The following is a 72,089-nucleotide window of genomic DNA, read 5'->3' as shown; positions in this document are numbered from 1 at the left end:
TCAAATTCTCTCTTATTCCTTATTTCAAATTCTCTCTTATTCTTATTTAACAGCATTTTCTTGTACAATGGCATTGATTACCTTCTAATTTAAAAAAAAATAACAAATTATAATTTTAGAAGCAAATTTAAACCCCCAATTTTTTGTAAATTGCAAGTAAAGTAAACTGTTGGAAAGTATTTTGATTAAACAAAGCTTGATAAATCTTTGACATAAGCACCTTGTTTAGTTATTAAATTTGAAACATCTAAGACAGCAAAACATCCACATGTGAAATGCTTAAGTGAAAGTAAAGGCACAGTAAGATATCTCGTGAAAGTATTTGTAGATATGGACAAGTATTTATATAACTTGCACCAGTAGCAAGCATAGACAGCAATTGATGCATTTGGTTCTTTTTATCAATTTCTTTGCTATTTTACCAGCAATTTATTGTTGCAATTTCTTCTGTTTCAGGTAAAAGAGTTAACTCTGATATCTCATTTGAGTTTAAATCTAATGTTATTAGTAATTCATCATTATTTGGGTTATCATAATTGTTCTTTAAATCTTCTTCCCAAAAATTTACATTCTCCTTAATTAAAGTCTGACATGCTAAAATAATTTCTGAACTTAATGATATCCTGATGTTGAACTTTTAGTAAACTTAATAGAAATCTCACACCAGTCATCTGTCGATATTGAGAAAATCTATGCTCTATAGGGTCACTTTGAAGTCGTGAAGTAAGCACATACAAATACCCTTCTTCAATAAACTCATCTAGAAGCATTGCTTGAGAACGCAGAGTTGTGATAAAAGCAGATGATGTTTGTTTTGATAAAGTAAAAAACTGACTTTCTGCCAAAGTCCAATCCAATCAGCTAATTGCCTAAAAAATTTGGTTTTACCATCATCAAAAATAATTGAACTACCAAGTTTATTAGGACTAAATTGTTGTTTTAAATTTGAAACAGTCCACCATTTTTGAAAAATGCTTGAAAAACCAGAAATGTCATTTTGTTCTAGAAAATAACTTTTAAAAATTGCAATGTTGTTTCATCGAAAATCGACAGTGCAAGAGAAACATTTGCTTTTTATTACAAGGGTAAAGGCTTTGATACGTAACTTTTGGAGCTTTTTTAATTTTACCTTGAATTTGTTCATTTTTAGAATGTAGAAGATAAAAATCTCTTCTAGTAATATAACCAGCTGGACAATTATAGACATCATCTTTTATATTATATGTAAATGATGGTAAGACAAATTTTTGACAGTGTAATAAATTATTTCTGATATTTTTAACAATGTGAGCACTATCATAAAATAAGTATATTTTAATATTTAAACCATCAGTATGATAAATAAACTTGACTGATTACTAAATTTGGAACGAAGCAAACTAAACGCATTTACATTTGCTTGATGATTGTCAGTAACAACTCCTTGAATATAGATAGAGAAAGAAAGCTAATAGAATCTAATATATGCTCCGAAAGCCATTTACCACTTATGGTATCTTCAGGTACTGCTTTTATATCATAAGGAATAGATTTCTTTAAACTAACAATCACAGACGCAACAAATCTTTTGCACAGAGTTTCTGAGGCTAAAATTAACTTAGAATTAGTATTATATCTTCATGTATTAAACCTTTCTCATGAAGCGTTTTAACAGTCTTTATTTCATCAACTCCACCTTGTTTTATTTTATTTAATAAAGAAATTGAAGGTAATGGTAACGGTTCAAAAAAAATTTCATATGCTTGTTAAGATGTATATCCTTATAATAGAGCATGTCTGATCATATCTGCAGAATATTGTGGTTGAGCCTTTGCTTTATAGTATATTCTACTATTTATTTCTTTAAAAAGTATATTTCTATTAGAAGAAGCTATGTTTTTTATATACAATGCAAAATTTTTAGCAAACTCAAACTAGCTAAATCGCCATTACGACCTTTAGTTAACCATGGAGAAAATGGAACATTATTTCCTTTATATTGCAAAGATACCCATAAACAATGACCAGTTATTATTGATTTAAGAACCGACGGAAACTGTGTTAAAGAATCAAATTTTAAATTGTAATAAATAACACAACTGAGATATTTTTTGAATGGAAAACCTTCTAGTGAATGTTTACTGTTTAACTTGTTTGATTTAGTTATTTTATTATTTTCAGAAAAAAACTAAGTTCATCTTTTTGATAAATACGAGTTTTAGGTGGACTTCTTAAAGCAATAGGTGATAGTAGCGTGGAAGGCCGTTTTAAGCATTTGCTTGAGAAAATTTCAGAAAAAGGGTTTAAATTCCAATTTAACCTGCATTTTATATCTCGAATAATGCACTTTTCATTAAAATGCTTTTTAAATAAGACAGAATTTAGTGAATGCACCCAATCACTAAAGTTTACAAAACAAACCCAATAATTTAGCAACTGTTGATTTTTCAACGGTAAAAAATTAAATTAAAAAAAATTAAATTAAATGTATTCTGAAATAGATTTTACATTTCATGGAATATTTACATATAGTACAAGTACTAATTTTAAGTAAACACCATAATAAGAAACTAAAACACCAAACTAAAAAACAAAAAACACAAAAAAAACACACACACAAAAAAAAAAAAAAAAAAAAAACTAAAACAGTACAATACTTAAACGAAAAAACTTTTGGAATAATAATTAAGTAAGAAGTTTGATAATTTAGGACATAATTTAAATTTCTTTTATACATCTATCTAGAATAAAGACTTTTATATACCTAATTAAAATATAGCAAAAAAAGAGAAGTAGATTATAATAATATACAGTAACAACAAATAATGTAGTAATATAAGTATCGGTAATAACAATAGGCAATAATAATAAAAACTCCAGTTATTGGTAATAATAATCAAAATAATAATAATACAAATGATAAAGATAACAATTCTATTAATAATAATAATAATAATAATAATAATAATAATAATAATAATAATAGTAATGATAACAATAATATTAATAGTAATAATAACAACAATAGCAACAATAATAATAATAACAATATTAAAAAATAGCAATATTTATAATAGTTGGAAATAGAATAATGATATTAATATGAGAAAAAGTTAAGAAAGAGCAAGTATTAGTAGTAATAAATCAGCATTGAAATGAAGAAAGAAGAAGAAAAGAATTTTAGAAAAGATCAATTATTAGTAGTTATAGACCAGCATTGAAGTGAATAAGGTTAAGATGGATAGTAGATAGTTAGCAGTAGAGTAGCATAGAAATTAGGAAGAATACTTGTTTAATAAAAAATTAAATACACTGTTTTTGAATTTGGAAAATGTAGGGAGAGATTTTAACTGTGAGGGGAGACTATTCCATGTGCATATGCTCTGATATTTAATCGATTCATGTCCATAACAAACAGTTCTATGTTTTGGTATAGATAATTTGAAGCTTTTAGCTGATCGAAGTTGGTAACGAGTATTTTTTTTATAAGTAAAAAAATTAGTAAATGGAGGAGGTAAGGTTTTATGTTGCTGTTTCCAAACAAATAAACAGTTGGAGTATTGAATAAGGTCTTTTAACTTAAGTATCTTTGATATGTAGTAGAGAATATTTGGGTCAGAGTTAAAATGCTGATAATAGATTATTTTTAGGGCTTTATTTTGGAGGTGAGATAATCTTTTAAGTGTTAGAGATTGGGTTTGTCCCCATATTTGACAAGCGTATCTAAGATGAGACTCAAAAACCACATGATATATGTTTAGAAGCGTTTCAAGATTAAGATAATGTCGAACTTTGGCCAACATACCGTTGGACCTGCTTAGTTTCAGTGCTAAGTCTTGAAGATGGGATGCAAAACTTAAATTAGAATCAATTTTGATACCAAGATACTTGATAAAATTCACAGTATCTATTCTTTGACCACTTAATCTGAAATTCAGGTGCTTTGTAATTTTTGTTTGACTTGATTTAAAGATAATAATTTCAGTTTTTTTGGAATTAAGTGATAATTTATTAGATAGAAGCCACTGGAGTAGATTTGCTAAGTCATGATTTATATTTTTGTTTATCTTTTTAAGTGATTTGTTTATTAAAAGCAGATTGGTGTCATCAGCAAAGTGGTAAGCAGTGGAAAACTTCAGAGAGGTATTAAGATCATTAATAAAGAGAAGAAAAAGTAATGGTCCTAATACAGAGCCTTGTGGGACACCATTTGTTGATTTTATTAATTCAGATTCTATCCCATTAATAGAAACAAATTGTGTTCTATTTTGAAGATAAGAAGAAAACCATTGAAGTGTTGTGCCTCTAATACCATAGTACTCCAACTTTCTGATAAGAATGGAATGATCAACTGTATCAAAGGCTTTCTGGAGATCAACAAAAACACCACATGCAAACAATTTATTGTCCAAAGCTGTTCTAATTTTTTCAGTTATATCAATTAGTGCATGAGTTGTTGAATGATTGTTTCTAAACCCATACTGATTTTTATAAAGACACTTGAATTTCTCCAGAAAGTTGTAGAGTCTATTGTGCATAGCTTTCTCAAATAGTTTGCTTATATTTGAGAGAAGAGAGATTGGGCGATAATTAGAGTAATCCAGTTGAGAACCTTTTTTATGTATTGGTGTCACTTTAGCTATCTTAAGGAGATCTGGGAAAATTCCATTTCTAAATGAGTTATTCATAATTATGGATAGTGGCTTTGAGATTATGTTTGGAATAAGCTTAAGAATAAATGTGGGAAGGCTGTTTGGGCCCAGACTTTTTTTGTTTTGAAGTTTCATAATGAGACTCGATACCTCAATTTCAGTCACTGGCTTAAAGAAAAAAGAACTTTCATTAGGATTTTTTAGAAAGTCTCTAAAATCATATTTAGGGATAATTTTTTTGTTTATTAGATTCTCTTGGATAGTAGCAAAGTAATTGTTAAAAATATTAGCTATTGTGGTTGGATCAGAGATGACTTTATCATTTATTTTGAGGTTGAAAGAGTTATTGCATATAGTAGGTCTGATGTTGATAATTGCTTTTATTCCTTTCCAAGTTCTCTTAATGCTGTTTAGGTTGTTGTTGAAAAAGGAAATATAATACATTTTTTTGGATTGTTTAAGTAAGTTGCTTATTTTATTTCTATATAACCTAAATTTATCAAAGAGTAGATTTCTTGTATTAGTATTGTTTGATTTAACAAATTTTTTATAAATGACATTTTTGGTTGAGATGGATTTAAGAATACCAGCGGTTATCCATGGTTTAGATTTAAGTTTAATTTGTTTTTTTGTTAAAACTTTGTATGGAGCATGCCTGTCTAGAACTTTTTCAAATGTATTTAAAAAACTTATCATTGTTTTATTTATATCGACGTCTTTTATTTGCACCTTCCAGTTTATACTAGATATATCTTGTATAAAGGTGTCAGTATCAAAGTTTTTAAAGCATCTTCTAGAGATTTTTATATTCTTTTTTTTTGGTGTAATACCAGGAATACAGAGAAACTGGGCCATGTGGTCTGAAATAGAAACTGTTAGATTGCCAGAGATTGTTTCAGGAGAATAAGAGTTTATAAAAATATTATCAATGAGAGTTTTGGTTTTTGAGGTTATACGTGTTGGAAGTATAATGGATGGAAGAAGCGAGCAAGAGCATAATGTTTGGAGATAATTAGAAACAATAGGAGATTCTCTATAATTAATTAAGTCCATGTTGAAATCACCCATTAATATAATGTTTTTTTTTTCATAACTTAATTTCTCAAGTAAAGGTGTTAAATGGTTTGCAATGAATTGTTTTGGATTTAAAGTTGGATGACGATATATGCAGCCAATTAAAGTATTGGTTTTATGAGGGTTGATAGTTTCAACAAAAACTGATTCAAGAAATTTCGAGGCATAGATTGTAAGATCATCACGAACTACATAGTTAAGATTAGAGCTTAGATAAAGAAGAGCCCCACCTTTTTTTGACTCAGTAGGGCAATGTTCAGTGTTAAATCCATTTATGGTAATATCAGTTATATTTGAGTCTTTTATATATAAATTTGATTCAGTAATTCCTATCACCATAGGGGAAGTGTTAAGAGTGCCAATTAGGCTACGGAGATCATCGATATGTTGTGGCAAGGAAGCAATATTGAGATGAAGATATATATTAGTATCAGGATTTAAAGAATTATTGAATTCAGTAACATCAAGATATTTACAATTAATAGTTGGATTATATACATTATTCATATCTCTATATAGACTTTTTAGGTGAGCAGGAGATTCAAGAGATTTTAATAGCTTTAATGGAAGATTCTTGCATGAAAGTGTAAGTTTAAGTTCTTGATTGGAAAGGGTACTAAATGGTATATTTTCGGAAATACAGTCAGAGCAATACCATTCTAAAGAATCATTGGAGATAATGTTATATGTATGCTTATTGATTAGATTGCACTTTGTGTGAATCCAAGAAAAGCAGCAGTCACATTGGATGACTCTATGGTTTTTAGATACATTTTTTTTGCAAAGTTTGCAGGATTGTTTTAAAATCATATTTCATAAATTAATATTTTTGAATTACATATAAGTCTATTAGAAGTTTCTAAGCATAAAGAGATAATGCATCCAAAATGATAGAGCAACAAATGAAAATGATAAAGCAAATTTGAAATGATAATGTATAGGATTTAATGGATTAGGTTTGTAGTTGTAAATCAATTTTTATGTGTAAGATATTATTAATGTATATAGTATGTATATATACTATCTTTTTATAATAATATTTTAAACAAAGTTAAAAAGAGAAACTTTATATTATAGTCATAACTGAAAATAAAAGTTTAGATAACTAAATATTTTGTTTTTAAGTATATAGGGGTAATTAAGCAATATAACAGTAAATATAAATTAATAATATGAAATATAATTTTATGATATTGGTAAATACACTAATACTATTTAGTAATAATGAGCATTTGTATATTTTAAGTATAAGACTATATAAGAGTAGAGCTATATAAGTACACAAACTTATAATATAGATGGAATATAAATTTGTTAGAATAAAGCAACTATATAAATTAATATAGAATTTACACTAATAAATTAATATAGAATATAGCAAGCACAATATATACACTATTCACATGTACATATATATACATATACACACACATATAAATACATATATATATACATATATAATATGTAACATATACATATATATATGTAACATATACATATATATAACATATACATATATGTAACATATACATATATGTAACATATACATATGTATATGTATATACATATGTATATACATATGTAACATATACATATATATACATACATATATATACATGTATATACATATAATGTATATACATGTATATACATGTATATACATGTATATACATGTATATACATGTATATACATACATGTATATACATACATGTATATATACATGTATATACATGTATATACATACATGTATATACATGTATATACATATGTATATATACATATATATACATATATATACATGTATATACATACATATGTATATACATATGTAACATATACATATATGTAACATATACATATATATAACATATAACATATACATATATATATATATATACATATATAATATATATATATACATATATAATACATATAAATACATATAAATACATATATATACATATACACACACACATATAAATACACATATATATACATATATATATATACATATATATACATATATATACACATATATATACACATATATATACATATATATACACATATATATACATATACACATATATATACACATATATATACACATATATACAAAATATATATATACACATATATATACACATATATATATATATACACATATATATACACATATATATACACATATATATATACACATATATTAGGTATGTTACATGAAATTTTTAAATTCATCAAATTCTGGGTTGTTATATATCATTAAAAAGAGCTTCATTTCAATACTCCAAAAGTGAAAAAAATTTCAAAATCGAACCACCCTACAAAAAGTTATGACGTTTTAAGTACCGATTTTTTGATATTAGAATTTGTTGAAGAAACTGTGGTCAAAATAAAGTTTTTATAAACTAAAACTATTATAACTTAATCAATTCTTATCCAAAAGTTTATATCTTGGTATCAAAAGATAGATACAAGAGTTATCTACAAATTTATAAAGGTTTCTAGATTACAGGCCCATCCGGGGGCAAGAGGGGGCACAAAACCACCATTCATACCGGCAATAAAGACTACCTATATTATATATAAAAGTGTTTTGTAATTAGCTATCAGACCACAGTCAAATATAGAAGTTTCATCATTGTCTTTGGGTGGATGTAAGGGTGATGGTTTCAAACACCCTATTATCAAAAATGACTCTTTTTTTTATTATAAATTTATCTTTATAATTAAAAAGAAATCTAGTATCAAATCAAAAATTATATTTTACTGCTTTACAACATCACTAGCAGCGCACCCTTTGTTTCAAGTGGTATAGATGGGAAAGGGGGCATGTCATCACCCCCCCCCTCCTCTTTTACAACCTAAAAAAAAATTTTTTTAATGAGATTCGAAAAAATATTTAAATGTAATTAAAATAATAAACTTTAATATAAAAACATCTTTTACCAAAATTCAAAATACATCACATAATGCTTAGTTTTAGTTATAGATGGTTCCCCCTCTGACCTGAAAAAAAATTTAAAAAAAAAAAAATGTTTTATAATATTATTTTAATTAGTTTACATCTTGGCTTTTAGTTAATGATTAAGATATTAAATTTCTTTAATGAAACTATTTATTATTCGTTGTTAACAATAGACACAACATGAAAAAAATATTGCAAGTTCCACTACTCGCTTTATATTTTTGCAAGTTCCACTACTCGCTGTACATATTTTTTTGCAAGTTCCACTACTCGCAGTAATTTTTTTTTGCAAGTTCCACAACTCGCTGTAAATTTTTTTTGCAATTTCCACTACTCGCTGTACATATTTTTTGCAAGTTCCACAACTCGCTGTAAATTTTTTTTGCAAGTTCCACTACTCGCTGTACATATTTTTTGCAAGTTCCACAACTCGCTATACATTTTTTTGCAAGTTCCACTACTCTCTGTACATTTTTTTTGCAAGTTCCACTACTTGCTGCACATTATATTGTATATATATATATATATATATATATATATATATATATATATATATATATATATATATATATATATATATATATATATATATATATATATATATATATATATATATATATATATATATATAGTCAAAAATAGTAAAATCATGTAGTATGATAATAAAATGCAGGTCAAATTATCAAAAAATAATTGGCAACATTCACATCGTGTCTATTGTTAACAATGATTAATATATAGTTTCATTAATGGAATTTAATATCTTAATCATTAACTAAAAGCCAAGATGTAAACTAATTAAAATAATATTATAAAACATTTTTTGGTTTTACAACTTTTTTTCACGTCAAAGGGGGAACCATCTATAACTAAACTAAGCATTATGTGATGTATTTTGAGTTTTGGTAAAAGATGTTTTTATATTAAAGTTTATTATTTTAATTACATTTAAATATTCACATTAGGAAAACATCAGCTCACAGGATTCACTGTTAGCAACTAGCTGGAACTTTTTCATATAATAATCAACAGCTTCAGAATTATTATCTTTTCTAGTCCAGTAAGAAATAGTAATAGCCTTTCTGTGTTTTTTTTAAGTTTTTCTACTCTGCTATTGTGCAAGACTGTCATTACTGTATCGGAATCATATCATTCATAATTATTATTGATATAGTATGTATTAAGTATATATTATATTATAGTATATATTTAATATATACTATAATATAGTATATGTTATAGTATATATTAAATATATAATATACTATAAATATAATATACTATAAATTGTATATTAAATTTAATATACTATAAATATATTATATATGTCTATATATTTTTAGACAAATATTAGTATATTACTAATATATGATATACTCTAAATACATAAAAAAGCAGTATATTATATTATTATATGATATAAAGCTTTTTAAAAATGTAATATGATTGGACTGAGAAAAAAACATGTATTATTGAATTTATAATATAAAACCAATTTTAATCTTATTAACTGCATATTAAAAAAAAGTTAAACAAAAATTGGTTAAAGAACTATTTAAAATTGCAAATTAACTGTTTTAATTGAAAAATTATTAATTAAAAGCAAATTATAAAAGAAATAAAAATAAATAATGAGAAATTTTTTTTTTTTAACTGCAATCATGAAGAAATGAATCAAATAAACTTTTCAAGTTTAAATAAATGAAACCAAAGTCATAACTGAATAATATATAAGCATTGTAACTTTTTTTAATCATTTTAACAGTGCCTTCTGTCATATTTCTGTAGTAATATTAACTTTTATTAAGTTAAAAAAACTTTGTGCTAATAATAAAGTTAATTATACTTCTTTATTAATTTTAAGAGCTTTATCTACAGTTGAACTGTAATTAAAAATATTAGAGTATTATAATTAAACTGTCTCAATACTTAGCATAAAAACTTATAAAAATTGAAACTAGCTAAATCATTTATTTGAATCATGCTTAATATGATTCAAATAATTTACCATTCATTGAATGGTAATTTATTTGAATCATATTAAGTATGATTCAAATAAATGATTTGGAATTTAGAATGATTCAACAAAAAGTAGTGGTAATATCATTTATTAAAATGATTTTACCACTACTTTGATTGCCATAAGAGGATTACTGAGGAGAACGTTTGATTAACACAAAAAATTTTATTTTTTTGTTTTTATTCATTTTTCTTTTTAGTTAAATCTGAACTAATTATTATGATTTTAAAAGCAGATTGAAGTTCCTCTTCATCCGCCCCTCCCCCTCCCCATGTCTCAAAATAAAAGCGGAAAATAAAAATTTAAGTACCAAAAGTGCTGCACAAAATAGAGTATGTGCTGCATGAAATAAATCAATGAAATTTGGCAGGTGCAAAGAAACTGTGTAAACTTAACATCGAGAATAATATTGCAAAAAAAACAAGCATTTCTTCAACATTTACTGAATGCACAAAGTATAACTAAGTTTTTGTCATTTAAAAATCTACTTTAAAAAGTTTTTATTGTAATCAAAAGGTACAAATTTATAAAGTTTAATTACTCTAGTTTTTAAAAAATATCTATACTAATATATAACTCTAAATAAAAATTCTCAAAATACGTTTCTCCCTCGATAGCGAAAAGCAAACTTCAAAAAACGTGGCACAGAATTTTAGCCCAAATATCGGTTCCGTAAAACGCGTAATTCTACGTACCTACATATATATACACATATATATACATATACACACACATATAAAGGTAAATGAAAAGAAGCAATTTTTATATCTTCCAAAGAACTGTTGTATCCAGTTTTACAGCCATATGCAACACACTTGTTAACCATTATATTCAGCTTTGTCAATATTAATAAAATGTCTAAAATAGCATTTATATATATATATATATATATATATATATATATATATATATATATATATATATATATATATATATATATATATATATATATATATATATATATATATATATATATTAATATTATATGTATTTAAAGTCTTTTTAATATTGTACTGTCATTGCACTCTCATTTTGTTGTTGCGTAAATAGGCCTCTTAGAATCGGCCTCTAAACATACACGGCCGTATAATAAAGTAGGCCATGATATACTCCAAATGAATCCAAACTTAAATTTTTTGTTTTTACGTTACCAGCAATAGTTTGACATTATTATGAAAAATAATAAACAGAAGTTCAATAATGAACCCATTTTCATTTTAAATCATCAACTCACTTGAACTAGAACCTTGAACTAGAACTTGAAAAGTTGCAAGTAAATTAGGTGTTTCTTATTGTAGCGGTTGTTTATATTATTTATATTAGATTTTATGTTTCTTTAAAGATTTTTTTCTAAACTATTCACAATCAACTCAGACAAGTTGAAATAGTTTCTTTGGACCAACGTTTTCAACGTTTTATTAGAAAATTTAGCGCGACATCTTCTACACTGTAAAAGATGTCACGCTAAAGTTTCTAATAAAAATGTCAAAAACACCGATTTAACACGCGACATTTTAATTAAAATGGTCACGCGACTTTCAGATATTAGGTTTAGCGTGATATTTATAATTAAAGAAGTCACGCGACATTTTTTAAATTAAGCTTGGCATGACATTTGAACTTTTTCATTTGTATCAGGATATCTCCAACATTATTGTGTCACATGTCACCAAACCCAATTTTTCATGGCACAATTAAAGAATTAAATGTAGCTTTTCCTTGTAAGTGTAAATTTAGACTAGGGCATGGCTTTGTAAAGCATTCATAACCAATGAGTCCATCGTAAATGAAAATAAAATTCTTTATTAAAAATTGCTAAATGTACTTCTGCTTAAACAATTTTTTACTTTTCCTGTTTCGGCCAAAATTTCGGTTTAAACCGCAACCGAAATGAACCGAAGCTTTTATAAGATTTTTTTTATGTTTAGATAACTTTTTTTAAATTTAGAATGGGATCATGACAATTTTCTAATTGTAATCGTTTGTTAGTAAATCACTTTTTAATTATAACAATTGTAGAAATTTTAATTGAATCCAAACTACATAACAGTTTCAAGTTACTATTTTCAAATCATTCTTTAAATGAATAAACATTTAAGTGAAGCAACCAAAATCAAAAATTTCATCAAAAGTTTCTCAGAGCTAAATTTTACAATGGAAAATAATCGAATGAAAAGCTATTTGTGGAATCATTTTACCGTAATAACCAGTGATTCCAAATACGCAACTTGCAATATCTGCAATTTGAAAATACTTTGTGGATCGCATAATCCAAAACTTCAATCACTTAGCGGACTTTTATCGCATTTAAGAAGTCAACACCCACAGCTTATTCTAAAAAATTACCTTACTGAAAAAGCAATACTCACAACTACCGGCAGTCTTGAAAATATACTAACTTCAGATCAATATGAGTCTATTACAATTAAAAAAGGAACAATACCCTTATTTGACATTAGATCAAAACGGCAGAAGACTGAAATGTTGTAATTTACAATGCCTGGCTGGTTTGACAAAATCTCGAAAATTGATTTAAACTCCGAAGAAGGTCTGAAGCTTCATAGTTCTATATTAGAAAACAACATTAAAAGCAAAGTTTGGTTTGGCAAAAGTAGCAAAGAGATTCCTTACACCTCCAACAACATCTACCGAAGATGAAAGGTTGTTTTCAACTGCTCGAGACAATGAAAGAAACAGACTTTTGCCAGAAAACATGGAAAAAATTTTATTCTGCAGAGAAAATATTTCAACTATTAACTTTAATTATTGAAATGTCTTGACGTATTATAGTTTTTATCAAAATATGTTACATGGTGATTGCTTAGATATATGTAAAGTAGTTTTTTTTGCTTTAACTCGGTGATTAATAAAAGGTTCGAGGATTTTTAACATTCTTTTTCAAATTTAGGCCGAAATTTCGGATTTGGTTTCGGCCGAATTTTCGGTTTCGGTTTCGGCTACGGCTTCACTGAACCGAAGTTTCGGTACTTTCGGTTTCGGCTCAAATTTCGGTTTCGGTCGATCACGAAATAAAAACATCTATGTAACTTATAAAATAAATGCATACATAAAATATATAACTATTACATATATCATAATTTAAACAGTATACATACTTTAAAAGTAAAACTCACAATAAAACATAACAAATAAATATATAGCATAACAACTAAATTTTTTTTTTTTAATAAAAAAATTCCAAGAATACTTTTTGCTGAAAAAATAATTTTTTTATATATTGTAATAATTTTTTTTATCTATATTTTTTAAAAATAAATAAACCTTTTTTCAAATAGTTAAGGCTTTTTACGAATAATTTATTGGAATAATTAAGGATCCTTTTTTATGTATAAACGGAGCTGAGAAAACCCTTTTGATCAAAGGTTTTTGCAAACTTTATTTGCCGTTTACCAGATAATCAGGTCAAATGAATCCTGAAACAACTGGGATTTTTTGGCATTATTTACGGTAAACAAAACAAAACCATTTTAAAAACGCTTGATTAAAATGACTGTTCTCTCGATTGACTTTATTTTAAAAAATGAATCCGGAAATACGTATCAAAGCGGTTTTTTGAGATTACCGGAAGAGAGCTAATTTCCTCATAACGCTGAAGCTGTAGATTTTTTTCTCTTTTTTATGTTTATATATATATATATATATATATATATATATATATATATATATATATATATATATATATATATATATATATATATATATATATATATATATATATAAATTCCCTACCTTTTCTAAGCTTTTTGAACAAGTAATCTATAAAAGATTGTACATTTATTTAACCAAAAAAAAATTCTACATTCTACCAAACACGGAATTCTAGATCGAAATAATAGTATAAGTGATTGTTTTGAAAAAAAAAATTTGTTCAAGGAATCTTTATAAACCTGTCAGGGTTTGAAACTGTAAATCAAAATTATATATAGTTTGTTGAACAGTATGAAGGTGTCATTCTAAATTTAAACCTACATGGAATAGATTAAAACACTTAGAAGAGTATACTTAACATAGAGAGCGACTCGTCGCTAATTTTAATAAAATAAGAGTTTTAGCGATTTCTTTTACTTGCTGCTCTGGAGCAGGATGAAAAAATATTCGATTTTTGTTGAATTATGTACCAACTACACATTAAACTAAAACATAACTCAAACTAAAAGTTATGTAGATAATAGTCGGTATTCTTTGCTAACAAGAACGTTATCGTAAATAAAAATGAATTGAACCGTGACACATTAAAACATATTTTGATTTTAGTTATAACCAAGACGCGAAGGTGTGTTTCCTCCATTCAATAATTATTTGCACCATAAGTCGGCAAATTGGGACCTTTTTGTGCCTTCAGTCGGCAAATTAAAGCCTTTTTTAGATACAGTCGGCAAAAAAGACTACTTATCACTAAAAGGTAAAAAAAATCAGAGAACTTGAGGACTTTTTATTCTATTTTAATTGGCGAAACTTGTAAGGCACGACTCCACCCCCCCCCTCACTTAATACATACTCGCGCCAGCCTTGATTATAACAATTAGAAGCAAAAGGTTTCTCAAAATTTTTTTGTTTATTTTAACATCTCCTAAAGTATTCATGGTATCGGCATTTGTTACAATGTCGATTAAATAATGATAAAAAAATATTTAGTCACTCGACGTCTTTTCACGTCTCACTGTAATGATGTCGAGGCAACGTCAATGTTATGAAAAACCTCGGTTTCACGACGTTGAAAAGACATCGGAATGACGTTTTTTTTTTTTTTATTACATTATAAATAAGCATTTCGTTACAATATTTAAAATACAAATATATAATAATAAAAACATATATATATATATATATATATATATATATATATATATATATATATATATATATATATATATATATATATATAATCGTTATTAAATAATAAAAGAACGCGGGAACTCGTAGAAGACCATGCGGTCTTGTCGCCGAGTACCGCTAAGAAATGATGTGTTAAAATTTATAAGATATTTACAAGATAAAAAATAAGTTAACGAAGTAAGAAACTTAAAATATTCCGTTACAAAAACAAGATACATTGTTATATATTGCAGTTGTTAATGATGCATATATAATTTTTATAAATCAATAGTTAAATAGGGGGTAAAAAGGAAGATCACTAAAAAAAAAAAAATATCAAAAGTATATTGTTACATCTTGGATTATAAAAAAGAGTTCTATAAGCTTTCGTTTAAAAGAAAAGTAGTTACTTTGATGAATAAAATCCTTAGTAAAATTTTTTTAAATTATTTTATTCCATAAGAATGGTCCGCGATAATCAATACAAAATTTAAAAAGATTTGTTTGAAAAATGTGCTGCTTAATAAAATTATCATTCCGCAAAATGAATTTATTTTTATCTTTCGATGAATACGAGTTATGGAAAGAAATAGGGGATGAATTGGTTTTACATTTAAACATAAAACAAAGAATATTAAAAATGTTAAGCTCATATATATTAAAAACTTTTATTTCAAATAATAGAGGCTTGGCATGAGTATAACGATCTTTAAAATATATGAGACGTGCTACATGCTTCTGCTGACAATAAAGAGGTTTAAGTTTAATTTTCTTTGTACTACCCCAAGCAATGTTAGCATAGTTTATGTGACAATGAATAAATGAGTGATATAATTGTACTAAAGTACGTTTATTTAAAACATTTCTTGCTTTGAACAATATTCCTATACTTTTTGAAATTTTACTTGATAAGTTTTTAATGTGACTTTTCCATGTAAGATTTTCATCTATACAAACACCTAGAAAGTTGATTACTGTTACTTGTTTAATTTGTATATTGTAAATAACAAGATGAGGCATGTTAATTGGCAGTTTATGTTTTTTGATAAGAGAATGGAAAAGAACCCATTTAGTTTTATCAATGTTAAGAGATAAGTTGTTAGTCTTAAACCAGTCAGATATTTTGATTAACTCGATGTTCAAGCAACTAAATAAAGTAGGAATGTTTTTGTTTGACATAAATAAATTGGTGTCATCAGCAAACATAATTGTTATTAAATCCGAGGCTTTGTATAAATTATTAATATAAATAAGGAAAAGAAGAAGTCCTAATATGGATCCCTGAGGAACTCCACATGTAATGTTTAACAAATTTGATGATAATGTTTCATCGTCGTAAACAAATTGTTTGCGATTAGTTAAATAACTTTTTAACAATTTTAAAACATTGCCTGTTATACCACAACATTTTAATTTTTTAGCAAGAATTTTATGATTAATGGTATCAAACGCTTTCGCTAAATCAATAAATACTCCCAATGTGAATTTAGAATTATTAAATGAGTCTGATATATTTCTTGTAAGCTGAATAATTGCATGCTCTGTTGAATTATTTTTTTTAAATCCATATTGCATGTTATATAATAACTTGTTTGATAAAAGGTGATTGTATATTCTGTTGTACAAAATTCTTTCTAAAATTTTAGAAAAAACAGAGAGGATAGAAATTGGGCGATAGTGTTTAACATTAGTTTTTTCTTCTTCTTTAAATATAGGAATAATTTTTGCTATTTTTAAATCATCAGGAAAAACTCCCTGATTAATAGAGCATTTAAAAATTTGGAAAAGTATGTCTTTTAAAACGTCAAAACAGTTTATAATAACATTCCTATTGACATCATCTGGACCAATTGCTTTATTTGACTTTAACAATTTATAAGCACTTTCAAACTCTTCAAAAGACAAATCAAAAAAATTTAGATACGAATTTAGATACGAGTCATACGTTGCCTTAAATGATTTTTTAGGGTTTGGAATTATTTCGGCTAGGTTTTGACCTACAGGTACAAAATATTTATTAAATTCGGAAGCAATTGTTTTTTGATCAAGAATAAAATTATCATCTACTTCAATAACTCAGGGCAAAGATTGCGATGTTTTTTTAGTGACCCGTAATTTCGTTTATTAGTTGCCAAGTGCGTTTAGAGTTTAATTTGTATTTTTCAAGTAAATTAGTGTAGTATATTAATTTTGAATTTTTCCTAAGGCGTTAGTCTTACGTAATTTTTATAATTGGTCTTACTCTCAGTTGTTTTTAATTTTAAATATTTAATATAAAGTTTTTGTTTAATTTTAGATGATTTTAGAATACCTTTAGTAATCCATGGCGATTTAATTTTTATACGTTTGTAATTAATTTCTACTTTGGGAAAATTGATGTCATAAATTTCATAAAAATTTTAAAAAAAGATTCGTATATTAAATTAATGTCTTCAGAAAAATTAATAATGTCCCAATTAATTAAAGAAAGTTGAAATTTAAAAGATTCTAGGTTTTTATTATGAAAAAGTCGTTTTTTAAATGATTTTTTTTCATTATATAAAATTTTCGCATAAATATCTATTGAAAAGAAAATAGGGAAATGATCAGATATGTCACTTTTAATAATGCCTTTTTTAAGCGAATTATTAAAAATATCATTGCTTATAATGTTATCAATTAAGGAAGTTGTTATTTAAGTAATTCTTGTTGGTTTATTTATTAGAGGAACTGCTCCATTTTCAAATAGGCCATTATAAAACCCATTAATCTCTTTTTTGACGTGATGCTCGAAGCAATTTAAATTCAGATCACCTAATAATAAAGTAATTTCTTTTCGTGGTTGCTTTTATTCACAATATTGTCATGTAAAAATGAACTAAATGTTTTAATTTCGTCAGTAGGTGGGCGATAACAACAGCTAATTACAATGTTTTTAGTTTTATTGCTCAATATTTCAATCGTTAAAACCTCTATATTGACGTCAGAAATACTCATGCCATGCCTAACAAAATACCGTATGTTTTCTTTTACATAAATAATTAAACCACCGCCGCGTTTATTTGTTTTCCGCCCTAATGAAATTAAATTATAGCCCGGTATTTTAAAATTATTATCTAAATTTGAGTCATCAGAACTACACCAGGTTTCAGTTAGGCAAATTACACTAAAAATAGTTAGATTTTCCTCAAAACTATTGCAAAGATTTTCAAAAAATTTTTTTAAACTTCTTACATTTATATGAATTGCATTAAATTTATCACGCTCAAGAAATTCTTTTATTTCAAAAGTATAAAAATAGCTGCTGTTGCTTTGTGAAGCATCTGTTTCACTAAAATAACTTTGATCCGGATCGGACTCTTTGTTAAGTATAAAATCATTAAATTTAAAAATATCAAAATTTTTAGAGCGACTTGAATCCATTTTTGTATTTAAAAAAAAAAAAAATTAAAAAAAAAAAAATAATAAAGATAAAATCAATAACTCTAAAATAAAAGAATTTCTTAAAAGTCGCGCGTTACAAGTTTATTATATACAACTTTAGCATATTTACCTTTGGCTCTCAAATCTTTTGCTTCTTTAAATAACTGTTTTCGCAATTCTAAAGTTCTTTCGCTGTAGTCTTCGTTTACGTAAAATCGATCGTTTCTCAATTTTAACTGAACATAGTTATCCAACGCAGTTTTTTTGTCTTTGTAGTTTAAAAATTTAACTATTATGGTTCTGTTGTACTTTTTTCCATCATACATTTTCCATTTTTCCAACATAGTACAAACTAGCTCTGGATTGCTTTCATTAAAATTAAAAATTAATTTGAACCATGAGTTGTTATTGCTATTGTTCAAATAATTCTTTATTGGGTTAAAAGTTATTAAAAATATTAGTTAAAAGTCATTTCGATTCATAAATCGTTTTTTTATGTGTTCTTTATTATCACCACGACCTGCGGGGTCACAACAGAAAGAATTAACAGCTACTGGATTTTTTTATTTGGTGCTTTTTGTAACTTCACATCATTTACTTTGAAAACAATACAACTGGGCTGTGAAAAAGGTACGCGCGATTTAACTGTACCACAACCGTTATATTTAAACAAACTAGTACTAACTAGATCTGGATCCACTTTCTCAAACTCTTATTTTAGGTTCAACGCTCTTCGTTTAAGGATTTTATGTTAATATGCAGTTTATGCAATTTTCAAAGATTCCTAAAAAAGTCAACAAGAAACAACGGACCGAACAACAAAAACAACCGGAACCAAAAAACTCTTCCTCTATTTTCTTGAGACAATATACGAATAAATGACATAACGATGGTTAATAAAAAATTTGTTGTTATCGGTGACGCCTGTTGTTTGTTGTTATCGGTAACGTCTTTTGTCTGTTGTATTGGTATCGTATTCCTTCTTTGTGTCTTATAGGAATGGCGAAAAATTATTAAACAGCGATAAAAATTTTCGTGTTCACGCATTTTTTTTACTTAAAATAATATACATTACTATTTTTTTTAAAATAGTTTATAAAAAATACGTTTTTATGTAGGATTTATTTTCCCCGAAAAAAACTTCAAATTGTTTATAGCACCAGCCCCCTGGTTGAAAATTTGGCTGTTTAAAAACTTTTTTTTTAACAGTCAGAATGTTTTGCCTAAGATTAGAATATTTACATAGGATAAGAATATTTTACATAGAATCAGAATAATTTGCATAGGGTTATTTTTTTTTTATAATTGTGTTGTTTATCAAGAATCTTACAATTGCTAGAAAAATTTCTTTTGGTGCTTTTGGAATAAGATTTTAATGACAAAAGCAGAGCCAACGACACTGGAGAGTGACGTTACAAACCTTCTATAAGCACAGAATAGCCACTTTAATGGCGCAATCTGATTCGCTGTTTTTAAAGAGAGGCAAGTCTGCAAAAACTTTCAAATAAAATAACGCGGACGTCTAAGTTTCGTTCATTGTTTACCTTTAAATCATTATTTTCTGTGTATTCACCGTTCCTAGGTCGACGTCATGAATTAATAAAGAATTTTTTTGATTCAAATTCTGCTTAATGTTATTTTCCGTGAAAATTCGCGGAAATTAAAAAGCAATTTTGGCTAGTTTCCGTGAAAATTCACGGAACTTAATATGAGGAATTTTCGCTATTTTCCGTGAAAATTCACGGAAATTAAGAAGCAATTTTGGCTATTTTCCGTGAAAATTCACGCTATTAATATGGAGGAGTTTTCGTTATTTTCCGTGAAAATTTACGGAAGTTAAGAAGTGATTTTGGCTACTTTCAACCTATCTTATACATAACGAATTTTTGATATTTTCCTTGGAAAGTAACAAAATTTATTATAATAAATATTGGCAGTTTGCAACAAATTTCATATGATTTTGGCTATATTTTTTGAAAACTTATCGATTTTTAATAGCATTTTGGCTGTGTTATTTTGGCTGTGTTATTTTACACAACAAAAAAATGCCAAATGTCGAATATAGATTAAAGATAAATATTAACGATGTCACGAATATTCGGTAATTTAATAGAAAAGGCAATCGTTTAATCGTCTTTCCCATTAAAGTTAAGCCATGCTTTAAGTTCAGATTGTCGTGAAAATAACAATTTTAATAAGTTTAAAGTTTTCTATACCAATTCAATCTAAAGCATTTTCTGAAATTACCTCAGAAGTGCAAGATATACCTGAGCTGGTTATTTTTGAACTTTTCTGAATGGTTTGAAGAGTATAAAAATTTTAGGCATAACTATAGTTAAAATATTTGGTGGATCAGTCAACAAATAATGTATACTGTGACACAACCTATTTATAAATGCCCATAGAGTAGTTGACTTATGCACAACAACAAAGCAGGTCAGAGCCCTCAATATAATTAAGTGTTGCCCAATATTCGGCCGAATATTCGTGGCATCTCTAATAAATATCTCTTGTCGCAATGTAAACCATATTGCACACGCGTTTTAATTTATTTAGGACACTTTTTTAGTCATCTCTAAGGATAGATGGTATGTAGTAATTTCGACAACTTAAGTGGTAAGCAAATATTGCAAAAGTGTGTTCACGGAGAAATGAGTAAATTGTAAAGAACGTGGTAGTAATATTGTTTGGTTTAAATGCACTAAATTCTTTAGATACACATTTATGGTGCAAAAATGTGTATGCGGAGAAGGATCCCCGTGAAATTGGAGGAAGTTTAACTACTTAGGTTGAGCAAATGAACATAAATGTACAAATCTATATATAAAACACAGTCGACAATTGCTGGCTTTTTAATATGGAGAAGAAAAAAAACTTCCTTAATAAAAGGGAAAGTTTTACTAATAGGTACTTGGAAATAATTTTAATAGGTAAAAAGCTTGCTTGATAAAGCGCTAACTTAAAGTTAATATATATATAAGATAATAACAATAAGATAATATAGTTTATAATAATATAGTTAAATAACACAATAAGATAATATAGTTTATAGTTTCTTACTTTATAGTTAATAGAGATATAAGATAATATAGTTTATAGTTTAATAATAATAAGGCAATATAGTTTATTAGTTTATAGTTAATAGAGTTTATTTTTATTACCTTTGGAGCAGTTTCAACATCCTAACAACATGATTGACAATCACATATTGTGATAATTAAATTAATAATAAAGTTAGCTCATATTACAAAAATTTCCATTATTAAAGAATAATTCTATTCACTTTACACTTAAATACTTAATTTAGTATAACATAATTTTTTTTAAATTTATTTTATATATATATATATATATATATATATATATATATATATATATATTTAGTATACATTATAAAGCAAACATTATAACCATTCCAATAACAGAAATAAATAAAAATAAAAAAAAAATAAAACATTTCTAGAAGGAACCTCTAAGTTGCGTTTATGTCACAGAGCTTAGCTAATAGTCAAGACAGCTTTATACAGTCTTTCATATAATGAATGAAAGGTTTAAAGCCGTTTACCTTGCAGTTATGTTATCATACCTTCCAGCACTACTGCATAGAGTAACTAATGACTAACAGGTACGTAAAATGTTAATCAAATTATAGCCTTGCATAAATGAATTGTATTAAAAAAAACACAAAAAGTCTGTTTAACCGTTGTTGTTTTGGTGTGCTGATATTTACAGGGTACATCAATTAGCGCTAAAAAGTCAAATTTTAACAAGTTTTAAATAAAAGACAAATTATCTACTTATCGTTAAGTTATATACACGCTAATATATTAAACTATCATTTTACTAATAATACATACATATATATATATATGTATATATATATATATATATATATATATATATATATATATATATATATATATATATATATATATATATATATTATATATATATATATATATATATATATATATATATATATATGAATATATATAATTATAATGTTTTCAATTAGGTTTTGCAATCCATACAAAATACAGTGACCTTTAGGTTTTCTTAAAATACCAACACAATAGTAATGATACCAATATAAACAGTGATCGCACTGAATCTACTTTTGAAGTTTACTGGCTGATTGAATTTGTTGACAATGATAACATAGCCAACTATCGAATGAAGTTCACTTACATTGTACATCAATTTCAGCCCAAGCAGACTCATCAAAATATTGTTTAAACTCATATAAATTAGCTCTTTTATCACTAATGTTTTAAGGTACAGTAGGAGAAAGATCATTACTTGAGATTTTACTACCACTTTGTAATGATTTTGTGCTACAGAATCTTTGACAAACCAAGTTAAACGAATAAATTTTTTTTCATAAACCCCAAGTTTCTCAAGAGGTTTTGTTACATTGTAAAAAAGTATCTGTTTTTTAGCTGGTCGACCTGGGGTAAAGCGCTGTATTTAACGTAATACAATGTCAATGTCTTCTAAAATTCGAGTGGTATACCTTTTTTCAACAGTCACAACAACAACACAAGTGATTGTTGGAAAAGTTTTTGATGTAGTTTCAGAGTTTGTTTGTATAGAAATTTGAAATGACACAGGCAAAACACATTCCAATGTTGCAGATAAAAAACTTTCAGGAAATATTTCAACATTTGTCTGCAATCTTTCAACATGAAAAGTCTCACATGTAATTGTTGGGGAAATGTTTGATGTAGTTACAGAGTTTGTTTGTAGAGAAACTTGAGATGATACATGCAAAACACATTCTAAAGTTGCAGAAGAACTTTCAGGAAATATTTCAACATTTGTCTGAAAAAGATTTTCGGAAATAATATCATCTTCAGAATGGTGCTATTGAACCTGCACAAAATTTAAATAGCATTATGATTACAAGTCATGATGAATTGCACATAAAGAAAATAAATGTAAATGATTTATCAGGAGATTTAATGAGGTAGTATAATAGATTCTTGCTTCATTATTAAGTGGTTTACAATTCAATGTGACCTAGAAATACGTTGTTTAACTTGCATCTTCAATTAACGACTTTAGAGATTGTATTTCAGAGTTGAGAGAGTTACAATAAAAATTAAATTAAAAAATGCTTTCTTGATTTTATTGGCCCCAGCCTTGCGCAAGTATAACTTTAGTTTAACTTATTAAATAAAATGATTTTCATATTTTGTTTATTTTGAGTTGTAATAAAAAGTAGTTTATAATTTTCTTTTGTAGTTTATTATTTTTTTATACTTTTATATTATTATAATATTTTTCTCTGAAACTTTAATTGTTATTATAAATAATTTTAATTATTTATATACTAGTGTTTTTAATTGTTTAGTAACAACTTATATTTATTGTTATTGCAGTTAGCTATTAATGACTTTAAGTTATAAGAAATAATAAAATACAGTTTTTTATAAACTATTTTATAAATGGTTTTATTATTTATTAAAATAATTATGGATTTTATTATTTTTACCTGCAGTTCCCACTCTCCAGATATGCATTATTGGCAAACTGATTCCAGCCATTTAATAGCTAAATCTAACTTACTTGGTGTAAATTTGGACAAGATAGATGCCAAAGGCTGAAAATGGCTCAATGCTGTATTATATCTTTCCTTAGCAGTGGAATTGCATAATGCCACTAGTTGAATTAAAAATATCATGCTTGAATTAGATAAATTGTCGTCTTGTTTTACATTTGCCATTTGATGGGTAGGAACAAACCACCTAAAATTATTTCATTCATTTTAATTTTTTTTTAACATACTACTACTATTAATACAAATCAAAAACAATTATGCAAGAAAAGACAAAGTAAAAGAGCAAGAATTGTTAAGAAAAGTTAAGAAAAAAGTAGACAAAATTAAAAAATTGCAAATGGTATGATTTAGGAAAACATGAGGACAGGAAAGATTTCCAACCTTTATGGTACAAGAAATAATAATAGATGAATAAAGATTTTTAGAGCACAAAGGAAAAAATACAGTAGGTGGATGCAAATATTTTAAATGACAACTAATGTCAGATTGAGTTACAGTTGGTGGAATAAAAGAAGATAGCTTGCTGAAGCTGAAACCATGTTAGTATCTATAAAAAAGAAAAATAGATCCTGTCATATGATGGTGGGACAGGAGCTAAACCTAGTAAGCTGGAGAAGATCCAACTACATTTATAAACATTTTTGAACCTTGTTTAGAAGAAAAAGGGAATCATTAGAAGAACAAGTCCAAATGTGACAATTGTCTTTCATAGTGGGATGAATAAGAGATTTATAAAGGTAGAGAATGTTACATGGTGTAAGAAAATGGTGAGCACAATTAAGAGTTTTAAATTTCGCTTTGTAAAATTTCACAATTAGGAGTTGAAATTTTTGCTAAATAAAAACTTTGTTTGCCTAAAGATTAACCAATTGAAGTATTATTAAAAATTCTTTGTGTTTAATAGATAACACAAAAATTTTATCCTATCTATTGAACAACTGACTTTTGTTAAACAACTGACTTTTGTTAGGAATAAAAATCACCAGTCACATTGAGCCAAAAACTGTCGCAGAAGAGAGGTGACATTCAAGGCCTGCCTGATCTTTTGTATGTAACCTTTCACCAAACTGCACACAAAAAAGCACTAACAGAGACATCATCTATACTCAACACGGCACTGTTAATATGCATTTATTGTTCATCATCATAAGCAGGAAACATTGTAACAAAAGTTTACATCTATGGCAGCCAAATAAATTAAGAATGATCTTAGTAAAGTTTTTGCAAAAGAAGAACTTCTACAAGACAGTAGCCAGGTGCAATTAAAACATGTTCGATATGAGTACTTTTTTTGAGATACCATCTCTAACTTCTCCTCAACCAAGAGCCCTAAGGCATGGGGTATTTTATGTCAGAATTAACTTTCCCCACCTTTACTTATTAATGCAAACTCTACAAGGCAGCAGGATGTGTAATCCAGTACAGCCATGTGGCATGGTTGTACTGAACTAGATGTTACCAGTAGCAGGGTGATCATTATGACCTGAACAAACATTTATTGCAAAAAATCGACCAAAAAAAAAACAGAGAAAACAAAATATATATATATATATATATATATATATATATATATATATATATATATATTTATATATATACATATATACATATATATATATATATATATATATATATATATATATATATATATATATATATATTTATATATATATATATATATATATATATATATATATATATTTATATATATATATATATATATATATATATGTATATATATATATATATATATATATATATATATATATATATATATATATATATATATATTTATATATATATTTATTTATATTATATACATATATATATATATATATATATATATATATATATATATATATATATATATATATTTATATATATATATATATATATATATATATATATATATATTTATATATATATATATATATATATGTATATATATATATATATATATATATATATATATATATATATATATATTTATATATATATTTATTTATATTTATATATAAATTAGTAAAAAACACTTATCTAGCTTTTATCTTCTACTTTAAGTTTCACCATTGCTGGATCATCAGGAAGAGTCATTATATATAAAGTTTAAGCAAACGAAGTTATACTAAAGGTTCTTTGTATTTGATAGGTAGGATAAAAAATTTATGCTATTTATTAAACACAAAGAACTTTTAAATATAACTTTGCTTAATCTTTAAGCAAAAAAAGTTTTTATTAAGCAAAAATTACTTAAGCTTTAAGTAATTTTTGCTTAATAAAAACTTTGTTTGCTTAAAGATTAAATAAAGTTATATTAAAAGTTCTTTGTGTTTAATAAATAGCATAAAAATTTTATCCTATCTATTAAACACAAAGAACCTTTAGTATAACTTAGTTTGCTTAAACTTTATATATAATGACTCTTCCTGATGATCCAGCAATGGTGAAACTTAAAGTAGAAGATAAAAGTTAGATAAGTGTATATTATAAAAGCTTTAAGTTAAAGCTTTTAAAACAAATCAAATACTTGCACAAATACTTGTTTTGTTTCAACATCAAAAAAACTATCAAAAATAATATATCTCAATTGATTTTAATTTTGATTGACAATATATGTCAATGGATATTAATATTAATCCTACATAAATCGATTGTCAGTATATTATAAATATTCATACACTACAATACTTGGTCTCCTATATTCTTTAAATTTTTTAAACGTTGATTGGTTCACTTAGAAATACGTCATTTTCACGGAAAATAGCCAAAATTGCTTCTTAATTTCCGTGAATTTTTACGGAAAATATAATTTACGCATTATGGAGGACAACTAAGCCAACGGAACTAAATTTCTTATTATTATGTTCAAAGTATTGTATAGTATTTATATTGTATAGTATACAAAGTATTGTACTTTTTATATATTTCTATATATTTAAAAATGGAAAATAAATCAATCTTTTTTATTTGAATAATGTCCTTTTTTTTTTCAAATTGAAGTTCCATATATATATAAATATGAAAATATTTGTTACAGAAAAAAATATTATAATATGGTGAACTTTTGTGCTATATTCGGGTGTTTAAATCATTCTAATCATGAAAAAAGTAAACCTTTTTATATATTTCTATATATATAAAAATGGAAAATAAATCAATCTTTTTTATTTGAATAATGTCCTTTTTTTTTCAAATTGAAGTCCCATATATATATAAATATGAAAATATTTGTTACAGAAAAAAATATTATAATATGGTGAACTTTTGTGCTATTCGGGTGTTTAAATCGTTCTAATCATGAAAAAAGTAAACCTTTTTTTCGTTTACCAAAAGTAGTTTGCAACCAAGGGAAGAAGGTGAAAATTTATCAAAAGAGCGTAGAGATAAATGGATAAATGCCATAAACAAAGTTGGTTGTAATTCTGAAGTCCTTCACATTCGATTCTGCAGCGACCATTTTATCACAGGTAAAACTTTTACCTTTGATTTATTTTTATAACTTTGAATATATAATGCCATTACATGTTCAAAATTTTCCTTTTTTTTATTTAGGAAAACCTTCTTCACTTTTCTCAAAGAATGATCCTGATTGGGTTCCATCATTAAATCTAGGGCTCAAAACGTTGAAGTTTGGAGTTCAACAATCTAAAGAACGTTACTTACCACATAAAAATCGTTCATTGTTATCAAGTCAAAATAATTTAAAGGCATGCAGTAACAGTACCCATGATTCAGACAATTCTGAAGATGCATTTGAAAATGATCCCAGCCAACATTGACAGGGGGGTACCGTATGGTTTTTGTCTGGGCTTATGGGAACGGTATTTTAACGGGTAAGTGTTTTGGTTTCCGAACGGGCTCCATATGGTTAAAAAATAAAGCAAATTTGCTTGATTGGGTTTTATCTGGTTTTTATCGGGTTTCCCATAAGGTTCCCAAAAGGTTTAAACTGATGATTAGAAAAATCACAACAAAACTTACACAATGGTTGCCATTTATAATTCGTATTGTGCGTATAATAAATTTAAAAATTTAACTTTTATGCATTATATTTTTTGGATACATTATATTTACATTGTAATTAAAGAGAAATTTTTTTTTCGATGTATTATTTCACTGTGAAACTCCATTAAAAAAACGTTGTTTTAAAATTTCATTTATTAGCATTATAAAGGAATTTTTTAAATTTTTTTTTTAAATAAATTTACAAAGGTTAACATATGCTTAACATATGCTTCAGTAGCTATTAAACATGAAGTAACTATTTCATTGAGACACTGTTTGCATTTTTAAAATGATTAAAATATAAAGTTTTGTTTCTGCTAGTGATGGTAATAACTGCTTTGAGTTTAATCAAAACTTTAGTTTAGTCAGAAACATTTAAAAAGAGCAAACAGGTGATTGTTGTGATGAATAGGTTATATTTAGGGAATTTAAAGCTTTTAAATCGTTTTACAGATCACTCTTTTCCATTTATTTTTCTATATTTTATGCAAGCAAAATGACTGATGTTAACGAAGTTTACCCACCGTGAGATATATATATTAAGTGTTTATGTGTAAATGCAAAAAATGGCTTTATTGTTATGCATCTACCTCATTTTTTAATCATTGATATTTTTTGACTTTAATTTAAAATTGTACATTAATTATGTTGTCTGTAAGTTAGGGGTCGCAGCTGATATTTCAGCTTCAGCTTTAAACTCATTAGCTTCAAATTAAAGCTGAAGCTGATCAAGTCAGTTCAATCAGCTTGATAGCTGATAGTAAAAAAAAAATAATACTCCATAAATATATTATATTAAAAAAACATGTAGGAAATTATTCCATGAAAATCTAAAAGAGTGACAAAATTTAAACATACATGTAAAAATTTTTAAAACAAATTCGCAAAAAGTTTTAGCTGTTTATAAATGTTGGTGTCAGGGCCTAGGGCTAGGACACTTGGGCGACCCTTATTGGATTTTTAGAGATTTGTTTAAAAAGTGATGCCTAAAAACCAAATTCCATTTTTGATTATCTACATAATTTTTTGGTAGAGTTCAAAATTCTTCTAAAGGATAATTTTATCTATTAAAACAATAAGTATGAAATCAATCTTACTGTTATCATATGTGATGTACTAGCTAGAGCATTTGTTAAGTGTATCAGGGGTGCAATCATTTTAACTGATGTAAGCGTTGTGTTCAGAAAGAAGAGTGCCGTGACAAGATAATACTCCTACATATTTTATCAATTTTAAGCGCTGATTCAGATTTTTGTCATCAAAAGCATTCTGAACATCTTAGTGGTGTGTTAAGTCTAGTATGCTTATGGCAGGCCTTGTTAAGAAGCGTTACGCAGCTCGCATTTTGCTTGCGAAAAGGCGATTTGCCAACGCGCTCAGCAGTTTTGCGCTACGCAAAAACTTATATCTTTTAGAATATTTAAATTATCTTTTGATTATCGTTAACTTGACGTTTATTCAGAAGAAATAAAGTCGTAAGTAAAAGCATTTAACCGCAATTGTAAACAAATAGATTTTTTTGTTAAAGAAACAGTTTGTTTCATTTTTTTTTTTTTATTATTAAAAATTAGTTAAAAAAATAAAGTGTAGTTAATGAAAGTGTAGTTAATAAAATAAAGTAAGGAATTAAATATATAAATTCCTTTTGAATATAAAAATTATTTTTAGTCATAATAGTTTAAAAAATACACGATTTATTTTGATGTAAAAATTTTATTAATAACATATTTTGTTTATTGTTAATTCAATAACGTAAAGTTTTAATGACGTTCATTTAATTTATGAAAATAAATTATGATCACGAATATGTTATCGGTAACTGATAAATAACAAAAAAAACTATTGTTTAAAAACATTATTAAAAAGAGTTCACAAATTAAATAAGAAAAAATTTATTAACAATTGATAAAATAACCAAAAACCAAATGTAAAATCATAAGAAAATAAACAAATATTTTACGTTTCATGAAAAAAATATTTTTTTCAAAATGAAATTTAGTTTATATTTGAAAAAAAATAATAAAAATGATTTTTTTAATAAGAACTTTGATTTTATTTGTAACTTTTGTTATAGTGAGAAAAAAAAAACTTTTTGTATGATTTTTAACGCGTTAATAAAATAACTTTAATTACAATGCGGTACTTGTAAAGACGCTAGTGACGCAATATAACTTCTAACGATGCAAAATATATTTGCTGAGTTGAGTTACTTAAAAATGCGTTACGCGTTTTCGCTACGCAGCGAAATCTCGTAACAACCCAGTGGACACACGACGTAATTTCAACGTTGATTTACGGTTGATTTTTAGTCGCGACGTCAGATAACCAAAAATCAACACTTTATCAACGTTGAAAATTCGTTGAAAACGATCAACTTAACGCGACGTTGAATCAACGTTAATTCGACGTCTATATTATGAGTTTCACCGTTCGTTTTGCATTTTGAGAACTCAAATACGCACGCGTGACTTTACGAGTCATTGATTAGGCTATCTATTGCTATTTCATAAGGTTTTGAGTTTGTCAATTTAACGATACCACATTGCTTAATTTGCGATGCATTAGTGATAAATATTAATTAGATCTTTTTTTTTATTTCATCAGTGTGTATTGCATAAAGAATTTGCTTGAATTTGTTTTAGAGTTTAAGTAAGTAGTTTTTTAGAAATTGATTAAATTGTTTTACTATGTATGTTAGTATATTTGACTATACTAATTTATATTATATAAATATAAAATATATATTATCAATATTATATATATATATATATATATATATATATATATATATATATATATATATATATATATATATATATATATATATATATATATATATATATATATATATATATATATATATATATATATATATATATATATATATACAACCCGTAGATGTTGTCCGAAAGTTTTTTCCATATTTTGTTGACAAAAAGTAAAAATTAAAATGCAAGACCGGAATTATTTTTTTTTATTAATTGAGAGACTGCCTGTCCTAACCAAACCCTCAGTCGATGTAGCAACACTCCCTTGCGGGTCAGGCTAAAAAATAGTAGATGTAGCAGCACTCCCTTGCGGGTCAGGCTATTTGTCAGTCGATGTAGCAGCACTCCCTTGCGATTCAGGCTATAAGATAGTCGATGTAGCAACACTCCGCGCATGATTTACAGTAAAAATATAAAAATAAAAACATTTTATTAAAAAAATTAAAAATGAAAACATTTTATTAAAAAAAAACAAAAAAAAAACATTGTTTATATTGTTAAAAACATTCAGAATGTTTCTAAAAACATTCTGGTCAATTAAATTTGCGTTTTTGTGGTTTTTTTAAAAAACGATCAGTTTGTTATTAAATTAATGGTGTTAACTTTCTGACAACTCGCAAATGTTGGACGAAAGTCAAAAGAAATTAAAAGTGACGTATGTGTTGGCGTAAGAATCACTTTTTTCCTTCCGCTCTTCCCAAATATAAAAAAAATATAAAAAAAATATTAACAATAATAAAATTACTATAATATAGTGTTATGATTATTATAGTCTATATGAGATTTTATTAACATATCTTATATTTTATGTATATATCATATGTTATATATAATAATATTATATATATATATATATATATATATATATATATATATATATATATATATATATATATATATATATATATATAAATATATTATATGTAATATATCATATAATATATTTATATAAATATATTATATGTAATATATCATATATTATATGTAAATATAAATATATAAATAAATATACATATATAATATATACCGTGAAAATGAACATCGATGCCAAGTTTACTAAATGGTGAAGAATCACGCACTATATAACTAAACAGTGTGTTTTATGTTATTTTAATTTAGCTATTTTATTCTAAAAACTTCCACTTGTATATATATATATATATATATATATATATATATATATATATATATATATATATATATATATATATATATATATATATATATATATATATATATATATAAATATATATATATATATATATACACATACATATATATATACATACATATATATATATACATATACATATATATACATATATATATACATACATATATATATATACATACGTATATATATATATATACATATATATATACATACATATATATATACATATACATATATATATATATATATATATATATATATATATATATATATATATATATATATATATATATATATATATATATATATATATATATATATATTTATTTATATATATATATACATACTATAAAAGTGCCTTCTGTTGTTTAGGGAAATGGCTACCCGGTTAAAGCGATGGAGTCGGAATAATGTTTTGGTTAATGAGCTTCTTAGTAGTGACATTGGTATTGGTTGCTCAGCTTCATTAAACGAAGATGTCTGTAGCAGCAGCAATTATGAGGCTACTACAATAGTAGACTCTGAATATAATTCAGACTCTATCTTACAGGATGAAATTTAAAACTAAAAATAAAAGCAACTCAGATGAAAGCAAATTAAGAGGGAAAATAAAGGGGGAGGGGGGAAATATTCCGGACTTTTTCCGCAAACAATTTTTCGGATTTTTCAAATTTGACCTGGATGATCTATTATATACATGTATTATTTTTATTGAAATTGACCTATTTCTACAGAAAAAAAAGTCATTGAATTTTTTAAATTTTAAAACCGTTCGGAATTCCGCGGTATACGCGGTGCCATTGGGCTACCTAACCTGATATTGTATCAAAGTTTAATGTATTTATAAAAATAAAAAATTTTTGTTTTAGGTTGATGACCAATGGTTTACAATCAAAGTTCAACATGGCTGGCGGCAAGGGTAAAGAGAAATTTGAAGGCACAAACATTTGTAAGGTTGTTGTTGGTAAGTCATGGGTAATGTAATCTGTTATTGAAAAACACAATTTGATGATATGGTGCTACTTTAATTTCAAGTTCTTGCTGTACTTGTTGCAAATTACTCAGGCAATACCTTTTTTTATAGAGAGCGTCATGCTTAGTAAAGCGACTGCTACGGTTGCTGAAGTCAGAACAGATATCATGAGTTTGTTGAAATATGCACCCGACAGATCTAATGGTGGCGGTCGGTGCGTAAATGACGATTCGAATATGTTAATATAAAATGTATATATAAAATGTTAACATTCTATCTATTTCTTATATAAACTCCCTTAAAATAATTTTTTGAACATGAAATACACTACTTTTAGCGCAAAATATTGCTTTTTTATTGTCTTATTTTATCGCAATCCAAGTCGAGACAATTTAACATGTTAACGATGACAATTTAACATGGCTGCAGCCTATTGGATATAAGTTATATCCAATAGGCTGTATAATTTTTATCAAATGACCAAAATTTAACGTTGAAATTAGGTTATTTGAACGTTGTTTTAACGTCTTATCGACAATATATCAACCATATATGGTTGATATATTGTCGATAAGACGTTAAAACAACGTAATTTCAACGTTGAACTTTTAATTTTCATTTTATCGAATTTGAAATATGGATGATATGTAGTCGATAAGACGTTATAACAACGTTGAAACAACGTTTTCATCGACGTTGTTTCAACATCGTGGTTTTCAACGTCGGATTTTGTTTCCAATTCCACCAAATTTCAACGTTGTTTCAACATTGCATTTCGTCGGTTTGCGACGTTGTTTCAACGTTATTTCAACGTCATTGTGCCCACTGGGAAGGCCTGTTATGGGTATGCGAAGACAAATCAACTTATAATTAAATAGGCCAAATGTTGTAAATTGTCTCAGATTACAGTCAATACTTTATCTGGCGGATTGTTCCAGATATGTCGTTACGTTTCAAGAAATTTTTCTAGAAAGCGAGGTCTTGATTAGATATTAAAAAATGAAAAGCAACTGAACATAGACTTTTTTAATTATACACTGGACCAGTTGTTTAAAGGGAATGATTTAGCCAAAAATATATTTAAGCTTTTTAGTACTTTCAGTTGCAGTTCTAATTTTAGAATGTTTTATTTTGTTGAAAAAATGTTGATTTTGCTTTTCAGTTACTAACTTATTTTGTGTAGTTATTTGGTGAACTTTATGCTAAGGATCAACTAGTTTACAATGTCAGCTACAAGATCAGCTAATTTACAATAGTTTGCAACTAGTTTACAATGTACAATTCTTTAATCCATATAGGAAGTGATACAGTTAAATTTTAAGTACTTGATAGATGTCCCTCATTCAAAAACAAAACTTTTTCAGATTAATTAAAAAGCTTGTTCAAAGAACAAAGGGTTGCTCAAATAAACACCTACAAGGATATAAACAGAAGTTTAGTATTCCTAATTTTGATGGATCAGTACCCATTGCATTGAGACACTGTTTACAACTTAAAATTATCAAGGACTTGAATGTTTTGTTTCAGCTAATGAAGGTGATAATTGTTTTGAAATTACAAAAAAAATAGGTTTAGTTAAAAAGGTTTTAAAAAGCAGACGAATCCTGTGACGAATAGGTTATGTTTGAGGAATTTGCAGATTTTTAGTTGTTATATATATATATATATATATATATACATATATATATATATATATATATATATATATATATATATATATATATATATATGTATATATATATATATATATATATATATGAACAATTATAAAATGTATTCTACAAAATAGAGTGCTCAATGTTCTTAAAAGAACAGAGCTATTATAAATTAGTAGAAAATCACTTAACTAAAATTTTTCTCATTTTACACTGTGTTTTATCAATAAAGACTCATCAGAAATGAAAGGTCAAATTAATAAAACTTCAATTTACTCCAAAAATTAAACAGGAAATCGCAAATGTCTTAACTACTTTAAATTTTCACACAATTGTTGAATTTGCTGACACTATTATAAAAAGAATTTTTTGGAAATGATTACTTATGCTTTTTTAGAAAAATTTTTTTTAAAAAAAGGGAGACTTAATGTAACTATTATTTGAGCTCATTTATTTTATAGTTTTTTATGAGAAACTTATTTTCGTGCCTGCATTTAGAAATTAATTCTGATTTTTTATTTAATAAACACTTTGTTTAATAAACATTGACAATAAACATTTGACAGCATGGTGTCTTTTGAAAAATTTTTATTTTTGAAAGATTGCTTATGATTGGCAAAACGTTTTTTCCATTCACCCTGTTATGCCAATATATTGTTTATCAGGTACATTATGGAGAAAACAACACATTTATATACCACATTTTTTGATAAACAACTTCCACTCATTGGACAATTGTTTTTTTGTTTACAATTACAATTTTCTGTAGTTTTTTCATTAAGGGTTTCTTTTTTGTTTAACAAAGCATTATTGTGACCTTTTATAATTCTTTCCATATTTTTTGTACAACTGTAGCTAACTTTAATTGTATTTCGATTAAAAATTTTATGTAATTCATTAGAGGGGGGGGGGGGATGCTTATCGACTAATTTTAGAAACACTTTTCCTATGTTAGTGGAAACATTTTTGCTATATGGGGGGTTGAACCAAATTATATTTCTAGTTCTATTTCGCTTTTTCGTATTTTTTTTTTCAGGGTCAAATTTTAGTACAAAATTTTCAAAACCACTTTTTTTAAGGGCATCTTCAAATATTCATTTAGAGGAATTGAATACATTTTCATTGGAGGAGTTTTGGTTTAGCCTGTTATTAATTGAAATCGGGATTTATTTCAGAATTTGAGGTGGATGATTTGAGTTAATATTAGTATACAATAATTCATTGTTTGGTTTTTTGAAAGGCTTATATGAATTTTCAGAGAGGTTAAATGTGACATCAAGAAAGTTCACAATTTTTAAATTTATGTTTATTTCGATTTGAAAGCCAATATTTTGAAAAATTTTTATAATATCTTTTCTAATTTTATCGAGCTGTGGACCAGATTTTTTATGCATTACTATTAAACCATCGTTGCGATAAAGGCCTCAATCATTCATATTGATTATTTTACTTAATAAATCTAATATGTATAGTCCAACAAATTCACAAATCTCTGCTCCGTCATAACTGCTCATTGTTACATCAAAGCAGTCATGTATGTTTTTCTTTTTCCAAGTTTCCTTATTAAAATAAAGTAAGGTTTTTCTACAATGTTTTATTATACGGATTGTTTCTTGAAAAATAACTAAAAGCCTATTTCAGTATTCTGTGTTGTTGGAATAAACTAAAGCAGGCAATCAGTTAGCGAAAAATCCAGCACAAAATACTGTAAGTACTCAAAAAAAATCTAACTACTATCAAACCATTTAATAAAATAAGAATAGAACATTTATAGTGCAAACACGACTCTAAACCATAACAAAAATTAAGTTTTAATACAGTAGCCGTGAAAAACTGGCCTCTTAATTCTTTTCGGAAAATGAAACCAGGTCGTGTAATTTAAGAAGGCCATGATATATATATATATATATATATATATATATATATATATATATATATATATATATATATATATATATATATATATATATATATATATATATATATATATATATATATATAATAATTTCAAGTAATTCCTTTTTATACGATAAAATGTATGTATAATTCAATAAATACGGCTTTGTATATACTTTTTAAAAAATTTACATTTGTTTTTATTTTAATATATATATTGTTTAATATTGCGCTAATGTACTGTGATCAGCGTTATCAGGTATGATAAATAAAAATTGTTACAAAGAAAATCCTTTTAAAATTAAAACAAACCGTTCAAAAGATAAGATTAAAAAGAGCATAACAGAATACATAAATAGATTTTTAAATGCTGACGCCAAATAATCTAATAAAAAATGGACTTCAAGCTTTTGTTGTCACGTTATCTCCATAATCCCTTTTAAGAACTTTATCACCACATCACAACTCTTGACGAAATTTAGCTCTAAATTTTTGGAACATGATGTTCTTGAGGAATAAGTATGGTTTTAGGATGTAACCAGTCGAACGCACCTTGGTATGATTACAAATGATATTTTTAATCATACCAAGGTACGTTTATCAAATTATCTTGCGCTCGATACATCTTCAAATAATTTCCTTTTTAGTTTCACCTATTATATTTTTAGTATACAGTTTTCACATGTGTATAGAAAATTGAAGTGGATGAAAGTTTTAGTTGGTAGACGCCTTGATTTGTATTTCGAGGAAGTTCTGTCTTATTGTTACAGAATATTTTATTTAAATTTGAAGCTGATGTGAAGATAACTTTTATGTTTTGCTTCCTAAGTTCTTTTTTAAGTTTGGGACCAGCAATTGGTATCCACAGTAGCTTTATAAATGATTGGTTGTCAATTGGTTGGTAATTGGTATTATTAAAATCTTTTTTTATAAAGTCTCTTGGAAATTGTTTTTGCCGTGCCTGTTTTTAACACATATTTCTATTAGAAAATTAATTTCTTGTTGGAGGTGTTTTTGAGAGCATATTATTTTTTTAAAATAAAAAAATCCTTTGAATACGCAAATCATAATATTAGATGTTTATGTTAGATTTAAGAGGAGTATTAGTTATTGCTACTATTCGATGTATTTGAAACTCATAAGCTTAAAGCATTGTGTTTTTAATATCATTATCTAGAAAAATATGTTGTTTTAGGTCGCTTTTAAGTTTAACAGTGTATTTTTTGTTCATTTAGAACATATAGAAATATTTGTTGCTTTTTTATTAATTTAAAAAAAGCGTGACAATTGTCTACATATCCCATAAAAGTTTTGCTCACATGCATGAATAGTAGCTATATTAAGGGCTATGTTTTTATATTTATAAAATCGCTTCTTTAATAATGAATAATGACATCGACAATTTAGAGACTCAAACTAAACTTTCTCTTGTAGATATATACCAATGAAAAGAACTTTTTAAAAGTATTTGCTATTATTTGTAACTACAACAAAATTCGAATAATAACAATTATTAAAGACAAATCTACTGAATCTGAATTAGATATTATTCGAATTTTGTTGTAATTACAAATAATAGCAAATACTTTTAAAAAGTTCTTTTTAATTGGTATATATCTACAAGAGAAAGTTTAGTTTGAGTCTCTAAATTGTCGATGTCATTATTTATTATATCAATATTAAATAGAACAGCTTCGTCAATGGGTATAGACAGAAATAAATTAATTATATCAAATGAAACTTGAACATCATTGGGATCTAATTTCCGTTGTCTGGCTTCATTAAAAAAATTATTCAAATTAATGAGTCTTTTTTTTATTTAAATAACAAATTTTTTAACTAAAAACAAATTTGTTGTCAAATTTGTGAATTTTTCTCAAATTTGACAACAAATCAAACATTTCAAGTTTGGAAAAGGATTTAAACGACTTTAAAAAAAGCTTGAGTTTTCAAAAAGAAGAAGCCATAGAAATAATAAAACAGCTAAAAAAGTATTACAACAACGAAATAAATCTACTATACACATAAACAACTAAGCAAAAAAATCTCGTAGAAATAACCTAAAAACAGATAGAGTAGTAGAAAAACATGGAGAAAATTGAAGCCAATGAGAAAATGCCGTTAAAGAAATTATTAAAAATAATTTTAAAATATCAAGTGAATAGTTAAAAAGCCCACTGAATCGGTCCAATCAAAGACAACAAACCAAGAATTGTCCTAAAACTCTTCGCTTTGAAGTCTTTTTATCTCAAGAAATGAAAAGACTTCGAAGCGAAAATAAATACGCCATTTTGAAACATGATAAATATATAGCAGAGGTTTTAAAAAATAGCGCGGCATATTTTACATTTTTCATAAAGAAACGAATCACGTTTTTCTAATTTCACGCTCTTAACTTAAAGAGTAAAGAAACAGAAGATTTTGAAACGCTGCATTTTAAAGTCTTCGAAACTAATAATGACGTATTACTCGACAATTTTTAAGACGCTGATGTCCAAGTTTTTAATGGAAATAATTTTGATTCGAAATATTTTGAAATTGAATCTTTTAAAAATAAACTCAAAACTTTAAAAAATTTTTTTACTAGGATACACATAAACATAAGAAGTATAAATAAAAAATCGACAAACTAAAACACTTTCTAGTTGACTGCAATTACTTATTTAACATGATTTGCTTTACAGAAACTTGGTGTCCCGACAAAACATACCTAACAAACTCAAATTTTCAAACTCCAAATTACAATCTATTATCTTTTAAAAGAAAAATTAACAAAAGAAGAGGAGTAATTTCAATATACATGCGAAAAGATTAATCGATTAAATTAAGAAAGGACCTCTCAATCTCCGATGCTGATAGCGAAATTTTTACAATTAAGATAATTAATAAGAATGCAAAAAGTATTCTTTTCACCTGTTAATTAGAATACAAAAAATATTTTAGTTTCCACCTGTTAATTAGAATACAAAAAATATTCTAGTTTCCACCTGCTAATTAGAATACAAATAATATTCTTTCCACTTCTTAATTAGAATACAAAAAATATTCTTTCCACCTGTTAATTAGAATTCAAAAAATATTTCAGTTTCCAACCTCTCTATATATAAAGAATACAAATATTTATTTGAAAAAATTAGAAAAAAATTAAAAAAAAAAATTCTATTCTAAACAACTTTAAAAATCCAATGGCTATACTAATAAAACTTGCATTGAAAGAAATAGTTGGTAAAAAATACACAAAACAAAATATTTTACCTGATAGAATTGTCGTTAATGAAACAGAATATAACGACAAATCCTCCATTGCATAAAATTTTAACAGTTTTTTCCCTAAAAAGGTTTCTAAAATTTAATGCCCAGATAACTCATTCAAAACATATATTACAAAACAACATAGCTTAAACTTCAACGGACTAAACTATGAAGAGCTAGAAGTTGCAAAAAACATAAATAATAAATAAGGCTCCGGGGATTGACGAGATTAGTAGCAATGTAATTGTGAATGTGTTTTCGGTAATTAAAAACCCGTTTTTGAAATTTTTTATATCTTCAATTGTTACTTGATCTGTTCCAGGTAAGCTAAAAAAAGCGCAAGTTTTACCCATACTAAAAACCGGGGGACTCATTTTTACATCGTTACAGACCCATCCCAGTTCTTCCGGTATTTTCAAAATTTTTGGAACGAGTATTTTACAACAAATTATATGCATACCAACAAATCAACAATATCTTAGATGAAAAACAATTCGGTTTCCAAAAGAAACACTCTACCGAAAATGCAATTCTAAATCTCATAAACAGCATAAGTGATTCTTTTGAAAATAAAAAATATATACTTGGAGTCTTTCTTGATTTATATAAAGCATTTGACACCGTAGATCATTTAATCCTACTTGAAAAAATGGAAAAGTATGAGATAAAAAGTGTCGCCTTAAATTGGTTTAAAAGATTTCTGATAAACAGACAACAAGTAATTCTGATGATTATTTTTTATACCTATGAAAAAAAATCATCAGAATTTTACTCAAAATAAAATGTGGTATCCCCCAAAGTTCCATTCTTCCACCCCTCTTGTTCCTAATATACATTAAAAAACTCCCAAATGTCTCAAGTATACTAGATGTCATGATGTTTAGCGATGATACTAACTTATTCTCTACATCTACATCTATTACAGAACTCTTTGAAACTGCAAATATTGAACTTGAAAAACTAAGCAATTGGTTTAAGTCCAATAAATTATCACTATACAGAAAAAATTAAATACATTCTTTTTCATTCTAGCAAAAAAAAGTTAACCTCGCTTAAAAGCATTAAATGTTTACCAAATAAACATATTCGTTACAATTGTCATTGCTCATGTAAAAAAATTGTAAAATATGTCTGGATATTTTAATTATTTTTTAACGGCAAAATATATTAAATAAAAAAATAAAATGATATTAACGAGGTATTCGGATGTTCCTTATGGTGGCGTGTTGATTGTTGATAAACAGGACGCATTGGGTAACCTTTTTCGGGTTTGTGCGCCTTAATCATTCCATATATTCTAGGTGGCACACAATTTGATGGGTAAATTTAAAAATGTGTAGTTGTGTCTAACTTACCCTCTTAATTTACACAACTGTTGTTTATTTAAATTATCTTTTAATCTTAATTTTAACAAACTTATTGAAATTTTAAAACAGTTTTGTCTTAGAGATTCTGTTTGTGTTGGTTTATCTAATCTTCTAAGTTGTAAAGCGCACATTTCAATATCCCAACGGGCTTTTTTTTTAAAAGTAAAGTCTTTTAAATGTTTTTAAACGACATTTAAAATAAATTTAGAACATAACTTTTAAAAACAAATGCCCGCTGGAATCAGTTATAATGTCCATAAAAGAGATTTTTTTTGTAGTGGCACAAACGTTAAGCCTAAGACTCTGCTCTTGTAAGTTACATTCGGTGACCGAATGTGGATTCAATAAAATAATCTCAATTCTTTTGGTCCTACGCCAGACTCCGTTGTGATAGCCCTTTAGTACAATATGTAATTTGGTTGAACTTATATAAAAGTTGCGTTTACATATCAAAGCCATACCAGACAACCAGACAGTTCAAAAAAACTATAAAGGCAGGTTGGCCCTATATGCGCTTTAGCAAGCTGAAAATCTAGTTGAAGGTTAGTAATAATTCAATCCACTTTCAAAAAAAAATCATCTTTATTGAATCATAGTTAGAAGTGTGGGATCGTTTGAAGTGAAGTTTTAACAACTTTTGATGATCAAAGTAAATATTTAATAGTTTGTTAACGTTAAAATGCTCCCATGTGTTTGACAGTAATGCATTATCTCAGTTTTAAATTTAAATGTTATAGTTTAAGGAATATTTTTGTACATATTGTTAATAAATATTATGTACTAAAATAAGTACATATCATTTATTAACGCTCTAACCAGTAGCGGCCGTGGCGCAGTGGTTAGAGTGCTTGCTTTAAAAGCAGGAGATCCAGGTTCGAAACGAACTCTGGACATATACTTGCGTCAAAGTATGGAAGGAGGCGTGAACTTCCTAGTTAAATGCACTTCCGCGGTACTCTGCGACAAGACCGTTAGATCTTCTTGGGGCACCTAAATAACAAAAATAAAAAACATTGGTTAATGGTTTAAATATGAAAGCATTTATATTCTAAACATAACGAGGGGGCAGGTTGGCCGAAGACAAACTGGGCACGTTGACTTTATGTTAAAACTGATCCTTTTTAATTTTCAACTATTTTTTATTAAATAACTTGTTTTCATTATTATTAACAATGGTTTTAGACATTTTAAACACGTTTACTGTGTGTTTACTGGGAAGTGCTTTTTTTAATAATATTTTATCAGTTATAATTAATGTTCTTAAATATATTTTAAGAACATTTAAAGTACCAAAGTACTTTTAAACAAGTTTATTGAATATTCAAAGTACCAAAACGAAACATTAGTTTCGTTTCGGTACTTTAAAGTATTCTATTAATTCATTTTTTTAAATTAAAATTATTTTAACTTTTTGGTATCTTTTTTTGTTTCTGTTCTTACTTATTCTAAATTAGATGAAAACCATGGTGATGAAATTATGTAATTATACTGTTCTGCTTTAAATTTTTAAAAAACCGCATGTTTTAAAGACGTGAGTAACTAAAAAGATATTTTATCATGGGCACTGCGATTTAAAAAACCCGGAGGTTGTTTAAGTAAAAAATCGCATTAGATTTGTTTTAATGTTTCTAATTAAAAATATTTTTAATGTTTTTATGTTTCTAATTAAAAAATAGTTTTAATGTTTCTAATTAAAAATATTTTTTGAGACATTAAAAAAATACTTTATTTGTTCTTTAAATTAACGACAATAACAAAATTAGTTATTTATAAAAAACAACCACTACAACTACTTTGAGACTCAAAGTTAAAGTCCAAATTTATTCTTAAGTCTAAATCCATTCATTTTTAATGCAGGGTCAACGTTGTTTACTATCTATAGTATAGATTTAATAAATAAACACCGGACAAATCAGAATTATTTTTTGATAAACCAAAATAACGCAATAAATCTTTTATATAAAAACAAAAATTTTTTGTTTTGAATATGCAAATAAAAACATACAATTTATTTTGATGTCTTGCAAAAAATCAGTTTAATAAAAATGTTATTAAATTTGTTAACCTATCTACTCATTTAATAATAGAGCGACGCATAGCGCATCATTTTGATTAATCGATAAAACAGTAAAATTAGTACCATATCTGTTCGGAGAAAAGACCATTGCTTTAAACAGTGTTTTTATAAAACCGTTCTAATATGTTGAAACTTAAAATTGCTGATAGGGAGTTGTTTTTTTAAATTTAGTATAAAAACGGCATATTTGCGTTGTTGAATTTTAAAATCCGTATAAAATTTTAGTGGCATTTCTATTTGAAAAAGTAACATCAGTTACTTTTTCAAATTGTTGTGGTAACCATATAGTTACCACAACTTTCTAAGAATAATAAGGACTTATATACTTCGATTTTTAGTCTAGTTTATTTATTCCTTAAAATATTATCTTTTAAGAACTAAATAACGGAGCCATATTGTCATTACCGCTGTTACGTTAAATAAGTAGATCGTTAAATAAGTAGACAGTTCTGCGCAAGCGTAACGCATGCGCAGAGACGGCGTAAAGTTCGTTGGTAGGTTAAATATATCGTTAAATAAGTAGCCATGTTTCCGTTAGGTATAAACTCAAAAAACAAAAATAATCATTTTTTTTAAATTTTTTAAAACTATGTAATTAAAATGCCAATCTATAATTACTCTGTTGAAAATGTTTAGCTGTATTTCTCTGATGGAATAATAAATTATTATAATAAAAAAAAATGTCAACTTTGTGGTATGTGTATATATAACCCACTATTTAAGTTAAACTTTTATATAATTTATAATTAAGAGTTTATTATTATTGTATATTTTATATTATTGAATGTTTCTGAAGTTAATTTTGTACTATGTCTCAGCATTTCAAACCCCACAGTTGTTTTGGGACTTTCATATTATGCATAGACTTATTTGTCAATTTTGCTCAGAACTATTAGTCAATTTTGTTATATATTTAAGTGTTGCAATTAAGTATTACTAGAAATATTTATTGAAAACAATCTAAGATTAAATTAAATAAAAATTTATTATGGATATGAACCTAATTTTTAGAAAGTGACCCTGGTACAGTTCAAAAAAAGCTTTTTGTACCTAGTGCCACTTATTTTTGAACCCTTCTACTTGATGGAATTATATTAATATAAGTCAATATACTTATACTAATACAAAGTAATTAGTAAAGAGATGCGATCGCATCAGTTTTGATAGCCCATTAGTACAATATGTAATTTGGTTGAACTTATATAAAAGTTGCGTTTACATATCAAAGCCATACCAGACAACCAGACAGTTCAAACCAATCCACCACACTATCACAACTGTAACGGTTTCTAATATCACTAAGCCTACAACTATTTCTATTTACTAGCTATTTTTAGACAAGTCTGGGGCCTTGAATTTGGGCATTGAAAAAATCTAGCCTCAGGTACACAAACTTCCCCAAGATCTTATTGGACCTCTTGCCTTAAGAAAACTTGGAGAAAAAAAATATTATTACAATTACTGATCATTGAAGTAAATATATTGAAAAATTAACAATTTATGTAACTACTTTATTTTATAGATTTTTGATACTCTTCAAAAAACCCTAAAATTTTAGATTGCTTGATAAAGTCTGCTTATTTTCCTCAAACCAATCAACGAGAAAAAGGTTCAGAGTTTAAACTGTAATGGCAAATCTTTAAAAAAAGCTATTTTTTAATAATAGCAACATTGTAAAAAGAGGCTGACGAAGTTCAAATTTTTCTGAAGTTTTCTTTAAAGTTTTCTCAATACAGTCTAAAGACATGGCCTTAGATATTTTCAGAGACTCATCTGGCTGGCTTGATGACACATTGATTGATATAGCACAAAATTTGTTTTTATATCAGTTTTCTAAAATATTTTGGGTTTCCAAGTGTAAGATATCTGGGTTTTTTGTATTTTTAGTTGTTTTAATTCAGGTGGTTTTTCAGAAAGTTACAGTTGTAGGCAAATGGTCAATGTTTAAAAATCATATTGGGTGTTTCTAAGTAATGTGTCCTGATGTTGGTTCACATTGAAAGTGTGTTCAGTTTTATAATTCACTCTTTAATAGTTTAAGTAAAGGTGATGCACCATTGTTAGTGCGTAGAGTTGCACATGAAAATGATTGTGATGTTTTCTTAAAAGGAAACGCAACAACTTTGGGTAGGAGTATCAGCCTAAGTTTTATTATATAAAAATATAGCATTAATATAAAAGGTAGCATTACCTAAAATGTATTGAGAATGGTAAATTAGAGATGCTTCCTTTTGCTACTGTGTTATACTGTCACTGTACTATTTATCTACGTAGAATCGAGTAACAATTACAAATTTTACAATTGTTTAGTTTAAAGGTTAAAGATAAATAATTTAACGTGAAACATTTTGCTAAAATGCAGTTAAATTATTTAGGAATATAATAAAATTTCTTGTGAAATGACTATCTTATTTGATATCATTAATACGTTTGAATGACCTAAAAAAACCTTTTTCTTATAAATATGTTTCTTGTCATAGTATACTATAAAGATATAAATTACGACTACGTCGTGAGTTAAACATTATTAAAAGTAGTAAATTATCACTATAAAAATGCCGTAAAATAATAACAATTCACATGACAAAGTAAATGCTTTTAGTACGGTTAACGTTTGTTTTTAAATTTGTTCGTCTGAGTTAACATAAAATGCTTTGGTTCTTAAATTTGTCTCCTTATTTTACAATCAACTTATTTAACGTTAAATAAGTATGCGTAAACTAACGCATGCGCAAAGTATCATTTTGTTTAATTTAACGATCTACTTACTTAACATGACACCGCATAATAAAAGTTATGTACAAATGAAACTAAAAAGTTGATTTTGATTAGTTAAATAGTAACTTATTGTAACAAGTTATTATCACATCTTACAAATGTTTCTTAACTAATTTTTTTTTATTTCTATTACCAAGATATGCATGTTTAAGGATAAAATATTCAGGAATGTTTTATTTAAATTTATGAGGAAATACATTTGTCTAAAGTAGGTGGTAACCCTATGGTTACTCCGAACAATTAGTGTATATAATAAAACATATTTACTTTTTTTTATAATAATTACTATGAGTGAAATAAGACAACATTTGTAATGTTTCTTTGTTTTATTGCTTTTATTATGAATAAATGCACACAAAATATTTGTGTTTCTATTCATTGATTTGCTTGTATAATGTTTTTTTTATTATATAAACACAGCTAAAAAGAATAAAAAGTCATATACCATCAAAGAAGCATCAGAAATATTGCTTGCTCCATGTTCTAATTCCGAGATGTCAGACTTAGATGAACTTGATGAAGAAGAAGCAGCTCTGCAACCATCCAGAGATGTTGATTCTGACATATATCTTATGGTGGAAGATAATGATGCAGAAAAGAAAAAAAATACTACAAAAAAAAAAAATTGAGTTCTGTAAAAGCTTGACAAAGTTTAAAAAGTATATCCCTCAATGGGAAAATAAAATTCCTCCTGTTATCAATATAGACTTTTTAGGACAAGAATTTAGTTTACATCGAGAAAATTTTGATACTTGGACCCCATTTACTTACTTTAAATTATTTTGGAAAGATGAGCTTTTTATATTAATTTTGGAGCAAACAAACTTACATAGTATTTTCAAAACATCAAAATCAGTAAACACTAACTTCAAGAGATCCAGCAATTAATTGGTTTACAAATGTTAATGTCAATTGTGAATCTCCCTGCATATAATATCTATGGGGCCAATGATACTCAATATGTACCAATAGTAGATGTTATGTCCATCAACCACTACAAGTAACTGTGAGAAAACTCTCAACAAGATAAACCAGAAAATAAAGCAAATAAGCTTTTTAAAATTTACCCAGTATTAGATCATGTTCGTAGAAACTGTATTTTTAAAATTTACCCAGTATTAGATCATGTTCGTAGAAACTCTATTTTAGTTGAACCCAAAATTGAACACTCAATTGACGAACAAACTATTCCTGCAAAAACCAAATATAGCGGTATTCGCCAGTAGAACCCCAAAAAACCAGTAAAATGGGGATTTAAAAACTTTGTATATTCTGTATCATCAAGCATTATCTCTATATATTTTTTTTGTATTTTGGCTCTGTTGACAACCAAAAGTGCACGGGTTCTTATGCGGTACATAGATTAATTGAAACACTACCAAAAATCAAAATTTTAAGCTTTATTTTGATAATTGCTTTGCTTCAATACAATTGTTTCTTTCATTAAAAGAAAAGGGATTTTTAGCAGCAGCCACCTTTCGATCTGATTGAGCAAATGTTGTCCATTGCCCCATGAAAAAGATCTTAAAATAAACCGGAAGAGGTAGCCACAGTTTTTAAGTTGATGCTAAGAGTGGCTTAGCAGTTACTAAATGGTATGACAGTAAGTGCGTTCAAATGATTACTAACTATTGTGAACCACTTTCAGTTGGCAAGGTAAAGTGATGGGATCGACATCATAAAAAGTTTGTTGAAATTAATTGCCCAACTGCTGTTTAGGAATATAATAAATTGATGTGTGGAGTCAATCTTTCTGATATGTTGATAGCACTATATAGGTATGTTGATAGCACTATACAGGATATGTTGATAGCATTGTACAGGACATCAATAAAAAAAAAACGATGGTACCTCAAGATCTTATTTCATTGCGTTGATATAGCAAAAGTAAATGCTCGGCTCATATATCGACGCCATTGTAATCAATTAAAAAGACCTAAAAAATGTCAACTTAATCTATTACAGTTTACTGTTTCTATAGCAATTACCCTTGTTAAAACAAACATACAAAAATCTATTGGTCGACCTTTTAAAAGGAAATCTAATTTTGAGTTGCCAATTAAGCAAAGAAAATGCCTAATGCATTTACCAGCCAACAATGCTTGGTTTGATAGCACTAGTCATTGGCCAGAATTTCGAAGCAAAAAGAACAAATGTTGCTTATGTAAAGGTGCACAGGGAGAGTTTACTGCAAAAAATGCAACTTATGTCTGTGTTTAAGTAACGCCAAAAATTGTTTTTATAATTTTCATAATAAATGAAGTGTTATGCTAAATCGTAAAATAAAATATGGTGCGGAGGGGGAGGCAGTATACCTGCCTAACTCTTAAAACTGGTATGCTACTAAGAAATGACATTTACAATATTTATAAATAACTTTTTTTTTGTAATTCGTTTCCATAACTTCGTAGTTTTATTTAAAGGAAGTTTATTTGTATTATTTACTTTTATTCCGTAAATGTTCAGAGTAACCTTATGGTTAAACTGCTGACGTCAGCGCAAAAATTTTTTTAGATTTGAAATCAGTATCATAAATCATGACCTTGTGCTATAAAAATGATTTTTTACTCAACACATAGTGAATGGTAAAGGGTTAGAAACCATATCCAAGCATAATTGTAAAAATTATAAATTTCATTATAAAACAAAAAATGTTGTTTTGTGTTAAAACAAATAACTTGTCTGTTGTTATATTTTAAATTTTCTAAAATAAATTAGAAATAATAGTTGTTTAAAATTGTTATAAAATTTATTGTCTTCAGTGATTTATATGATGATTTAAATAGTAATTTCTTCATCATCTCCAGTTGGCACTTCGTCATCAGGGTGGCTTTCATAGAAATGTTCCATAGGATTACTTTTGAATGAAACAATTGTCTTGTACAAAATACTTTCTTTAACGCACATTTTGATTTGTTAGCGTTGATAAAGCTGTCAAAACTCTATTATAATCGATGCTAAATTATTAGATTAAAAATTGAATTATTTTGTATCAAAATATATCAGTAGATTTGATTAGTTATACTTCTAAAATGCAATAAAAACCTCGTTAATACTTATAACACCCTGTTTACACTGAATTGAAAATAGGTAAAAAATCTTTTACCTTAATGTTTAAGTTATATCTCAATTTTCATGCAGTACAACTTTTATTTGAAATTTTAAAAACCACTCTTTTTATACAAAAATTTATGCTATATAATTTATTTTTAGAAGTATTGGACTGTTAAAAATAAAATTAAACATTTTGTTTTGCATATATTTTTTAATTTGGCTAAGTTCATACGATAAACAGAAATTCCTTTATTTATTTTTAATAATTTATATATAGAAACTTTTCTATTTTAGCCTATTCATATAAATATTACAACTAGTTTTATATATTTTATACATCCGCATTATTTAAAAAATGTATTCAATAAGTTTTACTGCATATACTAATAGTAAACAATTTTTATTGTTTAAATGTAAAGGTTTTAATAACTGTCGTAAGAGTGTCTAATCGTAACGTACTAATGTTATATTAACACAATATATCGTTAATTACATTGAAAAAACACCAAAAGTTCTACTAGTGAAAAATAAAGTTTAAAATTTTTAAAAGTTGTTGTTGAACTTCTTTAAAATTATGTAAAATACTATTTGAACTAATGATTTCTCGCAATTCTTATTAAGTTATTATCCCCAATTAAATTACACGCGTCACAATTTATAATCATTCAATTCGTTCTTCAAAAATTCAAAAAAGTATTATAACAAATTTTTGCAAATATATATATATATATATATATATATATATATATATATATATATATATATATATATATATATATATATATATATATATATATATATATATATATATATATATATATATATATATATATATATATATATATATATATATATATATATATATATATATATTTGCCCTAACAGCTGTCCTAAACGAGAGAGCTAGAAGTTGATGAACTATTTTTTGTACTTTATTTAAATAAGTTAAAATTCATCGATAAGTTTTTCATTTAGTGAAATATTCTCTTAGCTTTCAAAAATTATAACCCAATACAATTTGTAACCCTCTTAAAATGAGGGGGATTCAAACTTTGGAGAGTCATCATTTTTGAACTCAAGAAAATTGTTGTATAAAACTTAGAATTTAACAATGAAAATAAATTTTTTTAAGAATAATAAAGAAATATTTTATCAACTTAATGCTTTTTTGTTTGGGGCAGTTGTGGCCAAAATTTTGGGGTTTTTTACCCAGACTTCAAAAATTGTAATTTTAGCAAAATACCCTTATTTGACTTAAGTATTAACAGACGTTGAACAAACTCCAAGTTTGTTTTATGTCTGGAAGTTAAAATTTTCAATAATTAGTTTATATATATATATATATATATATATATATATATATATATATATATATATATATATATATATATATATATATATATATATATATATATATATATATATATATATATATATATATATATATATATATATATAAACTGATATAAAATTATTTAAAAGTTTATTATTTCTTTAGGGAAACGAAAATCAAATAAACCCAAAATAAACTTTGTCTTCATATAACAAATTCTCTATTTATGAAAAACTTGTTTTGTACTTTTAAATTTCATTGCGGTTGTTTTTTAATTGTATTGAAACCAGCGTTTTTAAGGTAAGTTTTCACTGATAATATAATACGCTTTTAATCTAAAGCTAAGGGTATGAAATATTTTACGTACACTTACCTATTTTATTTATAGTATAATATATAAAAAGCTCTGTGCTAGTTTGGTATTTTAACACAAAAAATGAAATATTGGATTCTAATTCGCATACTAATTATATACTCAGAAGAACTAATATTTATAATTAAAACTTCATTAATGTCATTTTGATGATCTTAATTACCTTGAATAAATGCTGTCTAACATTGTATTTACAGCCTAATCTTTTTAAGAAACGGATTTTATATTAATTTTACTTATGGCCATCTGGTATCAATAATAATTTTTTTTAATTAATAAAATAATTTTTTTAATTAATGAAGTTTTAGTTATTAATATTAGTTCTTCTGGGTTGAGGTTTTTATATATTATACTAAATACAAAGTAGATAAAAACAAAGTAGATAAGTGTACGGAAAATATTTTATACTCCTTAGCTTTAGTTAAAAACGCATTATATCATCAGTATAATTGCAGAATTTTAATGAGTATTCAATAGTATATTCAAATATATAATTCTTATTAAAAAAAAGTCAAATGATATGAAACTATTATTTTATTTTTCTTTAAACTTTATTTTCCACTAATTACTTCTTTTTTTAATGTTTTATAATTTACGTGTTTTTATATCTCGTGTATATTTTATATGTGGTATTTTAGGCCATATGTTATATTTTGGTTGTCCATTCTTACAATAACACTTGAAAACTATATTTATTTTGAAAAATTTTACCATTATTAGATGCAGTAAAATTTATTGAATGCATTTTTAAAATAATGCGGATGTTTTTATATAATCTAAAAAACTAAAAGTCAGATTTATATAACCTGACTAAAAGTCAGATTTACATAACCTGACTAAAAGAAAAAATAGAAAAAGTTATGATATTATTATCATAAGAGTCCCATAAATAGTTAGTTTTAAAGACCTTTATTTTTTTTAATAAGCCAGTCGGTATTTTTTAAGTATTCACCCCCTCCCTCGTTTTATTTGTAGAGTCTCCTCTAAAAATAATTAATATTTTATATCATTATTTTTAGTTAGATTATATAAACTTTATCTTATCACATTATAAGAGTTATAATAATAAAAAATAAGTAAAACAGTTGAATTGTTTTAACGCATGATTTAGAAGCGGCTATAAGGTTTTTAAAAAATAAATTTTATTGAAAATGCAGTTGAACCAACCGTACAGACAATATTTTTGAATGGTAGTTTGTATAAGATGTTTGTAAAATTTGTAAATTGTAAGTGAGATTGTTTCAATACTTTTTTCATAAACTATATTTATTTTAGTAACATCGATTTTGAGAAAATAATCTTGGGGATGTCTTAATCCCCAAGATTAAACCTTTGTCATGTATCCCACTATTAGAAAGGTCGCAACAGTGAACTGGGTAATTTGCTGCATAACACTTTGAAATAATAAGAGTGCAGAGTACAGAATACTCAGAAAAAATAATTCGTTTTTAACTTATATGAGTTGACATAAATTCTATATTAATAATAAAGGAAAGTAAAATACAGAAAAAAAGTAAGTAAAGAGGTATTTTCTTAAGGCTAAAATTTTTTTATTACGTGAGACTTAACACAACAATTGATATGTTAATTGAATCTTATAATCACTTTATATTCACAACTTCAGAACGTAGAGATTACAGCCTTAAACAGGTGTACGGATGTAACAATATTTGTTATTTCTATTTTTTATTTGAAAAAAGTTTGTAAAAATGACTACAAAAGCAATCATTTGTTGTTTAAACTCTTAATTGTTATTTAAACTCTTAATTATTATTTAAACTCTTAATTTCATCATTTTAGAAGTAACTAGATAAGTGTTTTAATTGCTGTTATATAGTGATTCACCTCAAGAAAATTGATGCAATTTTCACGTAGACATCGTAACCACTTTATTCTATGTATAAAGTTATTTACTTTAAATAATTCTTATATAGCATTTTGAGTTTGAAAAAACTTTTACCTGTCGTTATTCTAGCTTGTTTGTATACCTCTTAGTTTTACTGTAAAACAAAATGAACTAAAAACAAAATGGTATGCTATTTGAAGCCGTGGCGCAGTGGTTAAAGTTCTGGTTCAGAACCAATTGGTCTGAGATTCGATGCCGGTTCTAGCGCAATGATCAATGTAGCCAATTGTATGGTCATATCCATTTCATATTGTTTTGTAGCCAATATGATTAAAGCCATTTTATATTACTACTAAATTACTATTTTATCAAGTTATTAAAGCTATTTTATACACAAACATACCCAAGAATATGACATTATCTACCGCATGAATATTTACATGAAGTTTGTAATTTTAGTTTATAAAAAATTAAACATAAAACCAGGATATTCTACTTTTAGGAAACCTTTAGACAAGAGACAAATAAAGATATCATCTTTTAAGCAGAATAGAATTTTAAGGTTAAACGTATATTATTACGAGTTAACATCGAGTTTTTCAAAGTATGATAAGTCAAAAGAAAAGTGCAAAGAATATTATAAACCTTGTAGTTTTTAAATTTTTTTTTAAGAAGCCATCTTTTTTTTACAATATATTTATAAAAAGAATACTATTTTATGAACTTATTTGTTAAGTTTCTTTCTTTTTTTGTGTGTGTTTTCTAGGACTGCCTTTTAGGCAGTCCGTTAAAAAAGGTATATATGCCGTATATATGCTGAATCTATGTATATACGCCGTTAAAAAAGCCATATATTAAAAAAAAAAAAACAACCTGAAAAACCTCATTCTTTTTTTAGATAATATATTGAATTATTATTAGTAGTAAAAGTTAAAAATATATTTTAGTCTACTTTTTTTATTGTTTATATACATGTTTACGTTATAGAAGTTTATTCCTACTTATTTTATTTATTGTTCTTATACTTTTTTCTTTTTAAATTATATGTTGGTTTACTCTAGTATAAAATTCTGACGAGAAGATCCTCTTGATCTTTGTATCTTATCTTTGTTAAATGCTTATTTAAGGTTCTGACGACAAGATCCTTGCGATCTTCTTTCAGATACCTTGTTTATATTTGTTATATTTTCTATCATTGAAAGTTTATATTATTATTGGTTATTTAAAGCTGTACAACGAATAACAAAAGTAAACTATAAAAAAAAAAATAATTAAGCTCACTTGAAGCCATTTTAATTATAGTTAGTAATTAACAAACAAATAAAAGAATTTCTATTAAAACTCACGCGTAATTAGTTTATTATAAATAACTTTTTTAATATTTTTTTATTATTTTTCATTATTAATATTTTTTTATTATTATTTTAATTATTATTTTTTTAATATTTTATATTAATAATTTATTATAATAAAAAAAGAAAAAAGTATATATGCGAGTTTAGTATATTGTGTTTGTATCTTTTTTTATTATTGAATGTGTAATTATAAAGAAAAAAAGATTGATTTAAAAATTGGCTTCACTCATATCACAAATTTACGCATTTAGAAAAGTTCCCAAAATCTCATTATCACTAATTTCCTTATTCTTTTAAATTTTTTGCAGCGTAAACACAATTTTTTGTCAAGTTTTTTCGCTTACCCTAGCAACGAGCCACCATTATATATATATATATATATTTGAATTTTATTATCATTGTAAAGTTAACTAGGTTACTCAAGAGAAAGTTTGTTAATTTGTTAGTTTTTTAATTTGAGGGCAGCTGTCGATAAGTTTCATTTGTATTATTGCTTTCCATTTTTGAATAAACTTTAAACATTATTATTTTTAATTTAACTCTTTACTTTTTTTTCTTTTCTTTTTTTTCGCTTATTTTTTTGCTTTATCCGGACAGACCCGGTATTGAACCTGAGTTCTCTTCTGAGCCTGAACTGAAAACACTGCGCCTGTATTACATGACTCAATCTGTGCACAAAATATTGATATACTTATATAACATAATTTAAAGGCTTACGATACTTATAGGACTTATCGCCACGGTTGTTCAGAAGCGACAAGTCATTATACGCAAGCGCAGTAGTAAATTTAAAGAATTAAAATTTTTAAACTCATCGTTGAATTTTAAAAATTGCAAAATGATTTGTAGAGACGAATATATTTTAGTTAGGTGGCTTTTTATTTATATTTATTTTATATATAGTTCCATGAAAATCAACATTTCTCTATTGTTTTCTATTTCAGCAACTATTTCTATTGCTAAAATTATAATAAAATTATATTGATTGCATAAGAAAATAACCCATATATGGTAAAAAATACATTTAAAACTTTAAATTTGTGCTTTCCTAAGAAAACTAACATTCCAGGCTGGGTGTGATTTGTTTATACTTCTGAAAACACATAATCTAATTATCAGAGAAGTTAGTATATCTTTCTACTGATTTGGGTAAGTTTTATCTGTATTTACTACTGTTTTTTTAGATCTTAGCGCTCAATTTATTTTTCATTAGTTTTTTTTGTATGCACTTAATATTATATATAAAATATATGTGTATGGCTAATGGGTAATGAAAAATATATCCGCGGTGAGTAATGCTCGCCGTGGACCTTATTTGTGGAGTAAAACAATTTTCCTTTTGAATAGTGTTCGTGATATTGACAGGTAGACATAACCGTTGTCAATATCATTAAATGTTTTAAAAATAATATATATGAGTGTTCATTCTTTCGTTGGATAACGTATTATACTTTAGCAGCACATATTATCTCAGATATTGTTAAAGTATTTAACTTTTTAAATTTAACTTTTTATATGCAAAATATAATTGATGAAAATTAAGTCAATAAAAATATTTAAAAAGTATATATATATATATATATATATATATATATATATATATATATATATATATATATATATATATATATATATATATATATATATATATATATATATGTATATATATATATATATATATGAAACTTATTTAGAAATTTATAGACACTTTTATTCGCATAAAATAGCGGTTCGGAAGACTCAGTACTTTAATGGATGCAAGCCGTAAAAAACATAACAAAAAAAATTAATAACAACAACTTTCAAACTTTATTTAAAAAAGTTCTAATTTCTCTATCATCGATTCTCTGAGACATGATCTTATGGTCTATTTAAAGTATCCGCCATCTTTATACTTTATTTCTTATTCTTTGTATTTTACAATAGTTTTTCAAAAAGAAAAAAGAGAATAATTTTTTTTCAACTTCAATATCAGTATGATTATGTTGTCTGACATATGACTCTATTGAAAAAAAATTGATTTATTTTGATGTTATAGTTAAGTATTCTTATGATTATTTTTAATATAACTGTTTTGGTTTTACTAATTTATCTGATTAGAATAAAAAAACCATACTGTTCTGCCTTAAATTTAAAAAAAAAACGGAAATTTTTACAGCCACATTTTACTGGAAAAATATTTTATAGTCACAACTTTTATGAACATTGATTGAAACCAAAGATTACGAATCTGAAAAAACAGATTCATCAAAAGTTTAAAAAGAATCCTAAAAATTAGATGACTATAGATTTGTTTTCATATATTTATTTTAATGGTAAAGTCTACTTAATCAAATGTTATTGAAAAATTTTATTTAAATTATTTAACCCTTTCGCAGTCTTCCATTGTATAATAAAAACATAGAGTGAGTCTTTGACAACTCCCGACGGTTAAGCAAAGAGGGAATATTTTAGCATTGAAGAGTCACGAGTTTTTTAAAAATAAAAATAATTTCTAGCATCTTTTGAGATACTAAAGAAAGAAAGAACTAAGAAAAGAAGGGTTTTTTGTGAGGTTCGGAGGTGACACAATCAGTACTGGAATTATTGCTTGCAAACAGTTTTAAAACCCAGCATTAACTTAAAGAATTTTAAATCAGTATGATTAAGTAGTCAGATATGTTATATGAAAAAATATGTAATATCAAAAAATATGTAATATCAAAAAATATGTAATATCAAAAAATATGTAATATCAAAAAATATGTAATATGAAAAAATATGTTATATGAAAAAATATGTAATATCAAAAAATATGTAATATCAAAAAATATGTAATATGAAAAAATATGTAATATGAAAAAAAAGCATAAAAAAAATTGAAAAAAACTTAAAAAAAAAAGAAAAAGCAGTATCTAAAGCAAATTAAAAGTTTTTCAAATAGTTGTTTAAGCAAAAGTTAAAAATTTAGAACTCTGACCCAGTTTGCACAAGACATGTTTAACACAATAAACTAAACTAAATCTAAAACTTTTTGTTTTGAATATGCAAATAAAAGTATTCATTCAATGTCTTGCGAAAACACTCAGTTTAATAAAAGTGCTTTCTTATTTTTAACTTCATTAAGTATTAGAGCGACGCACCGTGCATCGGTTTGGTTAATCAATAAAAATGTTGAATTGGGCACATATATTTTTGAGGAATAAACTAAAAATTGCTGCTAGGGAATGGGTTTGTTTAAATTAAGAAAAAATCAAGTTATTTTGATGCCCGAACAAGTCTAGTTGTATATCTGATAACATCATCTATTTGTCTTCGATAATATGGGATGTTAGCATGTATGCAAAAAACAAATAAAAAATACTTAACCCACAAATAAATGCATTTTCCTAGTATGTTCTGTATATTAAAATAAAAAATTATATGATATCAGCATTTATGAGTTTTTAAAAGTATGATTGGGGCCACTGACTATTCTTTCAATAATGATTGCATTATGAAATTTCAATAACATTTTTTTATTTGAAAAAGTAACAACCTTAAAAAACTATATCCAAGTATAATTAAAAAATACAATTTTTCATACACCCTACTACCTGAGTTACGACTTACACCCTACTGCCTACACCCTAGATTAGGCGGCCGTTGCGCAGTGGTTGAGCGTTTGCTTTATAAACAAAAGGTCCAGAGTTCGAAGCAAGCTCTGGGCATATTTTGCGCTACAGGTAAAGAAGGAGACGTGAACTTCCAAGTTAAATGCTCTTCCGCAGTGCTCAGTGACAAGACTGTTAGGTCTTCTTGGTATACCTAAAACAAAAATATATATATATATATATATTTTTTTTTTTTTTTTTTTTTTTTTTTTTAAATTTTTTTTTTTTTTTTTGCCCCAATAATTCCTAACGGTCTTGTCACAGAGCACCGCGGAAGTGCATTTAACCAGGAAGTTCACGCCTCCTTCCTTACCGTGGCGCGAAAATTTGTCCAGAGTTCGTTTCGAACCTGGATCTCCTGCTTATAAAGCAAGCGCTCTAACCACTGCGCCACGGCCGCACAAAATATATACATATATATATACATATATATATATATAAATATATACATATATATATATATATATATATATATATATATATATATATATATATATATATATATATATATATATATATATATATATATATATATATATATATATATATATATATATATATGTATATATATATATATATATGTATATATTTATATATATATATATAAATATATATATATATATATATATATATATATATATATATATATATATATATATATATATATATATATATATATATATATATATATATATATATACATATTAGATTAACGCAAACCGTCGTTAGTCTAACAGCACGATCAGTTTTACTTGTCTACCATTTTGCTGCTTTTAAAACGCCGATGCATTGAAACATTTTAATTTATTTTTTTTATTTAATATCAAAACTTTAACAAAATTACATTAAAGATATATTAAATATAAAATATAACATAATATAACCACAACTATAATAATGATATAAAAAGTATGCTGTTTTGCATTGAAACGAATACATTGTTAGTTGTTATATTTTGCATTTTATAAAAAAAAAAAAATTATAAAAATAAATTAAAAATAGCAGTCGTTTTAAAGAGTTGTATAAGATTTATTGTCTCCAGTAATTTATACGACGATTTAAATAGTAATTTCTTTATCGTCTCCAGTTGGCTCTTCGTCGTCAAGGTGGCTTTCGTAGAAATGTTCCATAGAATTGATTTTGAATAAAATAATTTTTCTGTACAATGTACTTTCTTTGATACACGTTTTTATTTGTTAAAGTTAATGAGTTTCCCAAAACTTTATAATTATAAATTATAAACTATTAAATTAAAAACTAAACAACTATTTTATATCAAAATATTATAGTAGATTTGATAAGTTATACATCTAAAATGCAGTTAAAACCTCGTAACAAATTATAACACCCTGTTTGAATTTATTTGTCGTAGAAATGTAGAATATTCCTTACCTTAATGCTAAACTTTAAACTCAATTTTTATGCTGTACAACTTTTATTTAGTTTTACACTTCTCCGTATATTTCAACAATTTATTATATAGTACTCATTTTTAGAAGTATTAAACTATAAAAAATAAAATCATATATTTTGTTCTATATACATTTTTAATTTGGCTAAGTTCGTACAATAAACAGGAATTCCGTTACTTATTTTTAACATTTTTTTGTGGTAATTTATTTATGGAAACTTTTCTAATTTAGTCTGGTTATATAAATATTACAACTAGTTTTATACATTTTATACATCCGCATTATTTACATAATGTAATTTAATAAATTTTACTGCAGTAAGTAATAGTAAAAATTTTTTTATTGTTTAAATGTAAAGATTTTAATAACTGTCGTAAGAATGTACAATCGTACTAATGTTATTTTAACGTAGCGTACTGCTAATTTAATTGAAAAAAACATAAGTTATTTTAGTGAAAAATAAAATTTAAAAACTAATAGCAGTTGTATTATTTGAATTTTTCTGTAAACGTGAACCAAAGATTTTTTTTCAATTAATTTATTATCCTAAAGCTATTGTAAAGCTATGAAAACAAAATATTTTCTATGAATACAAAATATTTTCCGCACTCTTAGCTTCTTTAGTGTTATCTAGAGACCCCTGCACTCTTGAACGAATTTATTTTTTCCCTATTATAATTTTTAAGCTCAGTAATATTTTATCTTTCGAATATTGGTCAAAATTAAAAACTATATAAAAAAGAAACATGAGGCCAGTAAGACAATTTTACAACATTTTGATTTCCCAGCAAGAAAAAGATGTTGAGGCATTGTTTTAATTTGGTTGGATTTTTTTTGCAACGCGAGTTAACTAAATTCAAACGATGTTCCAATGCCAGTATAACGGCGTTATTCTACCGTTTGTCTATCAAACATTGAAACAACGTTGGAAACACGTTATCATCTAACGACTTAAATGTTAACATTAAAACGACGTAGAAACAACGTTGGTTATTTAACGTTAGTCAGATTAACGTTAGAACGACTTATAAACAACGTTGGCTTTTTTTACGTTTTTACTTCAGCACTCCAATTTAAACACAACCTGATTTTAGAAAACAAAAAAAACTTTAAAATGGTTAAAATATATACAAAAATTATATAAGTTTTTATGAACATCTTCTTAAAAAAACAAAAAAAATTTATTATAGTAAACAAATTAGCAATTCCAAGTTTGATGTTAAAAAAACATGGTCATTAATTAACGACATAATAGGCCGAAGTCAAATAAAAAGTTCAGTATTACCTCAAAGATATAATATTAATAAATCAGATATATTTTGTCCTTATAAAATATCTAACGAGTTTAATAAATACTTTAGAAATGTTGCGATTAGTCTCGCAAACAAAATTATACCAACTTCTACGTCATTTAAGACATCAACAGATGAAACAATGTATGATAGTGCTTTAACTTTTCTTGAACTTGACGCAGCTTATTTTTCTTTATAAAAAAATAAATCTCTAGGATTTGATGAAATTCCCAGTAATATCCATATATCTAACAAAAAAAGCATTACAAAACTTTTGTTCCACATAACCAACCTATCTTTAGATTAAGTAGTATTTCCTGATATCCTTAAGCTTGCAAGAGTATACCCAATTTATAAAAATAATGATCGCGCCGACGTATCAAACCATAGACCCATATTGGTACTTTCTGTTTTCTCAAAAATCTTCGAACGTGAATTTTATAATAGAACATTTGATTATTTTACAAAAAATAATCTTTTTAATCCAAAACTATTCGGATTTCAAAACAAACATTCACCAGAACATGCCATTATTGAATTAGTCGACCAAATAACTGATGGTTTTGAAAATGATAAGTTTACTCTCGGAGTATTCATAGATTTATCCAAGGCATTCGACACCGTTGATCACTTTATTCTGTTAAAAAAACTAAAATGGTACGGGGTATGCAATAAACTATGTAATTGGATAAAATGTTATCTATCTAATAGAAAACAATATGTTCAAAACAAGAGATCCGGAATACTGAATTTTCTGTGTGGAGTGCCTCAAGGATCCTAGGACCGCTCTTATTTTTTTATTTATGTTAATGATTTTAATAATGCATCAGTGAAACTAAATGCTATCATGTTTGCAGACAATACAAATCTATTTTTATCTAACTGCAATATTAATCAACTTTATGCTGACATGAACATTGAATTTGAAAAAGTAAATGATTGGTTCAGGTCAAATAAACTTTCTTTTAACGTTGAAAAAACATAATATACCTTGTTTCATAAAAAAACACAAGAAGAAAACCTTCCTCTAAAACTGCCAAATCTTATCATAAATTATAAACAAATTAAAAAACAAGATACTATAAAGTTTTTAGGAGTTATTGTGGATGATCATTTATCATGGCTCTCGCATATAAAATATATACAGTCAAAAATTAGTAGAACCATTAGTAATTTGTATCGAACTCGCCCATACATAAATTTACATAGTCTAAAGCTCATATACTTCAGCTTAATCCATTGTTACATTACTTATGCAAATATTACCTAGGCAAGTTGTCAACCAACAAAACTTGAAAAAATTCTTTCCTTACAAAAAAATGCTTGTAGAATTATATACAACAAAACAAAAACAAAAAAAAAGGGGGGGGGGGGAGACCACACTAAACATTTAATGATGGATATGAAAATGATGAACATGTATCAGATAAATATTTAGCAACACCTAATCTTTATGTAAAAATATACCAATAATCTAACTCCTGAAATCTTTATAATAAATTTAATAAAAATCTAAATGAGAAGTATTTCTTAAGAATAAATCAAAGTAACACTTTATTATATGGAACTCTTTTCTGAAAGGCAATTTAAATATGGCAAAATCTTTAAACTCATTTCAGTGTCAAACAAAAACATACGTTTTAAATCTTACGGATTAATTTTTATTTTTGTTTACAAAAATTGTTTTTTAAGCATTATATCTGAATATTTATCTGTTTGTATTTTTAAATACTAAATGTAATCTTTATATATTATATGTTGAATATGATATCATATATTTAATAAGAAATTTGTATTTAAATATCTTCTTTTTATGACCTTTTGTGACTGTTAGTATCTATTAATATTTTATTTTCTTCTTAACTATTTGTATCAATATATATATATATATATATATATATATATATATATATATATATATATATATATATATATATATATATATATATATATATATATATATATATATATATATATATATATATATTAAATAAAATTTTGTCACTTTATTATAATTTTCACCAGTATTATATCTTCTTTTTTGACTAATTGAGGGTGTTTGTACTTTTAATTGATACATCTTCTTTTTTCTCTATTTTTATTCTTAAATATTATATCTTCTTTTTAATATATATATTTTTTTTCTCATAAAATTTCTACTTGATTTATTAACCATATATTACTATTATTGTTATGATCTGTAGGGACTATATGAAAAGATTAGGTTGGTATCTTGTCATCCATATCTTCTTTGAGCCCTTGTCTGTTAATTATTTATACATTAGTAATTATATTTTATTTTTTGTGAAAGGGAATTGTAATTTATAAAAACAGCAAAATAAAAAAAATAAATTAATAATAAAAAAAAATGGTTGAAGAACCGTTATCGAAAAAAAAATGTTATTTTTAATCTGATTTTTAGGCATTATGATATCTATTACATTACTTCTTTATAATCTACAGTCGAGTTATATATCAAACTTTTATTTCTTTATATTCTACAGTCCTAAATAAAAAGGCCAGAAACAAGACTAAAAAACAACTAAAGTGTGTAAACAGAAAATGCTAATAAATTTTCCCTAAGACCATTCAAACCACATAGGTACTTCCAGCACAAATAAACCAAAAACAATCAAATGGCAATATACCCTATTAGAAACCCTTTTAAAATAAAATAAAGCATAATAGAGTATTCAAAAAACTCTAACGTTGTCATAGATACTTCATTCGAATTTTGTTATCCAATCTAAAGTGTAAGAAAATGAAACAGCCCGCGCAACTTAAAATCATAACTAAAAATCAAGTATATTAGAAAGTAGAAAAAAACATATATATATATATATATATATATATATATATATATATATATATATATATATATATATATCGCCTGAAAAAATGTAAAGATTTAAACATGTAGTGAAGGATATAAGAAATTCTCTGAATAATAATAAAAGACGAAAACTGTGTCTGTGAAAATTAAAAATAAAGCCGAGTAATGAACGTACGATAATATAGCACAAAAGCTCCTTGATAACAGCAACAATATGAAAATCAGCGGATAAATCATTCACCAAAGAATATTGTAATAAGATCAACTAAATACTAAAATAAGACCAGATAAATTTAAGCCAAATGAGTGGGTAAAAAATTATTTTGGGTGATACATGGCCTACTATAATTACACGGCCGGATATCTTGCTTTTCGGAGCGAAAAATTAGAAGGGTAACTTTTTGACTTACATAAACGTATTTTAAAACAGTTTATTCAAATATTCTTAATATGGTTAACACATGTGCTGTAATTTACTGTAAAACTGGATATAAAAAGAGAGAGAATCGAATTAATTTTATTCCTGAAAAGCATCCACTTTTTGGATTTCCAGAAAATAATCCTGACTTATTAAATCAGTGGGTAGTATTTATCAATCGAAAGTTATGGAAGCCTAGTAAAAATTCGGCTATTTGTGCTAAACATTTTGAAGAAAAGTATTTAAAAATTGGCAAAAGAGTTACATTAATTTGGGATTTAAATCCCGTTCCAACTATTTATTGCTTACCTGAAAAAATACCATTATCAGTATATCCAACTACATCGAAGGGTAGAAAGCCACCGTCTGTCCGTCATCCATCAAATAATCAGGATGAATCCAATTTATTTATAGAGAAAGATAAAATTCACTGTTTAAATGATTTAAATAATGTTAACCTAGAAGGGTATCAGCTCAAAATATATAATGACAAATACATATTTTTTAATTTAGAAGTTAATCAACGCTTAGGTATTTTAAAAGTTACAGAAACAATTGTAGTTGATGAATTTATGCATGTTTCCTTGTTCTATAAATCATCTTATCTTCCATTGCCTCCATGGTTTCGAAATATTGGCTGTGTATTAAAGAAAAAAAGTGTACTGGAGAATTTTCCAGCATATATAAAAAATTATCTAGAAGAAAATAGTTTATCAAATGATTTAATGACTGAACTCAATGAAATAAAATACAAAAAACCAGTTGATCGGCCAAAGTTTTCATCAAATCTTTTACGATATTCCCTTATTCTTCGATATACATCAGCGCAGGCCTATAAACTCTTATTAGAACAGTTTCCTCTACCATCATTTAGTCTTTTGAAAAAAATTAATAAAGGTGGGGTAGAACCGTTGAAATCTGTAAAATGTTTACTAAACCAAAATAAAATTGACAAAGATGTAGTGCTGTTGATGGATGAAATATATTTGCAGAAAGAAGCACAATATCAAGGTGGTAGAATGATAGGTGTAGATAATGAAGGAATTTTATATAAAGGCGTAATGACCTTCATGATTGTTTCTTTAAAAAAAAAGTTTAATTTTGTTATAAGAGCTATACCAGAAGTAAAAATTGAGGGTAAATGGCTAGCTGACCATGTTGATGAGTGCATTACATCTCTACAAGAAAATGGTTTTCACGTACGTGGTGTAGTTTCTGATAATCATTCCACTAATGTTTCTGCTTTTTCACATTTGATGCATAAATATAAGAATACCAACCATGTTAGTAGTATTACTCATCCTACAAAAAAAGATAGTGTAATATATTTATTTTTTGACGCTGTCCATCTTCTCAAAAACATACGAAACAATTTACTAAATTACAAACGTTTTATATTCCCTGCTTTTTATTTTGACCAGTTTCATGATGTTATTGATGTACATGCTGGTGAAATATCATGGAAGTTATTTCATGATGTATACGATAAAGACCAATTACTTCAGTCGAATTTAAAAAAAGGTTTTAAATTATCTTATAAATCACTTCATCCAGGCGATAATAAACAAAGTGTACCACTTGCTCTTGCAATATTTGATCCTACAACTTCTGCAGCTATTGAAAGTTATTTTCCAGATCGGACTCAAGCTTTTTAAAGTTGATAAATATATGGTGGACAATAAGTAACAGTAAGCAAAAATACAACAACAATTATTATATTGGAAATGCAGCTGTTTTGGGTGACATGAAACCTTTATTTTTGCGCAATTTAGCTGAATGGATTGAAGAATGGCAATTATCTCAAGTTTCAAACTCTCAAAAGTTTACATTAAGTAAACAAACATCAGAAGCTCTTACGACCACTTTAAGATGCACAGCTTCACTTATTGATGATTTAATTCAAGAAGGATATAATTATTTTTTAATATCACGCTTGCTAACTGATCCATTAGAGTTAAGATTTTCAAAATATCGTCAAATGAGCAGATTTTTAATTGGTTTGCGTGAACTTGAGACATCTGAGCGCATTTTAGCAGTGAAAACTTTACTTAAAGAGTCAGTCAATATCTGGGAGGAAGTTGTAAGAAAAGAGAGTTGTAATATATCTTTAATGAAATTATTTGATGATAAATTGCAAGAAATTTTACCAGATATTGAAGAATGCAATTTAGATTCAGAGAGCTTTGAAGTTGCTACAGTTATTTCTGGTTATGTGGTTAAAAAGTTTAATAAAAAGATCAAATGTGGTGTTTGCAAAACTTTTCTATTAGCTGTATCTGGCGAGGTACAATGCCAATATTTTGAAAAACTTTCTCGTGGAGGATTGATTTTACCAGCTATTGATTTTACACATTATGTTTCAAAAGCATTTGCAATATTAGATACTGCCATTTTTCTTATAAGAGACTCAACTCTTTGTGATCGATATGTTGCAGAGCGAGTACTTAGATTAAATGATTATGCTACTTCATTTTTATGCGATGAACATCAAGTTATTGGTGTAAAATTTATAAATCGTGTTGTTACAAATATTTATTTTAACAATGAACAAAAACAATTTTCTGATGAAATTAGAAAGAACAGTGTAAAGGATTTTAAAAGCAGACAGAGAAAAAAATTGAAGCTGAATTAGGTGAACTAATCAATGCTAAATTGATTATTTCAATTGTATATACTTCCTTTATTATTAGATTTTTGTTTATCGTCTTATATCTCATTAATATAACTGAGATGTTATTTTTGAGAAATATATTTCTTTTGAGGTACATATTCATGTTAATAGAGTCATTACAAATTTTAATATTTTATTATTTAATAAAGTTATTACAATTTTTTATTGATGAATAAAGTACAATATAATTTTATTATATTTTAGCGGTGTAAGTTTTTTAGAAACATCATCATCAGGCAAAGGAAAGTGTCTAATTTATGATACATTTATCATATTTCTCAGACAAATTTTATTTTGTATACACACTTCCGTAAATAAAACCCCTGTAAAAATCATAATTTTAATTGCTGTAAGTGTGGCCAAACATTCTATACGATATATTTTTGTTTTGAAAAGTTACCCTTCTAATTTTTCGCTCCGAAAAGCAAGATATCCGGCCGTGTAATTATAGTAGGCCATGGGTGATAAAGCAATAATATTAGTCGTCATATAAAAACGATGTAAGAAGAGGGAAAAATATTGTTTAAGAAGTATATTTTATTTCTTAATATTCAACAGTCGAGTTATATATCAAATTTTTATTTCTTTATATTCTACAGTCGAGTTATATATCAAATTTTTATTTCTTTATATTCTAGAGTCGAGTTATGTATCAAATTTGTATTTCTTTATATTCTACAGTCGAGTTATATATTAAATTTTTATTTCTTTATATTCTACAGTCGAGTTATATATCAAATTTTTATTTCTTTATATTCTACAGTCGAGTTATGTATCAAATTTTTATTTCTTTATATTCTACGGTCGAGTTATATATCAAATTTTTATTTCTTAATATTCAACAGTCGAGTTATATATCAAATTTTTATTTCTTTATATTCTACAGTCGAGTTATATATCAAATTTTTATTTCTTTATACTCTACAGTCCTAAATACCCATTATTAAACTATTTAATAGTTTAGTTAAATGTCAATAAAAATACAGAGTTTAATTTTTATGACATTTAATTCAGCTGTTTTAATATATAATATCTTCTTATTTAATTGAATAAAATTTTTTTTAATTTTTAGCTTCTTGTGGAAATAGTTTTAGACTAGAAAATACTTAATAAGCTTCCTTATAACTTTTGTAATGTGTTTTTTTTATGAATTTGTAGAGTACTATTTTTTAATTCAAAGATTATCATTTTATTTTTTATAACTTGTTGGAAAAAGCAACGGGATTAAAGTTACAAAATTGCTATTGTTATCTCTTTTTATTTGCACATGTAATAATGCTTTTAGTAATCACTTTTATTAATTAACCCATTGAGGACAGAGAGAAATATTTGTCCCATCCATTATATCATACCGTCTACTCATTCAGTCTAAATGTTTCACATTCAGTGCCGTCTACTCATTCAGTCAAAAATGTTGTCAAATTCAATTATTTAACATTAATACTAAGTTGTTTATTGAAATAATAATGTTATTTGACCATTCTCCGAGTTTTAGAATAGATAAAGCAGCATGCAACTATGCTTAAATTTTAAGTATAGTTGCATGCTGCTTTATCTATTCTAAAACTCGGATAATGGTCAAATAACATTATTATTTCAATTTTATTTCAATTTTAAGTTAATTATTTCATTATTATTTATTATTTCATATATTATTATTTATCATTTCATTATTATTTCAATTTTAAGTTAAAAACAAACAAAAACCCTTACGGCCCTCGAAAAACGGTCCTCAAAGGGTTAAATTAAAATAATTTGCATTCTTAACCATTGCAGACGATTTTTTTTTGACAATCTATTTGTATATGATTAACATAGTTGTATAGAGCTTAAAAAAAACCTAAAAAATGAGAGGTCTTTTAACTTTAGAAGTTTATTGAATCCAAAGTTATTGCATTTTTTATGCTGGAAAAACTGATGATTTTTTGACAAAACTTCCCTTAAGTATGGAAAGTTTGGCGTAAAATGGCACCAAAATAAAATAAAAAACCATCAGAAATCAAGCGCAAAAATCAAAACAAACGATACGCAAAGGAATAAAAACATTATATACATAATTTCTATACAAAATTTCTAAGTATTTCTTCAAGAAAACATAAATAAATACTTGTTTTAAATTGAGAAAAGGCTGTAATTGCCATTTTCACACGGACTCTTTCAAAAACACAGATTTCTTTATATAAATTAACTTCGAAGTTTTTAAACGCTGAGGACTAAAAAACTATGTATGAATGTTCAAAAGAGTCCACATTCCATTAGATTCCTCGTCCCTTTTTTAATATATATGGAAAATTCCATAGAAATTAGATGTGTTTTGGTTCTAACGAAATCTTACCTTCAAAACCTACTATTGAAAAAGCGTGCCCGCGGCAAGTTTTTTTATGAAAAGTGGTCTCGGGATATTGATAATATTTAAGTGAAGCCATACCAAACATAGTACTTTCTATATATGGCTGTAAAGAGGTTGAGTAACACTAATTGATACAGAAAACCTCAAGGTGATTGCTTAACCATATATATATATATATATATATATATATATATATATATATATATATATATATATATATATATATATATATATATAAATTAATTTAAAACATCAGATAATACGAATTCTCTTAATACTAAATAATTTATTTGAAATTTTTATTATATTGTATGCTGATGATGCCGGTGCCTATATTCCGGCGAAAATTTCAAATAAATTATTTAGTATTAAGAGAATTCGTATTATCTGATGTTTTAAATTAGTTTATATATATATACTCTCGTACAAGATGTCAACATTTAAATCATATATATATATATATATATATATATATATATATATATATATATATATATATATATATATATATATATATATATATATACATATATATATACTATACTATTTATATATGTATACTATATTGTTGTTACAACCCTATCTCAACTATATATATATATATACTATACTATTTATATATAAATACTATATTGTTGTTACAACCCTATATCAACTATTTAACTCCGAAACACAATCCTTGGCGGAAAAGGCCACTGAGCAGAGAAACAAGTTAAGCACATTGCAACCAGGGATGTGGTATAGATCGAGCTATAAATTTCTCACTTATAAAGGAAACACTTTGCCACTACACCACTACCACACCACTACCACATAATTAAGTATTCATTTTATTTTTTTAATTTTTTACTTATTAATTTCTAACTCTCTAACTACAAAACCTTGACGAACAAGGTTTCTGTTCGGAAAAACAAATTAATTGTATAATTTAATGAAGTACAAACATTGTTTGTTACATTTCTATACACTGTATACTTTGTTACATTTCTATACACTGTATATTTTGTTACATTTCTATACACTGTATACTTTGTTACATTTCTATACACTGTATACTTTGTTACATTTCTATACACTGTATACTTTGTTACATTTCTATACACTGTATACTTTGTTACAAAGTTGAAATACATTTTTGTTGAATGCAATTATTTTTCTTCAATTTTTTATGTGCAGAGTTCTAGTACAAATTTATCAAGTTTTTTGAAATCGAAACAAGTCGACTCATTACACCATTTAGTCATAAAAATTTCAACTCAACTGTTGAACAACAGAAGATTTAAATGAGTTCACACTAAGAGTAGGTAACAAAGGTTTTGCACAAAATTTTGTGAGTTTTGTTTTAATATGTTTAATATGATTTAGATAACAATACCTAAACAATAAATTTTATTGTCTGGCTTTTTTAACAGCAAATAGTTTACAGTCATTTTATTAAAATGATTGTAATTCATTTGCTGACAATTTATCTCAGCCTATTTCAGGGATTATCTTTTTCCGGATATTTCTCTCAACTTTTAGTTTTTCAGGATATCCTATAATTTTTGTAATATACTTGTTTCTTAAGCTTTTTTCCTCATCACTAATAAAAAAGTTTAAAAAATTAGTAAAAAAACTTGAAACAACTTAGCTAAAAGCAAAATTAGGGGGTAAATAAGGAAAAATGCAGTTATAACATGCTCAACATCTGAAGCAAACGCACGTGTGTTTCCTGCGTGAGTTTAATTTGGAACTATAACAAAATATTTTAATCTTTTAAATATTTTAATTTTAATAAAATTTTGACTAATATAATAATATGGATTGAAAAAGTATTGAGAAAGTTGTTGCGGATATACTCGACAAACAAAGTAATGTAAATTTAGATGAAACCAGAAAACTTTTAAAAAAAGCTTTGCGTCGTTAACAGCTGCTAACTTGAAAATGTTCACTGAGAGACTTGACAAGTACGAAAAAGAAAATACAAATAACCTATTTAAAATGAATAAATTTGAAAGCGATTCAGAACAAACAAATAAAAATTTATCTCTTTGGAAAATGATTTATTGGAAATTAAGAAATTTATACAAACCAATAATGATATTGCTACCGAAAAATTTGAACTTGTAAAATCTAAAACAAAGGAGATAAGTTCAAAGCTAAAAGACAACAGCGAGATATCAAAAAAGAAAAGTAAGCTCAGAGAAATCGAAGATAGGTCGAGAGGAAACAATCTGAAGAAGAAACAACCTGAGAATCGACGGGTTGAAAGAAAGCAAGAATAAAAGTTGGAGTGAGAGTGAAAGTGAAAGTGAATCAAAAGTATTAGAATTATTCGAAGAAACTCTTGGATTGAATGAAATAAAAATAGAAAGGGCTCATAGAACTGGTACTAGAGACAATAAAAAAGTCAGATCTATAGTTGTGAAACTGCTTGATTATAAAGATAAAGAAAACATTCTTAAAAACTCTTGGAAATTAAAAGGGGAAAATATATATATATCAATGAGGATTATTTCGCAGAGACGACACTTATAAGAAAAGAATTACGAGTGGGCATGAAAAAAGCACGAGAAGCTGGGAAGTTTGCGTACATTTCATACGACAAGTTGATCGCGAATGGTCACCAAAAGCAACGTAAATATTTTATATTCTATTAATTTTATAACGGTATTTTTTATCTTTTTTTATTTTATTTAAAGTACTTTATTTTTAAGATTTTAATTTAACCTTTAGAAATGGAGAACAATCTCTCTTATAAAATTAATGCTGAAAATGTCATCTTTAGTAATAATAACTCAATATCTTTGTGAGAATAAGAATAGATTTTCAGTTTTGCATAATAACATTCGAATTATGAATAAAAACTTTGAGAACTTTAAATGTGTATTGAAGGAACTTAATCATGATTTTAAAACAATTTGTTTTACTGAAACTTGGCTTAAAAGGAATGAAAAAAATTCTAATTTTGAGTTAACAAAGAATGCATCAGTTCATCAATTGCGCGATATTTGCGTAGGTGGTGGTGTAAGCATTTACATGCACAATTCTATTGATTTTATTCAACGTAAAGATCCTAATGTAAACAATACAAATTGTGAGTC

At 25.9% G+C, this 72,089-nt stretch overlaps 1 long non-coding RNA gene across 1 annotated transcript; it reads left to right on the top strand.

Moving 5' to 3' along the window:
* The first annotated feature begins 27,722 nt into the window (after window positions 1–27,722).
* LOC136077109 (uncharacterized) lies at window positions 27,723–33,747 on the top strand. The gene is made up of 5 exons (XR_010636834.1): window positions 27,723–27,959; window positions 28,045–28,325; window positions 32,812–32,885; window positions 33,309–33,403; window positions 33,524–33,747. It is a non-coding gene; the product is annotated as an uncharacterized LOC136077109 (long non-coding RNA).
* The last annotated feature ends 38,342 nt before the right edge of the window (window positions 33,748–72,089 follow it).

This window comes from Hydra vulgaris, chromosome 02 (genome assembly GCF_038396675.1).
Source record: "Hydra vulgaris chromosome 02, alternate assembly HydraT2T_AEP".
Classification (NCBI taxonomy): domain Eukaryota; kingdom Metazoa; phylum Cnidaria; class Hydrozoa; order Anthoathecata; family Hydridae; genus Hydra; species Hydra vulgaris.
This window is presented reverse-complemented; position numbering and strand designations above follow the sequence as displayed.